The sequence below is a fragment of the Rutidosis leptorrhynchoides genome, chromosome 4 (genome assembly GCF_046630445.1).
Source record: "Rutidosis leptorrhynchoides isolate AG116_Rl617_1_P2 chromosome 4, CSIRO_AGI_Rlap_v1, whole genome shotgun sequence".
Classification (NCBI taxonomy): Eukaryota; Viridiplantae; Streptophyta; class Magnoliopsida; order Asterales; family Asteraceae; genus Rutidosis; species Rutidosis leptorrhynchoides.
The window spans coordinates 350,059,888-350,131,976 of record NC_092336.1 but is presented as its reverse complement, the minus strand read 5'-3'; the positions used below and the strand labels follow the sequence as shown (position 1 = coordinate 350,131,976).

The following is a 72,089-nucleotide window of genomic DNA, read 5'->3' as shown; positions in this document are numbered from 1 at the left end:
TCCCGTTCTTGTGTTCACTTAGTTCAAAAGAATCGTTTATGTTTTCTCATCCCAAATATAAGTTCAAAAAGAGTAAAAGTGGGACTATGATCTCACCTTGCGTGCAAGAGTTAATAAAGTACTTCAACAAGTAAACGCGTGCAAAGACAAAGCTAGTCTTGACCTAAACATATAGGTTATATCAATAACGGTAAACACAAACGGTCAAAGATGTTCAATTAGTCCTATGGCTCGTTACGACTCGATTATGTAGCATGTGAATCAATTAGTCAAGTTTCATGCACGATACAAGTAATTAAGCATGTTAGAACGATCGTATAATTGTTTGGTTAAGTTTGACTAAAAGTCAAACTTGGTCAAAGTCAAGGTCAACGGGGTCGGGTCGGGTATCCGACAATTTTCCCATGATGAGAAATCATTTATGAGCAGAATGGCCAAGTTTCATGTTAATCGGAGTTACGGTTAAGCGGGAAACATTTTGTGAAAGGAAAAATAAAAACAAAAATGAGCTGGGCATATGCGCGGCGCGCTATGGGTTGCGCGGCGCGCACCCTAGTGTAAATCTGGGTCAGAACTCAACTAAAGGGGGCAAATATCTGGGATTTCTGTTTTGCGCGGCGCGCTGAGGTTGCACGGCGCGCATACCTGGAATTTTTGCTGTTTGCAGAAAAATAGACCAAGTCACGAACCAAAACTCAAATTAACATATTTTATGAACCGAAAACATCCAAAATGCATACTATATATCGTTGGAAAGGTAATTTGACAAGGAAAACAACTAAACACGTTTCATCAAACAAAAATATCAATTTCAATAACCGATTTTCCGTCAAGTGATCATAAGAATCCATTTTCAAAGTTTCAAGTTCATCAAATGCATTTTAAGTTTCGGGAATCCAATTCACACATGTGATATGCCGTTTTGAAGGTAATGAAGCATACATTACTACTAAACACTAACAATTAACATTTCATGGCATTCAAGCATCCAAAAATTCATGTCAAGAACTATCAAACCCTAGTCAAACATCTCAAAATCAATAATCATGTTTTTGAAGTTTTCTTAATCAACCTACACATCAAATTGAAGCTAATGACGCTAGTAACACATTTAATACATGAACTTTAACAATTAAACAACTTTTAATCATCCAAAATCAAAGATTTAGCAAGCAATTTTCATAATGAACTAGTTACACCAAAAACAACAAATCGAGCATACAAATTACATACACGACATCACAATGAGCCATAGACACTAATTAACTACTTTATAAGTCAAGAACACGAATTTAAAGAAATCTAGTGATTTTAGAAAGTTACTCAAATGAGATGAAATTGGTATGGAATCGAAGAGGAAGTTGCAAGGATTCCAAATATGTAATTTGTTTGGATTGAAGCTTGACCGATTTGATTTAGATGATGAATCTTCAAAATGGAGAATTGAGAGAAATTATGGAAGTAGTGAAAGAAAAGGAAAAATGAAAATGAAAAAGATGGGAGGTGGGGTTGACTAGTCAAAAGCTAGTCACCTCTTTGTCTTTTTGGCAAAACTAGTCCCTCTAGTTTGTAGTCGGGTGCGGAAATTAACCGAACGAATATTTAACTTCACGGGAGTACGGGGGACGTTATAATCCAATAACGAAAATATTTTAAGAATGTAGCTAAAAGAGGATACGAATCGAGATGCTGAGGATATTAAATAAATAAAAAAAAAGACGGTGTTAAAATAATTTAACGAAAAAATGCGGGATGTTACATTATCCACACCTCAAAAGAAATTTCGTCCCGAAATTTAGTTGGAAGTAATAATCGATGCCTCTCACTCGAGACCGGAGATGTCAATGCTATGAATAAGTGAAGGTACGTCCTTGAGTGTTCTCATGAATTTGGATAGTTAGGGTTTCACGTTGTATTAAGGTTTGGTTTTTACGATCCCTGGTTTCAACTGGTTTTCCTATGAAGAGTAGTTTGTCATCGATAGTTGATGTATCTAGCAGGATTGCACGTTCCTGTTCCGCAGGACACGTTTCTAAGTTTGTTACACGAAATGTAGGGTAAACGGAAACTTAATTGAGTCGGAAGTTCTAAACGGTAGGAAGCGGTTCCAATACGCCCCAAGGTTTCAAAAGGTTCAATATTGCGGATATAGCCTTTCTCGATTTCCCAAAATGGATTACACCCTTTCAAGGTGCGGTTTCTCAATATTACGCGGTTACACACTGGGTTTGGTGAGGTTTTCATATAAGTTTGGTATAACTCTTCTGGCGACAATGGGTTGTCTCGAGCCCTTCTCGGACTTGAACGATCTCAATTGTTGTTTCTTGATGGAGTTCAGATTTCGGTGGTTGATGCTTTGGTTAAATGAACAGGGGTATGACATTAGCGGTCATATAGGGTTTCGGAAAGTGCGTGTGAACACACGAGTGGTATCTACTATTGTAAGAGTGATCTACTAAAGGTGACAATACGAGTTTGTGACATGTCTTTCCAAGACGTAAATCGTTCGTTTGCTCGGTTCGTCGGTTTGTGGGTGGTACGCGGTACTCATGTCTAAGCGGGTCTCCAAGGTTTCTTGCAAAACTAGAAGTGAAACGAGTATTTCGATACGTGATAATTGACAAAGATGCACCGTGTTGGAATAGAATCTCTTAATATACGTTTGAACAAGTTAGTTAGGGTTCGAAAATGTTCGTTAGAACTATTCACCCTCGTGGCGAATACTATTGTAATATGAAGAGTTTCTCTATCCATGGAGAAATGTTACAAGGAGTTTCCTTAAACGGAAATGCGAGCGATAAAGATAGGAGTGAAATGAGGACTTAGAATAGGATGAGCTTACATCTCGGGGTTGCCATAACGTGCCTCTAGTTGTCAAAAGTTGAAGTCTGAAAGAGAAACGAGGTAGTACACGTAGTTGTATAGTTCGGGGTTGAATAATAGTTGACCAATTATCATAAACACAAGGGCGTTAAGTCAAAGAAGAGTGAAGTATCGTTCGATTGTGTGTTATCTTAAATTCCAGTAATATTAGACGGTGACGGTGAAATAACAGAGGTAGGTAGTTTGGTACGGGATGACGAGAAAATTGATCGGATCCACAATTTAGTATTCGAATTCTTCGTGCAAAATAACGAATTTTAGTTATGTTGATTTTTGAGACAAGAGAGTATGCCTTTCGGCGTTCAAGTAGAAATATTTCCATGTTTGAGTTCCATCTGTTGCTATACGATTTTAACTAGAATTGTTGGTGTGAAGAATCACGCTCAAGGTTCGAACACGGAGAGGTTTAAAGTTTTCCTTAGTGAGTTAACGAGTTTAAAAGTCGTGTAACACGAGAAAAGTCGGAAATGAATCTTCGGTAAAAATAGACGAGATCTAAGATTTTACGAATACAAGTCTGAGTTGGGAGAGTTTCCTGATTACATGTGGCTTGATTTCGAGATTGATTGTAATGCCTTGACCATTAACATCATGGTCTAGAAAATTGGACTTCGTTCAACAGAAATTCTCACTCGGAGAATTTGGTATAAAGTTGCTCTTTTCTCAAAAGTTCGAGCGTAAGATGGTGATGTTGTTCGTTTTCCTTCTTTACTTAAATAAGTTAAGATGTCATCTATAAATACGATAACAGATTTGTCTAGATAAGTTGCATACGTGGTTTAGGAGGTTCATGAATACGGACGGAGTCCTAAATAAATCAAACGGTACTAAGAGAGATTTACAACTAACGTTGCGAGTTCGGAAATGGCTTAGGAGACATCGTCTCCCTTAACCCCCAATTGATGATAACCGGAACGGAGGTCGTTTTGGAATGCACACGGGATTCATGCAAGTAATCAGGTGGTCATGGATACGAGGAAGAGGGTATCGGTTTTCAACCGAAAATTATTTAGTTCACAATAATCTATACCTAGTTGTAGGGAAACAATTTCTCCTTAACGAATAGGTTCTGAGCTCCCTAGTTCTATAGGTGTCAAGTCAATATTCTTAACGTATATCCTCCGATAGAATTTATAGACACACAATATCTTTCCGTTGGTCGCTTAAATTGCCTAAGTAGTATCTAAGGGAAAAAGGTGGAATGTAATGAGTACAAGTCAAAGTCTTGGTTGTAAAACGTCTAGCGGTAATTGAATCGAATAAGTATGAAACATACGGTTTGTTGTGAAGAAACGTACCCGTGACTAGTCCATCGTCGTCTCGGGCATCCTAGGCGTTGATGTTGAAAGTTCAACGGCGTGCGTTGGGGTTGATTTTCTTATTTGGGCATTCATTCCTAAAATGACCCGTTTGGCCACATGCGTAGCAAGTGACCAACTTTCGTGGGTTGGGTCCCTTTTGAGTGATGGGGGTGGCACTTCCACAATGTTTGGCGATGTGACCACTTCCTTGGCGCCGGTGGCGGAACCTGCCACATCCTTCAAAGTGATGCTTGCGGCATTCGTTACAAAAAGGTAGTTTTCCGGTATAGCCTTTCTTGTCGTTGGAGGCGAAAGGCTTCTTGGAGAGGTTGTTGTGGTTGTGGTTGCTTGATTGAGAGGCTTCCCATGTTCTTTTATTGCCGCTCGATTGGTTCTCGACCATTGGTGCCGGCGTTTCCATTTCATTCGCCGTGTCTAAAGTATGGCGGGCCATTGTTAAAGCCTCTTGTAGGTTAGTGGGTCGAGGTGTCATTACCCTGTGTTGAATGCTCTTAGGGAGGCCATCCATGTAAAGTTCAACTCTTAGGGATTCGGGAGTCATGATATTTGGACACATTGTGACTAGTTCGGTAAACCGTTGATTATAAGTTTCGAGGTCGTTCCCGACCGTTTTTAAATTCCTTAGACCCTGCTCGAGCCTTCGAGTCTCGTCGCGCGGGAAGTATTCGGTGATCATTCTTTCTCTTAATTCGGTCCAAGAGAGTGTGTGGGCTTCATCGCTTCCCACCAATTGTACATACGTGTTCCACCACGAGAGAGTAATGCCGGTGAAAGTGAGGGTGGAAAACTTGACCTCATCTTGGTCTCGACAACCGCTTGTGTTAAAAACGGTCTCCATTTGTTCAAACCATCGGGTGAGAGTAACCGGTCCTCCGGTTCCATCGAAAGTGGAAGGATTGTACTTCATGAAGTTCTTGTAGGAGCAACCTTCGTTTGAATTACCGGTTCCATGATTGTTGTTGTTAGAAAAGTGATCGGCCACGACCGTACCCACGGCGGTGGTTATCATTCGTTGAAGAGCTTGTTCTAGGGTTTAGAGAGGAGTATTGTGTTGACCTTGGTGAGCCATTGTTCCTTCATGACACAAGAATATCGTTGGTTAGTATTTTCAACAATACTAACCGGAGTATGGAATAAGGATAGAGAGGAAATTTTTCCTTGACTCGCCTTAAATTCTTTACGTCATAATGTCGGAACGTCCATGTGAATCACCGTAATATAATCCCGGAAATTATATTACCCTGATTTACATGTGCATTTAACATTACTTTATAAAGTCAAGGTGGCGCGTCAACAAAATTTATCAACGTAAGATCAAGATCGAATACGAGTTAGATATGATAGAAGAGTTCGAGTATAAATGCACAAATAGTCAAGTAATTCCTACTTCAGTCTATATGCCGGTTGTAGTCTAGATTCACCTATGTACCCTATGACTCGGGGTGGACACAAATGAACTCTAAATCCCTACAACCAAGGCTCTGATACCACTTGTAACGACCCCGACAAATCGTCAACTGACGGCGTCATCTACATGGGTCCCATCACCTGGTCATAAGTCTTTATGACAACGTTTGACCAAAATATGTCGCCTTCATTTCAAAATAAAGATTGTTTCCAAAGTTTACAAGAATTGTTCAACCAAAAGTTAAGTTACAAGGTTATAAGTACAAATGAAATCTAGACGACACGGTTTAAAGTAAAGTCAAAAGACGCTCCATGAAATGCATGTATACTCGACATCCAATGCAAGTATCAAATAGTAAGCGGAAGCATGTTTCACATATCGTGCAAGCCCTGAGAAAAACATAGAAATCTGTCAACGAAAACGTTGGTGAAATCATAGGTTTAAGTAAGTAAGTGAGTAAAAGTAAGTAAGTCGAACCACAAGGTTTGAAAAGTTGAAATAATAGTAATACATTCTAAAAGTTAATATTCACGATCACCCAATTATCAAAGCTTAACATTCCATCCATTGTATACCCCATCCATAGTGCTAGAACAAACACTGATTCTCGAAAATATATTTCATCTGTAGACGGTAGCGAACCGTCAAAGATGAGGGTTGTCAACCCATATGGCCATATAACATAAGTTCTCGCTTACACCCGTCAAGTGTAACTAATGATAATCGAATTGAGGATTTTTGTTCTAAACTCGTATGTAGAATGTTTGTTTTCCCGTTCTTGTGTTCACTTAGTTCAAAAGAATCGTTTATATTTTCTCATCCCAAATATAAGTTCAAAAAGAGTAAAAGTGGGACTATGATCTCACCTTGCGTGCAAGAGTTAATAAAGTACTTCAACAAGTAAACGCGTGCAAAGACAAAGCTAGTCTTGACCTAAACATATAGGTTATATCAATAACGGTAAACACAAACGGTCAAAGATGTTCAATTAGTCCTATGGCTCGTTACGACTCGATTATGTAGCATGTGAATCAATTAGTCAAGTTTCATGCACGATACAAGTAATTAAGCATGTTAGAACGATCGTATAATTGTTTGGTTAAGTTTGACTAAAAGTCAAACTTGGTCAAAGTCAAGGTCAACGGGGTCGGGTCGGGTATCCGACAATTTTCCCATGATGAGAAATCATTTATGAGCAGAATGGCCAAGTTTCATGTTAATCGGAGTTACGGTTAAGCGGGAAACATTTTGTGAAAGGAAAAATAAAAACAAAAATGAGCTGGGCATATGCGCGGCGCGCTATGGGTTGCGCGGCGCGCACCCTAGTGTAAATCCGGGTCAGAACTCAACTAAAGGGGGCAAATATCTGGGATTTCTGTTTTGCGCGGCGCGCTGAGGTTGCACGGCGCGCATACCTGGAATTTTTGCTGTTTGCAGAAAAATAGACCAAGTCACGAACCAAAACTCAAATTAACATATTTTATGAACCGAAAACATCCAAAATGCATACTATATATCGTTGGAAAGGTAATTTGACAAGGAAAACAACTAAACACGTTTCATCAAACAAAAACATCAATTTCACTAACCGATTTTCCGTCAAGTGATCATTAAGAATCCATTTTCAAAGTTTCAAGTTCATCAAATGCATTTTAAGTTTCGGGAATCCAATTCACACATGTGATATGCCGTTTTGAAGGTAATGAAGCATACATTACTACTAAACACTAACAATTAACATTTCATGGCATTCAAGCATCCAAAAATTCATGTCAAGAACTATCAAACCCTAGTCAAACATCTCAAAATCAATAATCATGTTTTTGAAGTTTTCTTAATCAACCTACACATCAAATTGAAGCTAATGACGCTAGTAACACATTTAATACATGAACTTTAACAATTAAACAACTTTTAATCATCCAAAATCAAAGATTTAGCAAGCAATTTTCATAATGAACTAGTTACACCAAAAACAACAAATCGAGCATACAAATTACATACACGACATCACAATGAGCCATAGACACTAATTAACTACTTTATAAGTCAAGAACACGAATTTAAAGAAATCTAGTGATTTTAGAAAGTTACCCAAATGAGATGAAATTGGTATGGAATCGAAGAGGAAGTTGCAAGGATTCCAAATATGTAATTTGTTTGGATTGAAGCTTGACCGATTTGATTTAGATGATGAATCTTCAAAATGGAGAATTGAGAGAAATTATGGAAGTAGTGAAAGAAAAGGAAAAATGAAAATGAAAAAGATGGGAGGTGGGGTTGACTAGTCAAAAGCTAGTCACCTCTTAGTCTTTTTGGCAAAACTAGTCCCTCTAGTTTGTAGTCGGGTGCGGAAATTAACCGAACGAATATTTAACTTCACGAGAGTACGGGGGACGTTATAATCCAATAACGAAAATATTTTAAGAATGTAGCTAAAAGAGGATACGAATCGAGATGCTGAGGATATTAAATAAATAAATAAAAAAAGACGGCGTTAAAATAATTTAACGGAAAAATGCGGGATGTTACAATCATGTGCTATGTACGCGACTCTTATATTCTATTTAACCTCAAGAAAATATTTTCTTGATGATTCGACCTTTTTCGAGGTATTCTGGCAATTTGACAAAACAAGATCGTGCCATTACAATTTTCTTCTTAGAACATTAACAATGTTCATTCCGAAATTTATATCTACAAATTCTAGACCATAACCAGTGGTACTTAATCGCAAGAAGAAGAAACTAAAGGACAAAGCTCCAAAATAGAAATTGGGGTATAAATCGTAGCAAATAAAAGAGAGCACTAACTGGGGATGACAATGATTATAGAAGACAGAAGCAGGAACTTCGAAATATAAGGGAAGATATAAAACCTAACAACAACCCAGAAAATTAAAAACCATATATATCAATGCATATGGCAATATAAAGACACGGGAGAACTAGAAACACTATAAACCCAAGAGTATATTAGAAGTAAATAGATTCTTTCGGCGGTTGATAAAAAGAAGAATGACCGATATGAAGGTTAGGAATATGTCAAGAAGCAGAACTGAATGAAGCATATTTATGAATGCTTTAAAATATGAGTTAGAAATAATGGAAGGTGTGAGTTAAAAGGAAATGAAGGAGGTGGATTTATAGTAAAATATCTGACAGAGAAATCAAAACAGATGATCCCATTTAAAGCAGATCCTAATTCCCTTAATTATTGAAGAATCAAATCCTATTACGAAGATTTTCTCCAAATCTCTTGAACTTGAAAATCAATCCTATCTACGTCAAAAGATATGACGAATCTATACCTACTCATTTCACTCTTTTGGTGATAGCTTCACTCGTACTCTTCACAAAATCAAATGATTTTATTCATATTACTCAATGATGATAAAACCCTAATCTTCAGCTAATATGCGTCATGAAAACATACTTATTGTCAGCCATGACCATCCCAATCAAATTTCGGGACGAAATTTCTTTAACGAGTAGGTACTGTGACAACCCGGAACTTTCCGACCAAATTTAAACTTTAATCTTTATATATTCCCGACACGATAAGCAAAGTTTGTAAGTTGAATCTCAAAAATTTTAAACTGTGTTCATACATTCATTTAACCTCGACCAAATTCCAAAGATTCACAAACCATTATAGGAACGGATATGATTATATATGTATATAGGTATATATTATAACTTGAAAATGTTAACAAGTATTAGACGTATAATACTTTACATGAACGTTGTTGTTTTAAAATATATTTAAAATAATTATTGACGGAATTAAAAGATAACATTAAATGATTGAATTATTAGATACATTGAATTATGGCTACGAGTCCCTGTTAGGAGGTCCACTTTGATTTAGGAAACCTTTCCCTTTTAACCATATTCGGAAAATGGTAAAGTGATTTTACATATAAGAACAAAGTGTCAACTAACTAGAACTAGACAAAAGTTAGTAAAGATTCCTATTTTATTTTCAATTCATACCTTACAACATTTTCCTCGTGATGTTAATAAGATAACTAGTATGACTATCATTTTAAAGTTGGAATGTGAAATGTAAATAACTTAGAAGACGGATATCGACAAGTTAAGTAAATTAACGTTTTACATTAAAATAATTTTATACGTTTACCTAACCTTTAGACGTTATATCACGTTGCACCAACAAACGTTAAAAACTTGAAATCTATTAAAAGTATATTTAATCTTACTTTTCTAAAACATTTTTATGATATAAAAACTTCTTCTATTTTAACCTTTTAATAAAATGATTATTTTATATATTTAGTTTTAGAAAAACAAAGTTATCATATTTGATTTAAATGTATAAAAATGTTTCAGTTTAAAAAGAACTTTATTAATTAGGACGTTTTATAAGATAATTTATATATGACTTTTGAAGAATTTAAATAAAGTTTATATTATAAATTACAAGTAGATAAAGCATTTCAAAAATGTAAACGTGATTGATATAATATTTTTCTACTGTCTAAACGATTCCAAAATAAACTTTAAAAATATAATTAGTTTTGAAAAACTAAATATTGTATTATTACCTATTTCAATATGAACAAATATATATTTTCAATAAGGATATATATATATATATATATATATATATACATATATATATATATACATATATATATATATACATATATATACATATATATATATACATATATATATATATATACATATATATATATATATACATATATATATATATACATATATATATATATATATATATATTATACAAGTGACAAAATATAATATTTTAACAGATGATTTAAAATGATACATTTTGATAAACTACGAGACTCTGATTTATAGAAGCAAATGACCACAACGCTCAATTTTATAAGTTACATTTATCATAAGATAAATTTTTGATGAATAAAGTCAAATTATTAGTAAGTATACATGTCGCGTAACATAAAAGGCTAGTTTTCTAAACGTACGTAAGTGCGCTCGAAAAATCGAAAGTGGTACATGAGTCGAGTGACAACGTCCAAGTCATTTGAGTAAAAATTACATTTTTACCATGAGCGTAAATATAATATAATATATAAGTAATTACATAAATTAAATAAATATATATTAAATAAATAAATCAAGTGTCGGCAAGATTTAAATATGGGTACCAGCTGGAATGGAGCATGATGCGATCGCATGGGCTCTCCCCACAACAACCATGCGATCGCATGGCTTGGTGAGAGTGGCTAAGTCTTTAAATGTTCGACGAAATCATTCGGTACACACACACATATTCATATATCTATCATACTCCCTCTGTATAATTATTATTATTATTTATATATTATTATTATTATTAATCAAGATTAATATTTTTACTAATCTTATTATTATTAGTAGTATTATTATTATTAGCATTATACATAAAATACTACGACGAGGTGCTGCTCGCATGATTTCAAACAAGTTTTTCGAGTGGGTTAGGGCTAAGAAAATTATGGGTTATAGCTATGGAGGTGATAGGTAATGTTCGAGGGTATGCTCGTGTGGTCAATCTAGTGTTTATCGTCTCCTTTGTGTTTACGTACCTTTCCTGCAATATTGAATCTCAATATTGATATGTGAGCACTCATAACTTAACTTTTATATATTATTAGTGTATCCCTGACTAGTGCTCGAGTATTTAGGATTATGCATGCTTGTACTTTTGATATTGCCATTAGATAGGACGTGTTGAATTTTGAATTAGTTATATATGTGGTTGAGATAAGGTATAAGATATGCATGTCGTTGGATAGGTAGCAAAAAATTAAGAACTTTTCATTTAGATATCGAATGGTTTCGATGAAGGGATTAGAAGCTATATTCAATTAAATCTTTGTATTATTATTAAAAATGATTATTACTATCGTCGTTCTAGTTTTATCTTATTATTATTATTATTATTATTATTATTATTATTATTATTATTATTATTATTATTATTATTATTATTATTATTATTATTATTATTATCATCATCTTTATCAATAAAAGGGATTTATCATTAAAAATTGTTATTTTTATTATTACTATCGTTATTATCGTTAAAGTTATAATTGGTATAATTATTATTATTATCTAATTATTATTATTATTATTAGTATTATTATTATTATTATCATTATTAATATGTATATCATTATTTAAAAATGGTTATTGTTATTGTTATTATTATTATTATATTATCATTAAAATAATTATTAGTATTATCGTTAATAATGTCATAGTCATTATTAGTATTATTGTAATTAAAACTAATATTAGTAACACTTAATTTTTATGATTACTATTATGATCATTAAAATGAACGCGCTATAAAAGATAATTAAAAGTTATTAAACAAATCAATTAGGAAATAAGAAGTATGAGTATCATGATGAAATTAAAATATTGTAAGATATTGATTTAGACAAAATTATCGTTGTTATTATTTTATCATTACTATTATTAAAAGTATCGTTAGTATTAAAACTATCATTTTAACAAAAATTATCATTTTAAATGAAATGTTATAGTTATTACAAAATATCATTATTATTATCATTTTAAATAAAATTATTATTTTAAAGTTGATATTAAAAAGTATCGTAAATATTAAAGTTATCATAATTAGAATTATCATATTATCAAAATACAATTTTTCGTAAATATAAATATTGTTATTATTATTAGTAGAAAAATAATAATTATTATTACAAAATAAAATAACTTTTACTTACCATTATTATTATCGATATTATTTTATTCAAATAAATATGTAATGCAAAGATATTGTACTACGTGAAACATAATTACATTAATATTACCTATCATATTATTTTCATGATATTAAATGAACTTTATAAATTTTATTACTTAAAATATATAAAAAGTATATTTTTATTATATAAATTTTTTATGTTATTTACTCTATTGAAATCTTTTAAAAATACCTAAAAATATAAAACGACGATATTTAAACTATATAATAATCATGTATGAATTTTGGAAATCATTTTGAGTCAAATTGAATTTTGTTGACTTTTGCATATTAGTCTCGAGCATTAGGATTGTGATACACTGTGACCTAAACTAAATTGTTAGACAAATTTTGACCAACATATATATATATATGTATATGTATATATATATATATATATATATATATATATATATATATATATATATATATAATTAATTTAGGTTCGTGAATCTGAGGTCAACCTTGCACTTGTTCAATGACGTTATATGTATTTTTACTACGAAATACAGTATGGTGAGTTTCATTTGCCTTTTTACCCTTTATATTTTTGGGCTGAGAATACATGCGCAATTTTTTATAAATGTTTTACGAAATAGACACAAGTAATTGAAACTACATTATATGGGTGAATGATCGAAGCCGAATATGCCCCTTTTGCTTGGTAACCTAAGAATTAGTAAACTGATCTACTAATTGACGCGAATCCTAAAGATAGATCTATTGGGCCTAACGAACCCCATCCAAAGTATCAGATGCTTTAGTACTTCGAATTCGTTTTTATCATGTCCGAAGGATTTTTTGAAATGATAGGGGATATTCTTATATGCATCTTGTTAATGTCTGTTACCAGGTGTTCACCATATGAATGATTTTTGTCTCTATGCATGGGACGTATATCTATGAGAACTGGAAATGAAATTCTTGTGTTCTATTAAAATGATGAAAATGAATGATTATGATAAACTAATGAACTCACCAACCTTTTGGTTGACACTTTAAAGCATGTTTATTTTCAGGATTGAAAGAAATCTTCCGCTGTGCGTTTGCTCATTTTTGGAGACTTTCATGGCATATTTCGAAAAATGTTGCATTCGAGTCATTGAGTTCATCAAAGATTATTATTAAGTCAATTTATAGTTGGATAGTGGATATTATGAAATGGTATGCATACCTGTCAATTTTTAATGTAAAAAAAGTTTGTCTTTTAAAAACGAATGCAATGTTTGTAAAATGTATCATATAGAGGTCAAATATCTCGCGATGTAATCAACTATTGTGAATCGTTTATAATGTATATGAACAGGTCCTTTCAATTTCTAATTAGATTAAGTGTTTGGGTGTTGGTTTCAATTAGATAAAGTGTTTAGGTGTTGGAAAATGGCTGACTGCATAGGAGTATATTATAATTATAATTATTTTAGATGAAAACTTAAAATTTTCATTTTTAATAATTTAAGATTTTAATTTTAAATTGTATTTAGCAGACATAAAAACAAACAGTCTTCAGTGTTTAGCTTACAGATCTTCAGGCCACATCTTCTCTACAGACGTGGTTCGCAGATCTTCAGACAAAAACATCTTAAAAAACAAACAGCACCTAAGTTATTTGAATTATTTATGAGCTTATGAAAATAAAATTACATCATTACCCTTTAAATCATTATACATCATTTATTTTTTATTTTTATATGTCATTTTACATACATAAGCTCCACATAGATTACCTAACAGTTATAAGACATAAGCACTCAAGTAACTATCGTTAGGAACAGTCATCTAGACACATGATTAGAACACAATTACATCAAATGATCTAATATACAAAAGTAATAGGCATATACAGTGGCGGTACCAGGTTTTTTTTCACTGGGGGCAAAAAAAAAAAATTAAAACCGTAGCAATTTTTTGGGCAAAATATGGAGGTTTTGGGGCAAAATATGAAGGTTTTGGAGCAAAAAATGAAGATTTTAAGCAAATTTTGGAGGTTTTTTTGGCAAAATTTAAAGGTTTTGGGGTAAGATTTGGAGATTTTTAGGCAAAATCTGAAGATTTTGGGGCAAAATATGTAGGTTTTGGGGTTAAAAAAAAAATCTTCCTGGGTCAAAGTTGAAAAATTCAAAAAGTTTTACACTGAAAATTGCAAATTCACTGGGGCGGCTACCCCCGCTTGCCCCTAAATATAATCGCCCCTAGGCATATATATTTACATATTCCGCATGCAATATCACATAATATCCTAAAGCTGGGTTGTAGTCTGGTATTTCTAACACATCCTGTGACTCAGAAAAACACTCTAACGTAAGTCCTAGTTCAAAGGACCAACCTTAATGGAGCTTGACTTGGTGAACAAGTCGTTCTAGTAGGTTGAAGCATGGAGCAAGTAATTGATGTTTATGGAATGTATTTTGCTTGAAGGATAAGTTTGCTTATGGAATAAGTAAACTATATTAGGAAACCTAAAGGTTTTAGGTTTAATGCTTCTTTATAAATTGTAACATCTAGCCTCATTAAATGAATGCACGAAAGTGTAGTGAAAATTCTCTGATTTGCGCCCGTGGACTAAACTCTTCTCCATGTTTGAAGTTGAGATATAACCACGTTAAATCCTCGTGTCGTTTATCTTTATAATATTGTTTATGCTGGTTATTATTTATTTGTTATTTGTGATTGTTGTGAATGATGATACCACAATAACATATCCTTGTTACGGTCCACTACCAAATTCCCTAACACCAATTTCATCTAAACACCCTATTAGTGTAATTAGTGTAACTAAGATTAAGCTAAAAACGATATGATCTATGTAGTTAAAATTAATACACTATATCTACAATTTCGTGAAAACTACAAGGACCGTTTTTATAAATTACACTTTTTTTTTACACATTTTTATGTGAGGAAGAAATAGTAATAGTTTCCTCCTCCATTTCATCCGTCACTCTACTGCGCTATCTCCGTCACTAAACAAACAAACATGGCCTCTGTTGGTGCTAGGGTTTTCAAAGCCGGAAGAACTTTATTCGCTGCCGCAAAATCCGCCACTCCCAAATCCACCCTCACCACTGCTACTGCTGCTGCCGCAAACAAGACAAAAAGTAGCACCGGCAAGAAATCACCGGTGAAAAAGGAAGGTTCAACCGAAAAAAAACCTGCCGGAATTTTAAAACCGATTCCGATTTCACCGGCACTTTCTGACTTTCTCGGTGTACCTGAATCTGCTCGAACTGACGCCGTTAAAAAGATTTGGGAATACATCAAGCTCCATCAGCTTCAGGCCAGTTCTTTTTATTACTATATTTTTTCGATCTTTTTATTCGTTTTCCATTTTTAGTAATGATATATGATATATTGTTAAAAACCCTAGTTTTTGTAAATTAGGTTATGAAGAGGCGTTTACTTATTGTTGTTTAATGACCTAGCTTGTTTATTGTTAAGTAAAGATTATATACTTTTAGAATCTGTACTTATGAGTTATGTATTTGTAATGCATTTTCGGACTCGATTAGTCTTTTGAAAGCCATGGGAACCAAAATTTTTAGTTTAGGTTATGTTAATAATGCAGACTAAATTACTCATCTTAGAGCAGGCTTTGAGGTTATGTGAAGAACTAGAAATGTAGTTGTAAACAAAAAACAAAACGCCTCAACTACTGATTTAATCAATTTTAGATGTTTAAGTAAAACAATAGATTTGGTTTTGAGCACACAGTAATCGGCTGCTTTAAGGGCATTATATTAAGTCAATATGATACGTGATTCTTTGCATTACGCTATCATGATTTTCTGTATTACTTATATTCATGAATAAACTTAGTGAGGTACATTTGGAGTGAAATAGTTGAATTGATTCAAACTGCAAGATGCATCCATTCTTGTAGATTATATTATGTTGTTGATATCTTGTATGGTGTTTGTAAATTTTGGAATATTAAAATACTACGTTACTGTATCCTTATAAAATACATAATAATATACGACAAAAATCATTTTAACTGCTCAGTATAGTCGTTCCTGCTCTCTCTAAAGTGGACTCTTTATAGTTGTTAATCGTTAACATTTAACAACACGAATGGTCTGACTTTGGACAAGTTAATAACATGACTAAGAAACATAATCTTGCTATTAGTTAATTTATGCATAGTTGTGTTACATTCAAATGCTTTTGCCCAATATTTTTTTCATTCTGAAATTTGGAATTTATGCTTGCAGAATCCAACAAACAAGAAAGAGATAATCTGTGATGACAAGCTGAAGACTATATTTGATGGTAAAGACAAAGTCGGGTTTTTGGAGATTGCCAAGTTGATAAGTCCTCATTTCGTGAAAGCAGCCTGATTGGCGATTCAAAATTTCGATTTCTCTTGATGTGTACTGACATGTAGGCTACTTGTTGATATATTTTTATTTTAATCTAGGAGTGCACTTTTTGAGCTGGATGGTGCGTATTAAAAAAGTTGTAAGAAGCAGAAACATGCTTCCCGCCCTTATTTTGGTATGCGTTGTGATGCTATAGGGTGCGTAAAACACTTGTTTTGATCGATGTCTTTTACTGCTTACAGTATCTGTAGTAATTGATGCTATGATAATAGTACATTTTCAGATGGTGAATGTTGTGTTTCACATTTTTCACTTTAATGTTATTATCTGTGCTAAATGATAAGCCATATCCATGTGCCATTTCCATCTTTAATTGTAGAGCTAAAATTTGTATGTCTATTGAACAAACAACCTATGCCTGGCTCAGCTCAAACTTGTCAACCTTCTGGTTAACGGTGATCAGTTTGGTTTCTTTAACACCGTTAAAACCCAAACTACTATGAATTAACAGACTCACTGTAATTTACTGGATGCAATGCAAATTCTTATGTGAATTTGCCATCAGTATTTGAGATAGATGAAGAAAATTTTAGGCCTTTTGAGCTGTTAATACACATTGGAATTTGACAGTTTATAAAGAATGTCAGCTACTATTCAAAACCTGAGCAAAATTTACTGGATGTAAAATTTATAGTACCAGTGAAACATTCCAGATTTACAATTGTCAGGTTTCAATTTAAAAATCTGTACACTATATAGATGATATATACAGAACTAGTTGAGGAGGTGGTGTACCCATTGGTCAACGACAGCTGGTGAACCGTACCATGGTCTTGATTCATCGTCTGAACCAACAGGCGAGTGGTACACCCCATCGAAACTAAGGTTTAAAGCACCCTCGAGATGAGCAGATACCTCTGGAACAACTCCATCTCCCCATACGTCTGCCTGTCCACACACCTGTGTATTCGAGACTCATTTGTAAGTCTAAACAACAGAAATGTGACTTCTCACTTATATTAAACTCTTAACGCTTTGAACCATTTCTGAATTGGTGGGCCCATACACAGAATATACTCATATCTAACATTATATACTTCTGGTTCAACGTCACCTGACCTGTTTTAGCCCATAATAAAAAGTTACCTGTTTTGGCCCGTTAACCAAATCATCCAACCCGCCCATCTTGCAACCTTTAGTCTACTGTAATGCAGGTGTTTGCTCTTTGAAATCCAATGACAAAAGGAAATGAAGGATTACCTGTTTGTACCCTTGACCAACAAAACGAGTGCGAAATGTAGCACCATTTGACGTTATAGTGCTTGTATCACTGGCAATAATGGCATCAGAAACAGATTGCTCGGTGGCAACTGGAATAGTTACGGAAGGATCCGAATTACCAAAGAATTTACTTCCCTGAATATACCTGCATGTTACGCAAATATATCATTCTATCGTTTGCAGTTTCAGTTTCAGTTTCTGAGTGATAAAGAAATTTCGTTAACATTATAGTGTACCTGCCTGCGATACATACATATCTCAGTTCTGGAGTATAAACAGCTTTTCTGCAATTTTCCTCTACATAATACAAAAGACCTCTTGTTTGATCAACAACGCCCGGTACCCCTTTTGGTGGTGGCCTAAAGTTGACATTTATTTAAGCATCATGTATATTATTTATTAGTCTCATATGAATTTTTTTTATTTATTTATTTATTTATTTTTTTTTATTTTAGGATACATACTGAAGAGGAGATCCGAGTGTGAGAAGCAACGAAATATTTGCTTGATTGAACTCTTCCATGTACACCCGAGCCAGCCACCCTCCTGCAGAATGTCCAATAATCGATAACGAACCACCTACAATAAGCACCATGTACATCTGGTTTATCTCCTTGTATACTTAAAAATGTTTTTTTTTTTTTTTAAATAAACGGGTAAATGTATCAGTAGTGACGACTCTAGGATCAAAACACAAAGGGGTGCCGATTTTTTTTTTTTTCAAAACTGATTTTATTTAAAGGGTTTTTTACTGGTTGTTTATCTTAAAAAAATCCCTATAAATCTTGAATATGTATGGGGTCCTAGAGTTAAATTCAGTGGTGCCCTATACAAATTGAAGAGTAGTGTGTACTGAAAAAGATTAATTAATGACGTCAAAGGACCCCACTCCCTCTCACTTAGATTCGCCTTAGAAATGGATGAGCTTTTCATCTCAGGCTACCCGGAGAGGAAGAGTATTTTTTACGTACACGGCCTAATTGGGTTATTGTGTAACCATTTCCGACCCTGGCCCTAGCCACCGCAGGTTTTAGACTTGAAGATATCAAGACCCAACCACTAGGATATATTGAGATGGTTTCAAGTTTTCTTAAATCAGTTATTTTTATTAATCATTGTGATTTGGGGATTTTTGCAAATAATGATTATTGGTTCAGAAAGTCTATTTCATCCTTCAAAACCTTTTCCGAAAACTGATGAACATCTGGAAAAACGAGATTATGAACCTTGAGATTGTTTCAAAGCTTCTTTGATAGCCTCATCGACCCGATTTAAATACCTGCCCACAGTACAACAAGCTTTAATGAAATAAACTCATGAAGGAACTCAACCAAAAATGCACAGAAACCAAGTATATAAACAAAGTACCAATCAAGAACAGGACGAGGTTGAAGTGTGCCTCGCCAGTAGTTAGGGTCAACCAAACCAGCTGCATTCCTCAGCCAATCGATTCTCGAAACGTTGGCCACCACAGTTGAAATTCCGTATCCTTGTAAAGTCAAAGCCAATTTCTCATAGTCACCTGTATTGTTCCCTAAGCCCTGTCAACACTCAAGATAAGCTATTTCAAAATGAATATTTGAAAATAAAATTCTCTGATATCATTTAAGCACTTGTAAGTAGCTGAAGTTTTTGGATTAGCAAATGTAAATCAACAGCTTGATACATGCTAATAGAAACTACTTATTATTTACATAATCGGTTTCTCAAACGCCTTCAACTGCTTATTTTTACTCCGTACTATATTGATAATGCAATGCCAACACAACACCACCAGGTTAACTAGTTGACCATTAATATCGCCGCGTATTAAGAAGATACATTACTATGATTTCACATATACCCTAGTTATCTATTGTTAAATGATCTATATAAGTATATAACCTGTACTTCAATAAACTACATGTACGGTCATTAATTACTAGTATTCATATTCATGGAACTAAAAAGAACATTACCAGGTGGGAATTTTTTCAAATGGTGCAAAACATTAAGAATTTGAAAAAAAGAAGTAAACGGGGCAAAATGTCAGCTTTTAACATATAAATATACAAAAAGAACTTTAACACATAAATACACCAAAAAAATTTGGTCGTCGGGGAGGCCGACCCCGGATGACCCTTTATAGGTCCGTCCTGCCAAGGTGGCAAATTTCAGCAACAAAATGTACATTCTTAATTCTAACCACATACATATCTTTCATTCTTCAAAAACACAACAGATAAACTGCAACATATTCAAGATTGGGAGAGAGAGTGAGAGAGAGAGAGAGAGGGGGGAGGGAGGGAGGGAGAGAGAGAGAGAGAGAGAGAGAGAGAGAGAGAGAGAGAGAGAGAGAGAGAGAGAGATTACAGGGAGAATGACAGCTGGACGACGAGTGACAGAAGAATCGGGTTGATCAATGACGGAGGAGGTGCAGGAGAGGCGCCATGTATGTTTTGATGGCAGTGGGAGGGGTTTGAAACATGGAGCCAATGCCATTATTATCTATCTATTCCCTGTGGTTGCATTATGTGCAACAAAGCACTTGGTTATACCCAACTTTTCCATTACTTACACTACACCCCCTTAACTTTTATTTAATTTTCTATTATAATTTTATTTTTTATTTCTTCTCAAGTCATTTCAGTTATGTGAATCAAATTTAGATCCATCACCATGATGCCATGCACTTTATGTGGCAAACAGGGACCAAACAATATTTAAATATACATAACACCCTAAAAAAATCATGTCAACATAGCCTAATGATTGGGTCATGATATCCTCACTAGCAAGAATAACTCAGTTAGTCAGCGTACATCTGAGTAACAACCTCTCTAGAGAGCCTAAATAGAGAAAACCATGGAACCGAGAAAAACCTTAAAACCTTATGCAGTTATGCGTATACCTATTTGCATAACACCTGAGAAGCTTGATTATAGTGAATTAGAGAATAAAAACTCTAGCATGAATTGAAATAGATCTTAGAGAGATGATGTTTACATCTTCAATTTTGTACTATTAAACTACTAACCTTTTATCTCGTCAACACCCACTGTTCTGTGTTCGATTATTTTCATTATCACAAAGTATGGGTATATATACCCCAAATACAGACGTAAGGGAAATCCCATTCTAACTAACCACTAATCATATTAAATATAGAAGATATGATAAGATTTCCTATTCTAACTAACCACTAATCATATTAAATATAGAAGATATGATAAGATTTACAATATGTCTAAAGTGATATCTAATATAGCCCCTCAGTTTGAGCGGGAGGGCGGACGGACGTTCAAACTGTCTCGGAAATCTTCAAATAGTATGCGTGGTAGACCTTTTGTAAAAATATCAGCTATCTGAAATCGCGTAGGTATGTGAAGTACACGGACTTGACCTCGAGCCACTTTTTCCCGCACAAAATGAATATCCATTTCGATGTGTTTCGTGCGTTGGTGCTGTACAGGATTCCCGGACAAATAAATTGCACTTACATTATCGCAAAAAACTATTGTGGCTTTTGATACAGGACAGTGAAGTTCAAGTAATATATTTCGAAGCCAGCTTGACTCGGAAACCGCATTTGCCACACCTCCTTACTCGGCCTCCGCACTTGATCTTGAAACAGTGGGTTGACGTTTGGCGGACCAGGAAACCAAATTGTTTCCAAAGAAAACACAATATCCGGAAGTTGAGCGGCGTGTATCCGGGCATTCACCCCAGTCTGCATCGGTATAGGCAACAAAAGAGTTAAGAGAACTACGAGTAAGCTGCAAACCATGCAACAAAGTGCCTCGTATATATCTTAAAATGCGACGTAGGGCTTGCATGTGACTGTCCTTCGGGTCATGCATATGTAAACAAATCTGTTGCACCGCGTATGAAATATCAGGTCGTGTGAAAGTGAGTTATTGTAAGGCACCTGCAAGACTTCGGAACTCAGTCGGGTTTGAGTAGGAGGGACCCGTGTTTGTACTTAATTTGCTATTCGTGTCGACCGACGTTTTTACCATATTGCAATGTTTCATACCAACCCGTGTGAGGATGTCCTGTGCATAAGTTTGTTGACTTAAAAACAACCCTTTATCATTGCGAGTAACTGATATTCCCAGGAAGTAACTAAGGGTACCGAGATCTTTCATAGCAAACTCATGTGAGAAAAGTCGCATCAATGAGGAGCGTAGTGTAGTAGATGATGTAACCAAAATGATATCGTCGACGTAGAGCAAGAGATAAGCAGTCTGACCTTCATGGTGATATACAAAAAGTGAATTATCTGACTGGCTATGAATAAAACCAATGGATGATGCAAAAGTGGCAAAGCGTTGGTACCATGCACGTGGAGCTTGTTTTAACCCATAGAGAGATTTTTTAAGAAGACATACATGATCCGGTTTAGATGAGTCTCGAAAACCATATGGTTGATGCATATAAACTGTTTCATTTAGATTGCCATGAAGAAATGCATTCTTGACATCTAGTTGATTTATGTGCCAAGAATTCGAGAGAGCGATTGTTAACACAAGTCGGATGGTTGCGGGTTTTACAACGGGGCTAAAAGTATCGGTACAATCAATGCCAATAGTTTGAGAACGACCATCACCCACAAGACGCGCCTTATACCTTTCAAGTGTACCGTCCGATTTTAACTTATGTCTAAAAATCCACATGCTTCTAATAACATTCATTTCAGGTGACCGCGGTACAAGTAACCAAGTATTATTATCCATTAAAGCTTTATATTCGTCAACCATGGCTATGTTCCAATGTGGATCTGTAACGACCCTACTTTTTCCGTTATCTTTTGCCGTTAATTATTTAACGACCGTTAATTATTTTTCGTGCCACGTCATTTCTATGACCTATATTATTATTTTTGTAATAATATATTAATTATTATGTGTTATATGAATATTTGTATTCATATCTTTAATTGTACGTTTCTATGTGTCGCGGATTTCTATCCGGCGAATCTTTTCGGTTTTCAAACCAACGGTCGAACTTTTGGAATTTTTAAGTCCTAATTATTTTAAATATGATATTTTGATGTCATATGATTATATATAGTGTTTATATATTTTATTCGTCGCGTATTTATTATCTCTTCGAAAAATCAATCGCGTAGCGGCGTTTTCGCGTTTCGTTCGGGCGTTCGGGCCACTAGGATTTTGTCATTTATCAAATTGGGCCACTATGGGGCCCACCCCATTCAGTTCTTGGCCGAAATTGTCAAGGAGGGGGGTATACCCCATTCATTTTTGCAATACTCCTCATTTTTACATTTTATTCCTAATTTTATCAAACCTAATTTTAGATATTTGCTCTCTTCCTTCCCTTTTGCTCCCTTGAGCCGTCGCCACTTCCACCACCAACATCATCATCATCAATTAATTTTAAAGCTTGGATCAAGGATTGATTAACACCAACGCGTTCCTCTCAATCTCCTCTACGCGATAACATCCATTGATTATTGATTAGGGTATAAACCCTAACCCTAGAACTTTTGATTTTTCATTTATTTTCTGTATTTTTATGATTATTTAGTAGTATGATGTTTGTGGATTATTGTAATGGTGTTTGTATGCATAGATGTACTCATAATCACATGTTTTCGGTTTGTAAAATTCTGGACAGCAGCTTTTTCGTGTGTTTCTGATATGATGACTGATATAAATGTTAAAATAAAGTATCTAGATGAGTTCCTCTCATCAAGACGTTAATTTTAGACTCCGGATTCATGTCGTTTCGATTCCTGGAACCCTAATTATGATCAAAGTGGTATTTTGTTAAGATTGAAATGTGATTTTGGTATGAACCAGGTTTGGTCCGACTTTGTGACCATATTTGGTGACTTTAGGGTGTGTTAGTGTGTTAGAACTGATGGTGGGGCGAACTTTCATGTTCGGGTCATCTCAATCCAAGCCACGAATCACCCGTTACGTCTAAAACACGTTTTTGATTGAATTAAAGTTCCAAGTAGTGTATTGGCTGTATATCACGACTTGTGGGCTGTTCTTGGTGTGTTCTTGAGTGTACCAAAGTGTCGCGTGGTTTGCTTAGGCGGAGATATATGTAAGGCTCGCCGAAAACCGACACCCGGGGCTCAAGATACGACCCGATGAACTTTTGATTAAAACTTATGGTTAAATATTAAAACTTATGAGAAAAATAATGATTTTCATTATTGATTAATTACTTATGATATAAGAAGTAATTATTATTATGATATATATTTATTATATCATTTAATTATGACTTATGATTTAATTAACATTTTAATTAAACTTATGATTAATAATACTTTTATTATTAATGAAAAATACTTATGATAAGTATTAAACTTATATTATGAGATTATTATTATTATAGGACTTATAATAAGGATTAAATAATTATTTAATTATTATAAGACTTAGTTATTATTTAATTATTAAATACTTATGATTTAATAAGTATAATTAGAAATTTATGATATGATTAATAATTCATTATTAATTAATAATACTTATGATATGATTTAAAATTTATTATTAATTAATAATACTTATATTATGACTAATATTTAATTAATTAATTAAATACTTATGTTATATTAATTATATCATTTAAACTTATCTAAACTTTAATAATTCATTTTTATTTAATTAAACTTATGTTAAGACATAATTATACACTTTTGACTTTAATAAACATTATAACCTATGTTATTATTATAACTTACACTTTTCAAATTAATGTTGACTATGTTTGACCAAGGTTGACTTTTGAGTTGACTTTCGGTTGACTTTGACTTTTAGTTGACTTCTGTTGACTTTCTAAATAAGGAAACTTTCCCAACTTCAAAACTTTCTAAAAATAGAACTTTCTAAATTTGGAAACTTTCCAAAAATAGAAACTTTCCAAAAATAGAAACTTTCCAAAAATAGAAACTTTTCTAAAATAGAAAACTTTCCAAAAATGGAAACCTGCTAAAAATAGAAACTTTCTAAAAATAGAAAGTGTGTGTCCGTATGCTGTTCCAGTCAAACCGATGCTTGCCGAGTGTTATTCTATGTCTACTTGCAACATGTACAATAGCTATCATACTAAGGCCTGACCTAAGTTAGTTATTTATATCGGCCTGCTTTATTTATAGGTCGGCGTTGTGATCTTTCTTGATCACTTTACTTTATTTGCTGTTCGCTTGTTTGTGAGATTTCTTCAGTTGCTATTAAGGTGAGTTATAGTCCCATTTTCTATTTTAAATCTTTTGGGATGAGAATACATGCAATTTATTTTATATTTTGGACACAAGTGGAAGTTGGTTTAAATTATTCATTGTGAGTTGAACAAAAATATTCCCTAGTCTGGTAACTGTAATCACTGGTTTCTACTAGTGAACGCGAATCCTACGGATAGATCTATCGGGTTTGACAACCCCATTTCGAGCTAGTCGCGCTAGCAATTTGTTATCGGAATGTTTAGTACTTCGTATTTTGTTGTAGATACACTTGTTCGGTGTATATTATTTATTGTGTTTGGCAAGGGTAAATAAATGGTTAAGTGGTTACCAGGTGGCTCACGGAAAATGGAATAATGTTTTATTATATGTTTTCTAGCATATAATTTGGTGGTTCAAAAAGGAGTTTTTATGTTTTCAAACATAAATTTTTATTGTTTAAATTAAATATTGTTTGCAATATTAAACCTATAATTCACTCAACATTTTTGTTGACAGTTACTCGCATGTTTTATTCTCAGGTTCATGATTGATTGCTTCCGCTGTGCTTAGAGAGTCTGCATATTTATGATGGCAGCTTTTGTTAAACATTAACTTGCATTCTATTTTGTTACATTAAAAAGTGATTGTTTGTTGACTTTATTTTGGTCAACTTTTAGTTAAAGTATGATTGTATAGTTTTTCTAAACTTATACATTTTAGTAGATTTCCTTTATAGGAAATCATTTTTAAATAAAGAATGCAAGGTTGTTTTATTAAATTCATATAGAGTTTCGATCAAGCTGTGGGACCAAGTGACGGAGCCGTTAAGTGTTTTGACGGAGTCGTCACAGTTGGTATCAGAGCTCTGGTTGTAGGGAATTAGGCTGCATTGATGTCGTTACCCGGGTCAATGGGGTGCATTAGTGAGTCTAGTCTACAGCCCGGCCTATTATATATTATTATATGTGATTATTTGTGTCGTGTTGGTATGTATATTGTTATCATACATACATTTCTATTATGTTCTGAATCCGGGAGGAACTCCCATTCCGATTTAAACGTATTCTCCGACTCATGCGAGTTCATCTTTTAAAGGAACACCTCGGTTAGTGAAACCGAGGGGGTGTCATTCTTGACTTCTGGAATTCTCGACATTTCTATGTCATAATTAGTGTTTATTGATATAACGTTTAAGTTACATTACGTGTTCTAGAATTCTCGGCATTTCTATGTCATCTATTATGGTTATGTATATAACGTTTGAGTTATATTACGCGAGATGTCATTCTTGACTTCTAAATGCTCGGCATTTCAATGTCAGCTATTATGTTTAGGTATATAACATTTTTGTTATATTACGTGCATTTGTGCCGTTGTGCCTATGTGCTTTGGTTGTTGAAACGGAAAACGTCATTCTTACTTTTAGAGATTCTTGGTACTTCGAAGACATTTTTATGTCATCGTTACTCCTATTCATTACTTTCGATGTCTTTGTCTCTTGTGCTATCCTTAGCACATTGTTAAGAAATTGTTTTAGGGAAATTGTGTTGAAATTCGAGGTTGACCACGTGTCCTGACCTTATGTAGTGATATTGGAATGGAACTATGAGTTAGTGAAATATAATGGCGTCAGGCCAACGTGATTATATTACTTTAATTCATAAAAAGTCCCAATATTGTGACATGAGGAATAGAAAGCGAGTCAAAGAAAATTTGTACACCACTCATTCGGAAATTCTAACGTTATTACATGAGTAAGGAAGATACTCATTATCTTATTTGTTGATATGCGAGAGACTCATCTTAACCGAACTACCTACCCCATGTTTTATCATTTATAACTCGCTTGTTAGTGACAGCTTCGCACGTGAATAGTTTTGACCCAAGGACTTGTGTTCTGATAAAAGTCAAGACATTATTTAACTCATTGGTTTTCATGACCTCGTAGCATTTATTGAAGAGATGTCGCAAGACGATTCAAGTCCATCACCCGAGCTTTAACGATCTTACTTCAACTCGTAACCTCTGTGATGCGGATACCCTGCTTTTCATTAACAATTTTACACATTTGTGTAATTGGGCGGTTCTCACGAGATTTATGGGCGAATAGAAGTAATGAAATACTTTGTCATGTATACTATTTATAAAATCATATATGTACGTATGAATTCAAATGGACAAATTTACCCTTACCTATTTTGGCTAGTATACACTAATTTATACCTTCAAAATTATTTTAAAACCACTCTTATTGAGTTGTCTAGTTAACTCAAATTGATTTACGTAAAATGGTACACGTTGTACATACTTCTAAATTTACTAAGAGCTTCGTTCCATTTATGGGGTTACATTAGACGTTTAAAGCTTTTTCAAAACTTCTTTGATTGATTACATTAGAATTTTCGCATTACTCTACAGAGTGTTTGGATCACATTTCTTCTCATCCTCCGTTTAAGGATGAAAATTTACCATTAAGTCCATTGATAGAAATTCTTACACCAGTTTGGATGCCGGTTTTATAAAATTTGTTGGAAAGTCTTTGCGCTCATAGAATTTTCCCTCTTATGGTTGGACATGGCCGAAACGCAGACCGATAAATCAAGTTTCTGGGGTACACTCGATGGTCACCTTATTGTAGAAAAGGCGCTAGGTGGGTTTCTACCCCAACTGTTGTTATAATGGGTATCATGGATATATATTACTCTAGACCGTTTGAGGAGTTTCTACTCTCAATTTTCGCTGTCAACCGCAACACCCTCGTAAACATCAATCCTAGGATTCGATACTTTAGGGTGCACGAAATTATTTTTGGAGATTCATCTCACCTGGAGTCGGCCATTCTTTATAACCCATGATTCGCGTTCTTTTCATCCGCACATAAATTTAAGAATATGGATGAATCCTAGACTTCCTCGCTCATTGTACAAGGAAGTTCACTCTCGTTGAATTATCACACCTTTCATACGTCTTCCTTTCGGAAATATAATGAAAATTTACTTTGGAGTCCATGATCCTCGTTAACTCCTTTGAGAGAATTGCCTTAAATATCTATGCCACCGATGTGACTACTCCATATTTATTTCTTCCTTCATTATTGCAACTTTATTTCATCCGTCCCAGTTCGTCCCCTTGGGGAGCTCCCGTTTTGTTCGTTGAGAAGAAAGATGGTTCATTTCGTTTGTGTATTGATTATCGTGAATTGAACGAGCTTACTGTTAAAAACCGTTACCCTCTTCCGAGAATTGATGATCTGTTCGATCAACTTCAAGGTTCGTCCGTTTATTATAAGATTGATCTTCGTTCCGGTTATCACCAATTACGCGCTAAAGAAACTGATATTCTGAAAACCGCTTTCTGTACCCGTTATAGTCACTTTGAATTTCTTGTTATGCCGTTCAGATTGACAAATGCACCTGTTGTGTTCATGGACCTCATGAACCGTGTGTGTAGACCCTATCTGGACAAATTCGTTACTGTTTTCATCGACCACATCCTTATTTATTCTAAGAGTGATGAAGGGCGAAGAACATTTGAAGTTAGTACTTGATCTGTTGAGGAAAGAAGAGTTGTACGCTAAGTTCTCTAAGTGTGCTTTCTGGTTAAGAGAAGTTCAATTTCCTCGGACATATTGTTAGTAAATAGGGAATACAAGTTGATTCTGCTAAGATTGAGGCGATTGAAAAGTGGGAAGTTCCGAAAACTCCTACTCAGATTCGCCAGTTTCTAGGATTAGCAGGCTATTATAGAAGGTTCATTCAAGATTTTTCACGAGTAGCGAAACCTCTGACTGCTTTAACGCATAAGGGGAAGAAGTACGAGTGGAAGAGTGAACAAGAGTCTGCTTTCCAAACTCTGAAGAAGAAGTTAACTTCTGCACCGATATTATCACTACCTGAGCGTAATGATGATTTTGTTATCTATTGTGATGCTTCGTGCCAAGACTTTGGTTGTGTTTTGATGCAACGAAAGAAAGTTATTGCGTACGCGTCACGTCAGTTGAAGATTCACGAGCAGAATTACGTAACCCATGATTTAGAGTTGAGAGCTGTTGTGTTTGCGCTTAAGATTTGCAGACATTATCTATATGGAGTCAAAGGTACATTGTACACTGATCACAAAAGTCTTCAACATATTCTTGATCAGAAACAGTTAAATATGAGGCAACGAAGATGGGTTGAGACGTTAAATGATTATGATTGCGAACTTTTATATCATCCGGGAAAGGCCAATGATGTGGCTGATGCATTAAGTCATAAAGAAAGGGCTGAACCTCGCAGGTTTAGGGCCTTGAATATGACAACTCAAACAAACCTCGCTAGGCAGATCCTTGAGGCACAATAAGAAGCCTTGAAGGAGGAATATTTTGTAACGGGAAGGTCCGAGGCTTGAGTAAACAGTTAGAGGTACAAACTGATGGTACTCGGTATTTTGCGGGATGCCTTTGGGTTCCGAAGTTTGGTGATCTACGAAAACTTGTTTTAGATGAGGCTCATAAGTGTAGGTACTCTATTCATCCTGGTTCAGGAAAGATGTATCATGATCTTAAGGAGCTGTATTGGTGGCCTAATTTGAAAGCTGATGTGGCTACTGTAGCGACCCCGACAAATCGTCAAATGACGGCGTCATCTACGTATGGTCCCATTACATGGTCGTAAGTCTTTATATCAAAGTTTGACCGAAAAAATATGTCGCATTCATTTCATAAATAAGGATGTTTCAAAGTTTACAAAAGTAGTTTCCATAACAAGTACATAACAATGTTTAAAGTTTGTATGAAACACGTGCGACACAATTAAAAGTAGTCAAAAAGACGCTCCACGTATGCAAGTATACTCGACATCCAATGCAAGTATCAAAAAGTATGAGCGGAAGCATGTATCACCTAAGTTCAAGGACCTGAGAAAAACATAGAGAATCTGTCAACGAAAACGTTGGTGAAATCATAGGTTTAAATAAGTAAGTGAGTAAAAGTAAGTTGAACCACAAGATTTGCAACATCGATAAAGTCATAGTACATTCTAAAAGTTAATATTCACGAGCACTCAATTATCAAAGCTTAACATTCCGTCCGTTGAACCCCGTAATAATAGTGTTAGAACATACACTGTTTCCCGAAAATATATTTCACCCGTAGACGGTAGCGAACCGTCCGAAGTGAGGGTTTGTCAAACCCATATGGCCATATAACATAAGTTCTCGCTTACACCATCTGATGTAACTAATGATAATCGAATTGAGGATTTGTGTTCAAACTCGTATGTAGAATGTTTGTTTTCCCTGTACTTGTGTTCACGTAGTTTAAAAGAACGTTTATGTTTTCTCATCCCAAAAGTAAGTTCAAAAAGAGTAAAAGTGGGACTATGATCTCACCTTGTATGCACGAACCAAAAAGTACTTCGACAAGTAACGTGTGCAAAGAACAATGCTAGTCTTGACCTAAACAAATAGGTTGTATCAATAACGATAGTCACGAAGGGTCAAAGATGTTCAATTAGTCCTATGGCTCGTTACGACTCGATTATGTAGCATGTGAATCAAATTGTCACGTTTCATGCAAGATACAAGTATAAAAGCATGTTAGAACGATTGCACAACCATTTGGTTAAGTTTGATTAAAAGTCAACTTGGTCGGGTCAAAGTCAACGAAAAAGTCAACATGTTCGGGTCGGGTCCCGAACTATTTTTCTGAGGTTTTTAATCATATATGAGCATGTTAGAACAAGTTTCATGTGAATCGGAGGTCTAGAACGTGCCAAACATTTTTCACATTTGGGACAAGGAGGTCAGAACCTGGCCCCCTTATATGTCGCGCCGCGACAGTAAGGGGCCGCGCCGCGGCAAAAGCCGGGTGCTGGTGCCTGGCCAGTCCCAAATGTTCAAGTCTCAATCCAAAACCTTTTTGTGCATAAAACACAAACCGCTAACTCTTAGAACTCGCACCTTATATCGTTGGAAAGGTATTTTGACGAGTAAAACAACTAAACACATATCATCAATCAAACTTCCACTTGCAACAAACAAAAAACTGCAATTAATGTTCCTCATTCAATGCATACAAGTCATAAATGCAATTTAATGATTTGGCAACCAAATTACATGAACGATATGCCGTTTCGAAGGTAATTAAGCATACAACACAACCTAACACTTACAATTAACATTATCAAGCATTTAATGCATCAAGATTCAATTTACTTCTATCAAACCCTAACCCAAAATCACAAATTCAACAATCATGATTATGAAACTAATCCATGTCAACCTACATACCAATTTGAAGCTAGTGATGTTAGGAACACAATTAAAACATGAACTTTCATCATCAAACAACATATGAACACCTAAAACTCAAGATTATGCAAGTGTTCTTTCATAATGAACTAGTTACATCAAAATTGCAAGAACAAGCATACAAATCACATAATCATACTAGACTTGAGCCATAGACACTAATTAACAACTTTATAACCCAAAAATCTCAAGAACACATAAAATTAGTGATTTTAGAAAGTTACCCAAAATTGATGAAATCGGTATGGAATCGAAGAGGAGATCACGAGGAGTTCAAATATGTAATTTGTTTTGATTGAATCCTTCTTGAACGAATTTGGATGATGATTTCCTTTTGATGAAATTAGAGAAAAATATGGAAGTATTTTAGAAAAAGAGAAATGAATGGATAATGGTGGGGAGGTGGTTGACTTAGTCAAAAGCTAGTCACCACTTTGGTGTTTTGGCGGAACTAGTCCCTCGAGTTCGGTTGCGGGTGCGTTAAATTACCTAAACATGATAATTTAAAACGCGTATTAACGAGATGTGTTATAAACATATAACGGAACTTAAATAGTTAAACGGAAAATTGACGGAAAAAGGCGGGATGTTACAGCTACGTATGTGGCTAAGTGTTTGACCTGCGCTAAGGTTAAAGCTGAACATCAGAAACCGTCTGGACTTTTGGTGCAACCTGAAATTCCCGAGTGGAAGTGGGAAGGTATTAAGATGGACTTTATTACGAAGTTACCGGGAGTTGTGGGTGGTTATGATACCATTTGGGTGATTGTTACCGACTCGCTAAGTCAACTCTTTTCTTGCCAATTAAGGAAACATATTCAATGAAGAAGTTTACTCGTTTGTATTTGAAGGAGATTATTTCGAGACATGGTGTTCCCGTATCGATTATGTTGGACTGAGGCAGTCCTAACAAGGTGCTCTAGGAACTAAATTGGATATGAGCACCGCTTATCATCCACAGACGGATGGTCAGAGTGAAAGGACCATTCAAACGTAGAAAACATGTTAAGAGCGTGTGTTATTGATTTTGGAAATGGGTGGGATAAATATTTGCCGCTGGATGAGTTTTCTTATAACAGCAGTTATCATGCAAGTATTAAAGCCGCACCATTTGAAGCTCTGTATGGTAGAAAGTGTAGGTCTCCTGTCTGTTGGAATGAGGTTGGGGATGCTCAACTCACATGACCAGAGATCATTCACGAGACTACCGAGAAGATTGCACAGATTAAGGAAAGATTGAGAACTGCCAGGAGTAAGCAAAAGAGTTATGCTGATAAGAGAAGGAACGATATCGACTTTCAGGTCGGTGATCGTGTTATGTTGAAAGTTTCACCTTGGAAGGGTGTGGTACATTTTGGTAAAAGGGGAAAGTTGAATCCTCGATTTGTTGGACCTTTTGGGATTATTGAGAGAGTTGGACCAGTGGCTTATCGTTTGAAATTGCCACAAGAACTCAGTGCTATTCGTGACGTTTTTCATGTATCGAATTTAAAGAAGTGTTTGGCCGAGGCCAATGAAACTATTCTTTTTGATGAACTTCATGTTGATAAGCAACTTTATTTTATTGAAGAACCTGTTGAAATTATGGACCGAGAGGTAAAGACTCTTAAGCAGAGTAAAATTCCTATTGTTCGAGTTAGATGGAACACCGGACGCGGTCCCGAGTTCACTTGGGAGCGTGAAGGTCAGATGAAGCAGAAGTAACCGCATTTGTTCCCAGATGCCGAGGAAACCCCTGCACCTGCTTAAATTTCGGGACGAAATTTCCGTAACGGGAAGGTACTGTAACGACCCTACTTTTTCCGTTATCTTTTGCCGTTAATTATTTAGCGACCGTTAATTATTTTTCGTGCCACGTCATTTCTATGACCTATATTATTATTTTTGTAATAATATATTAATTATTATGTGTTATATGAATATTTGTATTCATATCTTTAATTGTACGTTTCTACGTGTCGCGGATTTCTATCCGGCGAATCTTTTCGATTTTCAAACCAACGGTCGAACTTTTGGAATTTTTAAGTCCTAATTATTTTAAATATGATATTTTGATGTCATATGATTATATATAGTGTTTATATATTTTATTCGTCGCGTATTTATTATCTCTTCGAAAAATCAATTGCGTAGCGGCGTTTTCGCGTTTCGGGTTTCGTTCAGGCGTTCGGGCCACTAGGATTTTGTCATTTATCAAATTGGGCCACTATGGGGCCCACCCCATTCAGTTCTTGGCCGAAATTGTCAAGGAGGGGGGTATACCCCATTCATTTTTGCAATACTCCTCATTTTTACATTTTATTCCTAATTTTATCAAACCTAATTTTAGATATTTGCTCTCTTCCTTCCCTTTTGCTCCCTTGAGCCGTCGCCACTTCCACCACCAACATCATCATCATCAATTAATTTTAAAGCTTGGGTCAAGGATTGATTAACACCAACGCGTTCCTCTCAATCTCCTCTACGCGATAACATCCATTGATTATTGATTAGGGTATAAACCCTAACCCTAGAACTTTTGATTTTTCATTTATTTTCTGTATTTTTATGATTATTTAGTAGTATGATGTTTGTGGATTATTGTAATGGTGTTTGTATGCATAGATGTACTCATAATCACATGTTTTCGGTTTGTAAAATTCTGGACAGCAGCTTTTTCGTGTGTTTCTGATATGATGACTGATATAAATGTTAAAATAAAGTATCTAGATGAGTTCCTCTCATCAAGACGTTAATTTTAGACTCCGGATTCATGTCGTTTCGATTCCTGGAACCCTAATTATGATCAAAGTGGTATTTTGTTAAGATTGAAATGTGATTTTGGTATGAACCAGGTTTGGTCCGACTTTGTGACCATATTTGGTGACTTTAGGGTGTGTTAGTGTGTTAGAACTGATGGTGGGGCGAACTTTCATGTTCGGGTCATCTCAATCCAAGCCACGAATCACCCGTTACGTCTAAAACACGTTTTTGATTGAATTAAAGTTCCAAGTAGTGTATTGGCTGTATATCACGACTTGTGGGCTGTTCTTGGTGTGTTCTTGAGTGTACCAAAGTGTCGCGTGGTTTGCTTAGGCGGAGATATATGTAAGGCTCGCCGAAAACCGACACCCGGGGCTCAAGATACGACCCGATGAACTTTTGATTAAAACTTATGGTTAAATATTAAAACTTATGAGAAAAATAATGATTTTCATTATTGATTAATTACTTATGATATAAGAAGTAATTATTATTATGATATATATTTATTATATCATTTAATTATGACTTATGATTTAATTAACATTTTAATTAAACTTATGATTAATAATACTTTTATTATTAATGAAAAATACTTATGATAAGTATTAAACTTATATTATGAGATTATTATTATTATAGGACTTATAATAAGGATTAAATAATTATTTAATTATTATAAGACTTAGTTATTATTTAATTATTAAATACTTATGATTTAATAAGTATAATTAGAAATTTATGATATGATTAATAATTCATTATTAATTAATAATACTTATGATATGATTTAAAATTTATTATTAATTAATAATACTTATATTATGACTAATATTTAATTAATTAATTAAATACTTATGTTATATTAATTATATCATTTAAACTTATCTAAACTTTAATAATTCATTTTTATTTAATTAAACTTATGTTAAGACATAATTATACACTTTTGACTTTAATAAACATTATAACCTATGTTATTATTATAACTTACACTTTTCAAATTAATGTTGACTATGTTTGACCAAGGTTGACTTTTGAGTTGACTTTCGGTTGACTTTGACTTTCAGTTGACTTCTGTTGACTTTCTAAATAAGGAAACTTTCCCAACTTCAAAACTTTCTAAAAATAGAACTTTCTAAATTTAGAAACTTTCCAAAAATAGAAACTTTCCAAAAATAGAAACTTTCCAAAAATAGAAACTTTCCTAAAATAGAAAACTTTCCAAAAATGGAAACCTGCTAAAAATAGAAACTTTCTAAAAATAGAAAGTGTGTGTCCGTATGCTGTTCCAGTCAAACCGATGCTTGCCGAGTGTTATTCTATGTCTACTTGCAACATGTACAATAGCTATCATACTAAGACTTGACCTAAGTTAGTTATTTATATCGGCCTGCTTTATTTATAGGTCGGCGTTGTGATCTTTCTTGATCACTTTACTTTATTTGCTGTTCGCTTGTTTGTGAGATTTCTTCTGTTGCTATTAAGGTGAGTTATAGTCCCATTTTCTATTTTAAATCTTTTGGGATGAGAATACATGCAATTTATTTTATATTTTGGACACAAGTGGAAGTTGGTTTAAATTATTCATTGTGAGTTGAACAAAAATATTCCCTAGTCTGGTAACTGTAATCACTGGTTTCTACTAGTGAACGCGAATCCTACGGATAGATCTATCGGGTTTGACAACCCCATTTCGAGCTAGTCGCGCTAGCAATTTGTTATCGGAATGTTTAGTACTTCGTATTTTGTTGTAGATACACTTGTTCGGTGTATATTATTTATTGTGTTTGGCAAAGGTAAATAAATGGTTAAGTGGTTACCAGGTGGCTCACGGAAAATGGAATAATGTTTTATTATATGTTTTCTAGCATATAATTTGGTGGTTCAAAAAGGAGTTTTTATGTTTTCAAACATAAATTTTTATTGTTTAAATTAAATATTGTTTGCAATATTAAACCTATAATTCACTCAACATTTTTGTTGACAGTTACTCGCATGTTTTATTCTCAGGTTTATGATTGATTGTTTCCGCTGTGCTTAGAGAGTCTGCATATTTATGATGGCAGCTTTTGTTAAACATTAACTTGCATTCTATTTTGTTACATTAAAAAGTGGTTGTTTGTTGACTTTATTTTGGTCAACTTTTGGTTAAAGTATGATTGTATAGTTTTTCTAAACTTATGCATTTTAGTAGATTTCCTTTATAGGAAATCATTTTTAAATAAAGAATGCAAGGTTGTTTTATTAAATTCATATAGAGTTTCGATCAAGCTGTGGGACCAAGTGACGGAGCCGTTAAGTGTTTTGACTGAGTCGTCACAGGATCCGAGATGGAATCTTTAGGTGTTTTAGGTAGAGGAGAGATGGTAGTAGTAGTAGATAGATTGAATGGGATTTTTGGTTATGAATACCGGTCATACTACGGGTAATGATGTTGCAATTAGGGGGAGGTGATGGTGAATCAGTAGGTGAGGGAGAGGGAGAAGTATGAGTAGTTGGATTAGAAGAGTTAGAGTGGGGTTGAGATAATTGTGGTGATGTAGTATGTGAGTTGAATGAGTGACCAGAATCACGAGATTGAGAGGTGGACAGTGGGCTTGAAGAGCTAGGCGAGGATGGAGTGGGAGATGGTGTTGAAGATGGGCCGAAAGTAGGGATAGGGGATTGACTCTGTGGACTAGTAAAAATTGTGGGATGATGGGTTATTGAATTTGGGAGGTGGGTCGAAGTAATTGATGAGAATACAGTGGGTGTATTGAGTCGGTTATGGTGTGGTATGGAGTATTTGATTGAGAGTTTTTATTTGCGAATGGAAAGTTGGTTTCATCAAAAATTACATGTCTAGAAATTATGAACATTTTAGATTCGAGGTCATAACATTTATATCCTCGGTGGTGAGTGGGATATCCAAGAAACACGCAAGGAGTTGAACGAGGTTGAAGTTTATTTATTGTTGGTGAGGGAAGAAGTGGATAGCACAAACATCCAAATGTGCGTAAGTGAGTATATGAAGGTATTCGGTTGTAAAGAATTTGTGTAGGAGATTGGTAGTGTAGAAGTCGGCTAGGCATAATATTTATAAGATATGTTGCCATTTGAAGAGCGTGATGCCAAAAAGATAAGGGAAGAGATGCATGCGAAAGAATTGTTCGAATAATGTTGTTTATTGCACGTATTTTTCGTTCAGATTTTCCATTTTGAGAAGAAGAATAAGGACAAGAGAAGCGAAAAGACATTCCATTATCGTGACAAAACTTGTGAAATTGTTTGTTATTGTACTCCGTGCCGTTATCAAATTGAAAAGTCTTTATGGGTTTATTAAATTGTGTGCGGATATAATTACTAAAGGTGAGAAAAGTTGAGAATACGTCAGATTTATTGGAGATAGGGTAAGTCCACAAGAAATTAGAATGATTGTCAAGAAATAAAATGTAATAACGGTGGCCAGAGGTACTAGCTACGGGTGAGGTCCATAGATCACTATGTATGATATCAAACGGTGCTAAAGTATTAGAAGTAGAAGATGCATAAGGCAATTTAATTTGTTTTCCAAACACACAAGACTGACAAACAGAATCCAAAGTAGTTTTATTACAATCAATAAACTTTTTATTGCTAAGGGAACGCAAAATATCAATGCCCGGGTGACCAAGCCGGTGATGCCATAAGGCTGAAGATAAAGCGGTAAAAGTTGATGGTGAAGACAGATGATGTAGCAAGGAGTTGTTGAGCGGATATAAATCACCGGAGCTGTTACATCTCAGAACCGGAGTGCCCTGCGGAAAATCCTTTACAGTAAAACCAAAAGGATCAAATTCTAATGACAAGTTAATATCAGTAGTGAACGAACAGAAATAAGATTTTTAATAAGATCAGGAGCATAAAGAATATTTCGGAGGTATAAAGGACGAGAGGGATGTGGTAGTGTGGATTGACCGAATCCTTTTATTGGAATGCCATGACCATTGCCTACGATTATTTGTTTTGGATGCTTTAATGGAGAATAATACTGTAAATTACCTGAATTTGCGGCCATATGAGATGTAGCCCCTGTGTCCATATACCAAGTATCTTCTGGTGGAGTGAGAGTCATTGTGTGCATAGCATTATCAAGTTCAGTTGGACAGTAACCTGCAAAAGACGAGCCTGCATAATTAGCTTGGGGCCTTGGCCCAAGTAAACCAGCTTGTGTAGATGGGCTGTTAGGTCTGGCCCAGGTAGCAGTTGGGTAAGGACAAGGGGGAGTATTCCAAATCTGATTCGGCCAAGTTGCTGAGGGAGCCCAATGGGCTGATTGAACATTCCAATGTGGATAATGATTCCACTGTTGGGTATATCCTGGAGATGTGTAACTACGCCCACGCCCTCGATAGCTCCGACCTCGGTGACCATTGTAGCCACGTCCACGGCCACGATTGTTTGTGTTCCGGTGTTGATTATTGGGCCGATCGTTATGCTGAGAGGATTCAAAGGAGGACGGTGGTCGAGTAATTGGAACAGTGGTGAGTAGGGCTGCGTCGGTGGTGGTGGAATTGTTCGCCGCCTGTTTCTGTTTTCTGGTTTCTTCCAAAATTAATTTGGATCTTGCTTCGTAGAACGATGGTAGCTTGTCTAATTGAGTGAAATAGGTACCAACCGTGTCAAAATTATCATTTAGTCCAGCGATTAATTAAAGGACCATTCGTTCGTCTTTCACTTTGTCACCGACATTATTCAATTGATCGGCAATGACTTTGAGAGCCTGGCAGTATGCCGAAACATTTGGGAAGTCATCGAGACGAAGTGTGTTGAATTGACGTTGAAGGTATAAGGCTCTGGTGTTCTTGTTGTCTTGAAACGTAGTCTGTAACGTGGACCAGGCGGTGGCAGCAGTGTGTTCTTCTTACATAATGGTATTAAGCAGGTCATTTGATATGGTGCCATAGATCCATTGAAGAACAATGGCATCCAATCGTGACCAAAGAGGGCTTGTAGTTGTGTCAGTGGTTGTAGTTGAGGAAGAATCAGTGGATATTGGGATTATATGATCGAGAACATCATAAGCCCTACAGTGAATTCGAAAGAGTTGAGACCAGGTATTGTATTGATTATTATCGAGTTCAAGTGTAACAGGGATCAAGTTTTTGATATTTGATATTGTGAGTGCAGGATGGTAAGGTTGTTTGTCAGCCATGGGAGAGGTGAAGATGAAGACAGAAGAGAAAAAAAATGTGAAGAAGACTGGTATTAGAGGTGAGTTTGGCCTGATACCATGTTAATTGTATTGTTCGATTATTTTCATTATCACAAAGTATGGGTATATATACCCCAAATACATACGTAAGGGAAATCCCATTCTAACTAACCACTAATCATATTAAATATAGAAGATATGATAAGATTTCCTATTCTAACTAACCACTAATCATATTAAATATAGAAGATATGATAAGATTTACAATATGTCTAAAGTGATATCTAATATGTTCTAAGATTAAAGAATGAATAAAGATTAGGGGTGTAACAATAATCAATGAATGTGGGTATAATCAATTACTATACTTTAGGGTACCCGATTACCAAAACTCATTACAAGAACAAAAGCCGTTCCTAAAATGATGAAATCTATTTGTATCCCTTACTACTATCTCCCTTCCTGTTATCTTGGATGCCAGCTTCATAAAAACATGGCAATCCCCACAGATCCTGAGGTTCTTCATGATTCGTATTGAAGCAGACGACGGTAAACACATTAATCCAAACACAAGAGCAAGTTTCTCACTATGGTGTCTTAAAAGTTGTTCTTTTTGATTCTCTTCAACATTGTGCAAATCATGTTGAGTCTCACATCTATACCCGAACTTTTCCATTTCTTCGAACATATCGTCCAATCTCGAATAAATCTCATCATGTCTATCATGGTTTCTTTCGCCAACCATAAAGGTATGAACTTTATCTTTAATCTCAATCCAACTCTTACCCCTTTCTTTCTTAACTTGTGTTTCTTTAAGATGCTTTCTTGCTTGTATTACTTCATTCCACTGTCTGTTTGCTGCGTAAATGTTTGAAAGCAACACATGGTTTCCTGCATTTTCAGGTTCAATCTCAAACAGATGTTTAGCAGCTATTTCAGCCAATTCGACGTTTTTATAAACTCTACAGGAGCTTAACAATGACCCCCAAATGGAAGCAGTTGCCACAAATGGCATTTTGTCTATCAAGCTTCTCGCTTCATCAATAAAACCTGTTCGACCAAGAATATCAACCATGCAAGAATAATGAAAAACGTTAGGCGACAAATTATGTTCTTTGACCATCATATCAAAGTATTTCTTCCCTTCTTTGACCAAACCCATATGTCCACATGCAGACAATACAGATACATACGTAACCTCGTTTGGTTGTAATCCAATTTGCTGCATTTTTTCAAATAAGATCCTTGCCTCCATTGGTCGACCATGTCTAGAGAATCCAGAAATCATTGCATTGAGTAACACTATGTTTTTATCTTGTGCACATGAGAAGACTAAATAAGCTTCGTTTATGCTTCCACATTTCGAATACATATCTACAAGAGACGAACACACAAAGAAATTAACATCAAATCCTGTTTTAAATAACACCGCGTGTGCCTGAATCCCTTCAATTTTAGCAGCTATAGCAGCACACGCAGCAAGAACTGAAGAAACGATAAACTGATTAAACTCAACTCCAGTAACCTGCACTTTTTTAAACATCATTAATGCTTCTTCATAAAGCTCGTTTTTCACATACCCCGCCACCATCGAACTCCAAGTGACAGCACTTTTTTCAGGCATATACTCGAAAACACGAATAGCATCTTCCACTAAATTACACTTGGCATACACATCAAGCAAAGCAGTACCCACAAACATGTTAGCAAGCATGGACGTCTTAAACGCAAAAGCATGTAACTGTCTACATTCAAGCACTGCAAACTCAGCAGCACAAGCACACAAGACGCCCGAAAGTGTGAATTCACTAAACTCTATTCCTTCTTTTTGCATCTGGACAAAAAGATCAAGAGCCTCCTTTTCATTTCCATTCTGAGTATACGATCCAATCATAGTATTCCACGAGACCAAGCTTCTCTCAGGTATTTCATCGAACACCTTACGTGCATAGTTAATAAACCCACATTTTGAGTACATATTAATAAGCATGTTTGAGGTTAAAGTGTTTGTAAATAACCCATACTGGATTATACAGCTATGGCAAGCCATGCCTTCAGTGGGAAGCTTTTCTTTCGCGCATTTTTGCAAGATTTGGTGTAAAGTTGGAATATGGGTCGGGTTTGTCCGAACCCGGGTGTCCTGGGGTGTCAACATAAGGCAATGTGACAGATTTCTTGCATTTTTGTGCAAGCTTTGAATGGATTTAGTGAATTTGCATATAGTTTTCATGTCATTACGTTTTGGAAGTCACAATGTTGCTGTTATACCATACATGTTTGTAGTGGCTGAGCCACGTTGGTTTTAGTTGGCCATGGCCCACCTAGAAATGGACATAGTTGTGGTCCATTTACGTTTAATGATATTTTGGCTCACCCATAAGTTTTTATTTAAGAAACAGTTGGCCCACCCATAATTACTAGTCACCAAAATTTAACACCGTTAATATGGATCAATTATATTATTATATATAGATATATAGATTCATTTGGAAAAAAAAAAAGACAAGAAAATAAAACTATTTATTTGAAAGTTTTTTGCAATTTTGTCACCTTATCCTCTAGTCTTTACATTATGTTAAATTTCACTCTCTTTTGATTACCTTTTTAATTTTGCACAACCCTCTAATTTTAAGGGATATATATTAAACACTGTAAAATAATAACACAAAGACATAAGTGGCTGGGTGGCTTGGTGACCTTTATTGTTTCCAGATGGGTGCAAGTTTAATTCTGGCAGGGGGCCTATTTATTTATTTTTTCTTCCATGCTAGCGATTTTGGGCCCAGCGAAGTGGGCCGACCCAAATACTTGTTTTCTTCATTAGGATTTAGGAGTCAAAAATAATTTGAATTGCAAGGGCATGATTCAAATTAGAATTTATCTAAATTGTTCTTATTTTAGTGAATTGATTAAATTAATGGTATCTTAATTTTTATTTTCCTTCTATTCCTTTAATACTCATTCAATGTAAATGTAAATGTTTTGAGACTCTATAACTAATTGTAAAACAAATTAAATTATGAAATCTTCAATTCAATTGAGGTTTGAACTCGAAAAATTCCGGACACTCAAGAAATAGCAATAGCCACGCAACTAAATGTTGATGATTTCTCAATGTAAAATTGTAAATGTGTATGTACTATTTTAGTTGTCCCTAATAAACGTCCACTTTTATGTTACAACCAATCAAAAGAGACTTAAATGAGTAGATATGTTATTTGATCGATGATGAATCAATCTCTGTTATCGGAAACGCAAGCAGATCATTCTCACTTACCCAACGGGCCAACATCACCATTGGGCCAGGCAAGGGTTACATCTCACAAAGCATGCAGAGCCCATATGACAAAACCTCCATTGGGCCAAAGTAAAGTATCAAACCAGCCCACCAACAATGTTAATGATGACGGGCCAGGAAAACAAAAGCCCCAGGGAAAATCGTGCAGTACCAGAAACCCAAAACAACACAACTGTGAAACCTGTACCAGTAATCCTAAAACCCCAATGAAAAAGAAAAAATCCAAACACCCTACTGGCTCGAGACAAGGTACAAGCTCAAAGAACGATCGTAATAAATGTTGCTGGTCTAACATAAGACGCTGGAAATCATCATCGAGAATGCTCAACCTAAAACATAATGCTAGAAGTGTAAAACAAGGAGACATCCCATTACGATCTGAATGTTCAATGTGTGCTAGAGTTAGAGATAACGGAAACAGTACCAGTAGCAGCTGTCCATCCATCAACCAATCTGTTAATGATACAAGACCAACTGATCTGAAAGAAGCTGAAGTTAAAGTATACGGGTGTAAGCTAGGGTTGAAGTGGCGGGAGAGAAAATCTCAATAATGTAAGATCCTTGTTTTCCTTCGTTTTTTTCTATCAATGATTATATTGTCTCTCAATATAAGAGGTTTTGGGTTAGGTGGGGATGTAGATAAATTCGGGTGGATTCGGAAATTATTAGTTAAAGAAAAACCAAATTTCTTAGCTCTTCAAGAAACGCTGTTAAAACAAACTAATATTAATTGGATCCAATCATTGTGGGGTGGGAGTAATTGTGATTTTGTTCAAAAAGAGCGGGCTGGGATGAAAGGGGGGCAACTTGTTATTTGGGACAAAGATGCTATAGATGCTACTGATGTGATTTCTTGTGATTGTTTACTGGGCATTCGAGGTACTTGGAAAGATACAAGCACACCCTTCAACTTCGTGAATATTCATGGTCCACATGATGATAGTGGTAAGACAAGACTATGGGATGCATTATCAAATCTGTTAAGTGGTAATAACAATCCATGGGTTATATGTGGTGATTTTAACGAAGTTAGAGAGCAGGCGGATAGACTTAATTGCGAATTCATTGAATATAGAGCAAGACGTTTCAATGAGTTCATCTCTAATAACCGTCTGATTGAAGTTCCGTTGGGTGGTAGGAATTTTACAAGAATAAGCGATGACGGGTTGAAGTTTAGTAAAATTGACCGTTTCTTGGTCTCCGATAATTTTTTCAACTCATGGAAGAATGTTTCGGCGATTGCCTTGGAACGAAAATTTTCGGATCATTGCCCGATTCTAATGAAAGATGAAGAAAAGAATTTTGGTCCAAAATCCTTCAAGGTCTTTGATGTGTGGTTTGAAGAAGAGGGAATTGATGAAATTATCACGAATGCGTGGTCATCCCCGGTTCCTTTAATTAACCGAAAGGATTGCATGTTTCGAAATAAGCTAAAGAATGTTAAGAATGCCCTAAAGGAATGGAGTAAGAACAAATTTGGAGGTATTGATTGTGAAATTGAAGCCTTGAAATCTTTATGTTTAAATTATGAATTAAAGGCGGAAAGAAACAACATTAGTGAAAGTGAAAGAAAAGAATGGCTTGAATATAGGAAGAAGTGGATGGAAAAAGAAAAAATAAAAACTAGTATGATGAAACAAAAGGCTAGGGTTAAGTGGGCGCTTGAAGGGGACGAGAATACAAAGTTCTTTCACTCCATTATTAATCGAAAAAATAATAAAAGTAATATGAGAGGACTTCTGATTAATGGAGTATGGAATGAGTCACCTTTTGATATTAAAAGTGAAGTCTTTAGGCATTTTAAGCGGATGTTTGAAGAATCAAATGTAGAGAGGCCAAGTATGGAAGACCTTAATTATCCATGCCTTTCTTTGGAAAATGTCGAGGCATTAGAAGCTCCATTCGAAGAAAAGGAAATTAAAGAGGCGGTTTTTGATTGTGGAAGTAACAAGGCACCCGGCCCCGATGGTTTCAACATGAGGTTTTACAAAAAATATTGGGATTTAATAAAAGAAGACCTTGTTAACGCCATCGGGTGGTTTTGGAATAACGGTGAATTTTCCAGTGGTTGCAATTCATCTTTTGTCACACTTATTCCGAAGAAATCCGATCCTATCGGGCTTGGGGATTACCGCCCTATTAGCTTGATAGGTAGTTTTTATAAAGTGGTGGCAAAAATTCTTTCTAACCGCCTAAAGAAAGTGATCCCACATCTTATAGGTCCGGAACAAAGTGCTTTTATGAAAGGAGGATTTATCCTTGATGGTGCTCTAGTTGTTAATGAAAGCATCGATTACTTGAAAGATGCAAAGAAAAAAGCACTCATTTTCAAAGTGGATTTCGAAAAGGCTTTTGATTGTCTTAATTGGAACTTTTTGGTGGAGGTTATGAGTAGTATGAGATTTGGATCGAGGTGGAGAAAATGGATCCTTGCATGTTTAATGACACCTTCAATTTCCGTTCTTGTCAATGGCTCCCCAACCAACGAGTTTTCTCTTGAAAGAGGCATTAGACAAGGCGAGCCATTGTCACCTTTCCTCTTTATCCTTGCGGTCGAAGGATTAAACATCCTTGCCAAAGCGGCCACCGAAAAAGGGCTCTTTAAGGGAGTAGAAATCGGGAAAGATAAGGTCAATATATCTCACTTACAATACGCCGATGATACCATTTTTTTAGGGGATTGGAGTTGTGAGAACTTTAACAATTTGCAAAACCTTCTAAAATGTTTCGAGTTAGCTTCGGGGTTGAAGGTAAATTTCCATAAAAGTTTCTTATATGGAATTGGGGTTGATGTTGATGAATCAAACCGTGTTGCCTCCATTTTGGGGTGCCAAGTTGGAACCTTCCCTTTTACATACCTAGGGCTCCCAATTGGTGCCAAAATGAACAAAGAAAGTAGTTGGAAGCCGGTCATTGATAAGATAAAATCCAAACTTTCGGGATGGAAACTACGTTCGATGTCATTTGGAGGAAGAATGGTCCTCATCAAATCGGTTCTCAATAGCCTTCCGTTGTACTATTTCTCTCTATTTCGTGCCCCGCCTTGCGTGTTGAAAATACTTGAGAGTGTGAGAAGAGAGTTTTTTTGGGGCGGGTCGGAATCATCAAAAATTCCGTGGGTCAAATGGGATAAAGTTGTTTCTTCTTACGAATTTGGGGGGTTAAATTTCGGGCTTTTAAAGAGTAAAAATCTTGCTTTATTGGGAAAGTGGTGGTGGAGGTTTTATACCGAAACCGATTCACTTTGGGTAACTATTATTCGTAGCATCTATGGTCCTCGTGGTGGTTTGGATTTAGAGAGCGAAGCAATTCGTTCTTTAAAACCATCTACTTGGAAAAACATTATTTTGACAGGTACATTGCTTGAGGATATCGGCATCAATTTTAAAGCATCATTCGCGACAACAACAAGCAGCATCTCAACCAAAAGCTTCTGGAACTCACTGTGGATTGGCGAACAGCAGCTCAAAGTCCAATTTAGCAGGCTATATCGGCTGGATTCTGACCCCGACGCGAGAATCTGTGACAGAATCGAGTTAAAAATCGATGGATCTGCTGCCTTACGTGCGGACTGGTGTAGATCTCCATCAGGAAGAACAGCAAACGAGCTTATGGCCCTCGAATCTCTTGTGTCATCCTTCGTTTTCAACAATTCAGGGGTGGATACGTGCTCTTGGTCATTATCCAATAACGGTATCTTCTCTGTTCGTTCTCTATCCCTTATTATCGACAACAATATTCTTGGTGAAGTAATAAACGCAAATGCTTTTGAAACAATGAAGAATAATTTGGTTCCAAAGAAGATCGAATTATTTGTATGGAGGGCGGTTCAAAAAAGATTGCCCGTCCGAATCGAGTTAGACAAGCGGGGTATAGATTTGAATAGTGTTAGATGCCCGTTATGTGATGATGACCTAGAAAGCGTTGATCACTCCTTAATCTTTTGCAAAAATGCAATGGATGTGTGGGATCGAGTACTTGCGTGGTGGGATCTTGGTAGCATGACTAACCTAAGTATCAATGAACTTCTACGGGGCCACGGGCCAAGTTCTCCAACTTCATTTGGTTCCAAATTATGGCAAGCGGTCGAGTGGGTCTCGGCTTACTTAATTTGGAGGAATAGAAATGAGAAAGTTTTTCGGGACAAATGTTGGAACCCTCATATGGCGTTAAACGAAATACAAGTGAAGACTTTTGAGTGGATTTCAAAAAGATCGAGGAAGAGGAAATTAGATTGGTTAACGTGGTTAAACGACCCTCGTTCTTATCTTAGATTAGCATAGACTTTCTTATGTAACTGAGTATTTCGTGTTTCGCATTTTCGTGTGTTCCTCGGGTCTTTCATATGTGGTTTGCTCCCTTTGCAAACTAATACGGTATCTGTAATTTGGTTGTTTTCTGATTAATATTACTTGCTTTTCGAAAAAAAACTGTTGGGCATTGATTGATATTTCTTTTTTTTCTTTATTAGTGATAGATCGGTCATGGGAAAACTTTGGAATATAAACCAGGGCAATAAAATTGATTCGTACTATTAGTAAAAAATCGTAAAATTGTCTAGTGTTTACCCAATCAATGCGGAAACTTTGACTCAAATGAAGAAACTACCTTTCATTCTTTTTTTACTTTTTTAACGTACTTTGATTAACTTATGTGCAGGGAACTTAGGTTTTTCTTGAGGCAAAAATGACATAATGATACTCCGTACATCTATGTAAATGTAATAATTTTGAGAAATTTTCTAATGACAACCCTAAGGGTTGTCATTAAGATATTTAGACATGCTAATTTTGTTTGTACAATCAATATAACCACCCATTTTCTGGAAATAACTACCACCAAGTCAACAAATATACAAGAACTTTATGCATCAATTTTCTCTTAAACACAACCCTTAGGGTTGTCATTAGAAAATTTCTAATTTTGAAGCGACTTAAAAACGTTAAACTTAACGTTTTTTTTTTTTTTTTTAAACGAGGAAACCTCTGTAAATAAGCACATTGACTCCTTCATAGAAAGTAAAATCTCGAGGCACTTCTAGATCATGGTGGCAAACAAAGAACTCAGGGCCGGCTAAGGCTATGGGCGAAGCGGGCGACGGCCCGGGACATCACGCGGTTAGGGGCATCAATTTGAAATTTTTTATTAATACTCATAGTTTAAACCTCATAAAGATATATGTTTGCGTAACTGTTAAGGGCATTTTATAATCATTTCGCCCGAGCATGCAAAAATTTTGACCAAAGTTTAAGCGGCCTAGAAAGAACACTACAATCAAGATGACGGGTGGTGTTTCAAATGGTACAAGACTAGAACTCCGTTACGTGTCTCTTTCACTCAACTTTTGAAAGCCACGTTTTTACTTTTCTTAGTGACAGCAACTGCTCTACATAATGCATAGGACTTTTTATTGCATGCCACGTTACCTTTAACTTGTTCTTTATAATGTCTAAAAGGAGCAATGTTTTGATCAACCCAAAAAACACAGTACTCAACTTTATATCAATAATACTACCAATCATATACACATAAAATTAAGTAACTTAATAGATCTGCTAATCCAATTTCGCATCCAGGTATCTATTTTTCTTTCCTTCTTGTTTCCAATTTTTTGGTCCGTTATCTTTTTCTGGCGTAATCGACCGGTGTTTTTTTTTTTTTTTTCTTTTTTTGGTGAGGGTTTTGAAAATTGGCGGATAATGTATGTTGTTTATGGATATATGTTGCATTATCTTGATGTTGATGGTCGTTGATTACCCAAACTTGCGAAATTTTTTGCATCTGATTTTCACATCAATTCTTTTGGGGGTTTGTTATTTGGTAGCCATTTTTCTGATATAAATTCTGTTTACATCTTTACCTTTATAATGCTGTTGTTGATTTGTTAATGTTTGTTTTTCATTGATGATGCTTTTCATGCATTGCTGAATCTTTCTGTTTCACTAATGGATTTTTGTGTACTGTATTATTTTGTGAACTGGTGTTGTTGACAGTCAAGTGGTTTAAAGTGTTTCCTGTTATTTGATGTTTGAAAAAGAAGAAAAATTCTTTGGAAGGTTTTTCATTCCATTAATTGTTGATAGTGTTATAAATAGATTTTTGTATTACATTTATATGGAGTAGTATTTTTTATTAGTATTGTTATCTGATTTTCATTACATTTATATGGAGTAGTATTTTTTATTAGTATTGTTATCTGATTTTTAAAGAAGATTTTTTTCCTCAGTTGACTGCTTGCTACATCTCACTTTTTTTTTAATGATATGTTTATTGTTTTGTCGTTGTTGAATGATATATGGTTATGGTTATTGCTTCTTTTTTTAGAGTTATAGAATTATATATAGAATACAGTTGATATATTTTTGCATAATGTTTTCTTTTTTGAATATTTAGTTGATTCTGTTACCCTGGATAACGACAGTTGCTCTTATTTGTAGTTGAAATTTAAGTTCATTTAATGGTTTATTTTATTTGTAGTTAAATATGTAACGATCAGCTTACTGTAACTGTTGTTATTTAGTGTTTTTAAAGTATGTTTGAAGTTATGAGTACAGGTTGTTATTACTCCGTTTGTATTTTCTTTTTCTCAGGTTTGATTTAAAGCTTCATTTGTACCCGAAATCTGCTTTTCGAGCTCTAATTTTTAACTAGTGTTAAGTAGTAGGATGTCGACTAGGAATAGGCAAAGAAAACGTAAAAGGAATGGGGATGCATCTGCTCAGCCAACTGCCAATCCCGGTTTCGATTTTACGACTCCTAAATTGACGCCAAGGCAAATCGCTTGCAGATATAAGTTACAACGGAGGAATAGATTAGGTAGTTCCTCTGTTTCTCAAGTTAGTTTGTGTTCGTCTAATTCATGCGTTCCGAGTGGGGGTTTGAATATTAAACCAGAGAGTGTATATGTTGTGGGTGCTTCATCTACAAGCAATCTTTTGTGCCAGAGTTCCTATAGTCAACAATTAATGGACACTGTTGCTAATACTGTTAATACTGGTACTGTTTATGTACTTTTTTTTTGTTTAGCTTTTGTTGGGTTATCTTTGTTCGAGTTAAGATACATACACATTGAATCTAATTTTCATTACAACTTTTGTCAGGTAAGCGTTTGGTTTCAAATATTGTAGATGTTGTTGCCTCAACCAGTTTGGCTACGAAATTAGCTATTTCTGAAGGTAAAATATTTTGTCTCTGTTTGTTTGACTGATATTAATAGGAAGTTGGTAGATTTTTTTTTTACTTTGGATAAAGAGGAAGTTGGTAGACTTATGGTTAGTATTAAGAGGGACTTATGGTTAGTATTAAGAGGAAGTTAATTGACTTATGGTTGGTAGTATTTTTTTTTATTTTTTATTTTTTTTTATTTTTATTTTTTTTTGGTAACCGAGGAACCACTACTACGAATAGGCACATTGGCCTCCACGCAGCGCGTAAACTTTGGGGCAGCAGGCAACCCAGGTATCACCTGTGCCAGGAAAAGCACCCGCTTGTCAGGGGCCACTATTAAGTTCGTCTGCCTATGGCAGGATTCGAACTCGTGACCTCCGGCTTCACAGGGAGCCCTGGTTAGTAGTATAGTTTGAATTCCTTAAAAGACATTCTTTACATGTTATAGGTAAGTTAGCTTACTACTTGAACTCATGTTGAGTGCAGTTTGTAAGTTTTTAGTTTGACAAAAATATTGTACTAAATTGCTAGGATAGTCAAAAAAGAAATTTTTTGATGTGCATAGTCCTTGTGATTTACACACACTGCACGGATAGTCCAATCATTAATGTCGTTAAATTTTTCTGTCAAAACAAAGCCACGTGCAAAGCATGTGAGGATATTTTCGGTATTTTATATCTTCTATCGTCTTCCCAAGTTTGCAACTTGTTCTAACCAAATCCATAAAATCAAACAATGAACCCTAAAAATCCAAACTTTATTAACGCCAAATTCACAAAATCAAAATCAAAATTATAACCAAAATCCAAAAATAAACAACAAACGGTATTATCACCAAAATTCAAAAATGAACAACAATCAATATTACCATCACAATCGACTATCATAGATTCAAAATCAATGTAACTACACTACCAAATTGTATGAAAATAAACAATCATTTTTTATACTTCCTAATGAAAGCCCTATATACTCCAAAAACCCCACCAACAAGTATGAAATATATAAAGGTAGTTTCCCATGATAACCAAAATCAAATCGTTGATATCGTAGTTGAATTGTCAGATATCGATAGTCATCAGATACTGAGTAGAAACAATAGAAATCGAATAGAATAATTGGAAATCGCTATCGAGTATTATTCATAGTTCGTTGCAAAATCGTACTAAATCATCGATGTCGTTGCAAAATCAACGATGTTTTGGGAGTCTCGATCAACAGAGTTGCAGATATGTTGTTTCATCATCTAGTGGTGGTCGATTGCTTATACCATCAAGATATTGTCCTGCAAATTATTACTCAAAAACAATCAAAGTAGGGTAAACGTAAATTGTTTTTATTTAAATGGTTATATTTGTGTGATTTAGTTTGAGATTTTGATTTGATTTTAGGAGGAATATTCAAATGAATCCAACTTTTAAATTGAGATTCAAGAGACCAATCAGGTGCGACATGTGGCGCGACAATCACGTGTGATTGGAAAAAAAAATTCGAAACTTATTTTTTTTTGAAATTTTTTTTTTCGATCACATGTGGTTGGATTTGACATGCTGTAAATCACATGTGATTCTGTATGCCAACCACATGTGATTGTAAAACTCAATGACATGTGATTTTGCATGCCAAATCCAATCACATATGATTGAAAAAAAAAATTTGAAAAAAAAAAGAAGAAAATTTTGATTTTTTTTTTCAATTACATGTGATTGTCGCGCCACATGTCGCAGTCTGATTGGTCCATTGGATTTCAGGGAAATTGTTGGATTCACATGATTACAACTCATGATTACAACTCATGATTGTAGGTTTTGGAAATCAGAGATAAAAATTAGGGTTTATGAATTTTTTGAGAATAAATGAAGATGAATTTGTGAAGAAGACAACGTAAAATGACTTTTCTACCCATCCCGTGCAACGCACATGACCCGACTTAACGAAAAAGTTTTAGCGGTTTTGGACTATCCGTGAAATGCGTGCAAACCACATGGACTATCTAGAGCAAAAAATTTCCTTTTTGACTATATCAGATATTTGGTACGAACCACAGGGATTGTCCGTGTAATTTCATCTTTCATTTTGTTTTAAGAAATACACCTTCACATAGTTTATAATAGGGATATGAGGTAAGATATATACGGATATGAGGTAAGATATATGCCCAAACAAAATGGGTATACACTCATGGAAATTTAAATCAAAGAATAAGATAAGAAATGTTCACATAACAAACTTTGAGTTGGGTTAATCTGTTGTCGAACAACCAAATGCAATTCGTGGTCATCTTACACATTTGCAAAACCGTACTAATTAAGGAGCTCCAATATCAAAATTCTAGAGCAACTATGAACTATGGAAATTTAAATCAAAGAATAAGATAAGAAATGTTCACTTAGCAAACTTTGAGTTGGGTTAATCTGCTGTCGAACAACCAAATGCAATTCGTGGTCATCTTACACATTTGCAAAACCGTACTAATTAAGGAGCTCCAATATCAAAATTCTAGAGCAACTATGAACCTTTAGTTCAACTAAAAAAATAATATTTTCAGATGAAATTAAAGTAACAAGAGAAATTAACCTTTAGTTCAACTAAAAAAATAATATTTTCAGATGAAATTAAAGTAACAAGAGAAATTATCAAGTGGTTGACCTAGTGGTATCGAATGAAAATGAACCCTTCCAATTAAGAAGTTGTGAGTTCAAGTTCATGGGTGGACATATTTGTATGTACTTATGTAAATTCGTGTTGGGTGTGTGAATTTGTCTTTCAAAAAAAAGTAACAAGAGAAATTACAAAGGAGAAGGATACGATAACATAAGAGTAGTTGATCATCTTTTAGTACTTATCCACGACGTCGCTTTCAAGTTACAAAGCAGGAGTGAAGTAGCTTGGATGTCGCGATCGCGAGAATGGTGTATACAGGAACTCGCGAGTGGGAAAAAGGAGTTCGTGACTGGAGAATATGCTCGACACATATCTCGTGATCACGAATTATATCAGTAAAATCTCTCTTGGTCCGTGGATTAAAGTAATCAAATCTTGATTATATATAACCATGTTAAATTGTCGTGTTTTTATTTTCTTTGTTATTGTCTTCGTTTGTCTTTGTTGGAAGAGTGATTTTCTAGAAATCATATTGTTGGGCCCTAAATCCTAACATTTGTTCCTTTACTATAGAAATGGGAACCTATAAGAAAGTTAGGTTAATATTTTATGTAAGTTACTATAGATGGTAGCAAGGTTGTAAAATTCGCTACTGGGGGATTAATCAGTCAGGATTTTGAAAGGAGTAATTGGCAATTTGGGGATTAATTGGATTGTCATTTAAATAATAAATTTTGAAAGTATATATAGAACAACAACAACAACAATACTCCATTCCACACATGGAGGTATGAGGGAGGTAAGATGTAGACAATCCTTCCTCTACCCTAGAATAGATAATGAGTCGTTTCTTCATCCCGTGTAGAGAAAGATTTCTCCACACTGGTTGAGAAAGTCATCTCTCTCCCTACTCTAGGGCAAAGATTTATTTCGGGTGGACCTCCGGCCTAAAAAAAAATCGATACATACCTAAGTGTGCTATATTGAGCTCAAGGGAATGAAATAAATGCTACACTAAAGGAATGGACACATATAGAGATACATAAACGTACAAACATAAACATCGATACGTACCCGAGTGTGCTATACTTAGCTCAATGGAAGGCGATAAATGCTACACTAAAGGAATAGACACATAACATGCATAAACGTACAAACATAAACAAAAACATAAACGTACAAACATAAACAAAAATATATACATACAATCGCATATCTACATACATAAGCATACATATACATACTATCGCATACCAACATGCATACATAAATATATATACATATATAGACATATAGATACATACATACCAACATGGACATACATATATACATACATACATAAGCATACATATACATACTATCACATACCAACATGCATACATAAACATATATACATATATAGACATACATACCAACATGGACATACATATATACATACATACAAACATAAACATACATACATACCTAGATATACGTACTTGCAAAACATACATACACACATACAAACATCAACCTACATACATACAAAAACATACAACCATAAACAGACATGCATACATACATACACGTACATACAAGCATACATACACATACATACCTACATATATAAACATACACCTAGCGATACATACATATATACGCATGCCTACATATACATACACACGTACGTACACACACTTAAAAATCGTATAGAAACATATAAAAAAGGTCAAAACGTAACAAAATGCACAATCTAACCCGTAGGGCCCCTTACTCATTTACTCTAATACTACTTCTCTACAAATCCCTATCAGAAGTCATGTCATCCTTCAAATAAAGATCCCTCATGTCGATCTTAATTCTATCCTCCCACCTATGCCTAGATTTGCCTCTTCTCTTAACACCATCAACCGTAAGAGCCTCAACTCTCCTCACAGTTGCCATAGGAAGTCGCCTCATCACGTGGCCAAACCATCTAAGTCGACCTTCTCTCATCGTGTTGACGATGCTTCCGACTTCTAAGTACTGTCTAAAAACTCCATTCGGAATCATATCCAACATGGTTTTACCACATGACCACCTTAGCATCCTCATTTCAGCCACCTCCATTCTTCTCTCTTGTGCCTTCGTCATTGGCCAACACTCTGATCCGTATAACATAGATGGTCTAATTGCCACCCTGGGGAATTTTCCCTTCCCTTTAAGAGATACCTTCTTGTCACATATGACCCCTGTTGCTGCTCTCCACTTTAACCATCCCACTTTTATACGGTGGATCACATCATTATCAATCCTCCCCGACTTGTGGAGCACCGATCCGAGGTTTCTAAAAGAGTGTTGCGGGCGTAGAACCTGGCTTCCGATGTGGATAATATCTTCATCACTGTGATCGTCTTCATTCTTGTTGATATCACACCTAAGATATTTGGTTTTCTGTCTGTTTATCCGCAATCCATTTCATTCTAATGCTTCCCCCCAAAGCTCTAGTCTTCTATTTAGCTATTCCTTTGATTTTGAAACGAGTACAATATTGTCAGCAAAAATCAAGCACCATGGTATGCTATCCTGAACCCCTCGAGATAGCTCATCAAGGATCAGCGCAAAAAGGTATGGGCTAAAGGTTGATCCTTGGTGCAAACCTATTTCTATGGGGAAATCTGTGTTTCTGATAAATTCCCATTAAAAGTATATTCTAGAAGAACGAAGAAGATTATAGCTGCTCATTTAGAGTTCAATTATATTTTTGGAAGTTGGCTTAATCCACTGGGTCAAATCAATCAATGATATTATTCAATAAATTAATTAATGATTTTCCAGGAAATCAGGAGTGATTACTGCCCTTTATTCCAGAAAATTATTAGAATAAATAGTAGGCTAGTCTTTGCATTTTCAGCATTGAAGTTGTTATTGATTTTCTGTTCACTATAACTGGAGAGCTTGCCCCTCTCGAATCGGGCCACTATCCCTTTGTTCTATAAAATACTAACCTACTTTTATCTTTGTCAATTTTGTTTCTATCATTTGGTTCCATTGTCGGGAAACGAAGATGGTGCAGACTCGGTATAGCAGAAGCAAAATTAGAATCCATTGAGACAATGAAGGAAGATATAGCAGAGCTGAAAGCAGGAGAACAATCTCTTGGAAGAAGTAATGACGAAGAAGGAAGTTCATAGAGGGGTCGACAACACGGTAGACCTTATAACAAAATTGATTTTCTAACTTTTAGTGGTGGAGATCCTTTCGGGTGGCTGCTTAAACTGAAAAATATTGCAGGTATTATCACATACCTGATGAGGAGAAGGTCGAAATTGCATCCATGCACCTTGAGGGTGATGCCTTAGACCTTTATTCTTGGCTCTCCAGTGACCAACACATTAGTTTTTGGGAGGAGTTGGATCAATCACTCACCAAAAATTTTTGAACCCAAGAATTTCAAAATCCGGATGAATTCCTTTGTAGCATCAAGCAAACAGGAACGGATCAAGAATACCGATATGAGTTTGCTAAGAGGTCATCTCAGATCTCAAATTGGCCTGATCATTGTCTCTTGGGGGTATTCTTGAATGGTCTTAAAGATGAACCGAAGTTCGATGTCGGAATTCATAAACCTAGAACGATGTATAATGCCATGAGCTTGGCTTTGGAGTTTGAATCTAAATTATCCTTGCACACACCAGGAAAAAGTACCCTTTGGAGCTCGAAAACACCTTTATCAAACTCCAAACAAACAGTCTTCACTCAGACCCCGACATCAGCCCAGCCAAAAGTCACCCCTCGGATATACGATGCAGAAAAAGCGAACCGGTTTTTGAAAGGAGAATGTTTCAGATGCGGTGACAAATACGGCCCAGGTCACCGATGTAAAACCGGCACCCTTGGAGTGATTGAAGAAGAGGAGGACATGCAAGATTCGTCACCCCTCGGATATACGATGCAGAAAAAGCGAACCGGTTTTTGAAAGGAGAATGTTTCAGATGCGGTGACAAATACGGCCCAGGTCACCGATGTAAAACCGGCACCCTTGGAGTGATTGAAGAAGAGGAGGACATGCAAGATTCGACCAAGACAGATTCGTCAAATTCTGATGGCGCATAAGAGGAAACTGCTGAAATTAGTTTGCATGCTATTTTAGGGAAACCACACCCTACTACAATGAAGGTCCACGCTATGTTTCATTTTAACGAAGTTTTAATTCTAATTGATGGGGTTTCTACACATAATTTTATCTCTGATGTCTCGGTAAATGAACTTAAGATAGCATCACAACCGGTATCACCATTTGGTGTTAAAATCGGTAACATGGATGTGATTCGATGCAACCATATTTGCAAAAAGCTGTCTATATTAGTGAATGATCTCAATATTACTCAAGATTTCCACCTTTTCACTCTTGGTGGAGCTAATTTAGTCTTCGGAATTCAACGGTTCGTCACCTTGAATACGGTTCAAGCTAACTAATTGGAAGGAGATGTTTATGATCTTTTCAATAGACGAGAAGCAGTATAAATTACAAGGTGTGTCATCCGGACCTCAAAAATCATCTAGTTTTCAACACCTTGTCATTGACCACGAAATCACACCCCACATACCAACCCTACTACAACCTATTGTTAACATAACAGTGTTTTTGAAGAACCTCAACACTTAACCCCGATTAGATCACAAACCCATTCAATCCCTCTATCTCCCAACTCCACCCCACCTAACATACGACCTTATCGTTACCCCCATTCCCAAAAAACTGAAATCGAAAAGCAAGTAGAACAATTATTGACTGTAGCCGGTTTTATACCACTAAGCATTAGTCCCTTCTCAATTCCCGTGTTACTCGTGAGAAAAAAGGACAAGTCATGGACAGTGTGTCGATTACCAGGCCCTTCACAAGATAACTTTAGCCGATAAATATCCTATTCCTAATGTTGATGAGTTACTTGATGAATTGTATGGTGCCACGATTTTTTCAAAATTCGATTTGCGATTAAGTTATTGCTAGATCAGAATGGCAGACCACGATGTGGAAAAAACAGCTTTTCGTACTCATTTGGGTCAAGGTCATGCCTTTCTGCTTGACGAATGCTCCCTCCACACTCCAGGCTATAATGAATGATCTATTTCGTCTTTACGTACGTCATTTTATACTCGTATTTTTTGACGATATTTTAATTTACAGCTCCAGCATGGAACAAGAACAGGCCCTAAAATTACTTCATGACAATCACTTTTTTGCGAAGTTATCAAAGTGTTGTTTTATCCAAGAACAAGTTGTGTCCTTGGTCAATTGATCAATGTGAAGGGAGTTAGTGTAGAGGAAGAGAAAATAACAGCAGTTAAGTCATGAGCAATACCGTCAACGATAAAGGAAGTGAGAGGATTCCCAGTTAACCATGGTAATTACAAGCGTTTTGTGCGTAATTACAGTCTCATAGCCCGACTCCTCACCGCATTGACGAAGAAAGATGGGTTTAGTTGGTCAGAAACAACCCTTAAAGCCTTTAATGATCTGAAAAAACGTTATGCTCTCTACACGTGTTTTAAGGTTACCCGACTTCTCGAAACCCTTTGTTATTAAGTGTGATGCTTCGTCGGATGGTGCGGGTGCAATTTTATCACAGGAAGACCATCATGTGGCTTTTTTCAGCAAAGGGTTTTCCCCGTCCAACTGGTTCAAATCGGCTTATGATAGATTTGTTGGCGTTAATCATGGATGTGCAAAAATGGAGTCATTATTTGCTGGGTCTTTTCATTCGCACAGACCATTATACCCTGAAGTTTTTACTTGAGTAACGCATTACAACTGCAAATCAACAACGGTTTCTACTTAAGCGCATGCCTTATGACTTTTCGGTTGTTCATAAGGCTGGAAAAGAACAACGAGGTGCTTATGCTTTGTCTCGTCGACCTCATTCAGGGATATTATTGACACTCATGGTCCCTTACTGTATCGAGATGTCTGATATTAAAACAAAGTTAAAATCCGACCCATTTACAAGCACTTTAATCAAAAAATTGCAAGAGGAACCATTAGCAGCTACTAATTTTTCTCTTATAGATTAGATGTGTTGTTCTATTATGGACGTCTAGTAATACCTAAGGAGTCTTCTATAAGACTTGAGCTGTTACAAGAAGCCCACGATACCCCAATCGGTGGGCATAGGGGTTTCTTAAAAACATACAAAAGACTTTCTTCTCGATATTATTGGCCAAAGATGAAGCAAGATGTCAAACTCTTTGTCCAGCAATGCGTAATATGTCGACAACTGAAATATCAAACTTTGTCACCAGCGGGTCAACTTCAGCCCTTACTGATCCCTAATCAAATCTGGGAGGATATTTCTATGGATTTTATCGTGGGTTTACCCCCATCAAGTCGTTTTGACACTATCTTAGTCGTGGTGGATCGTTTAAGCAAATATGCCCATTTTCTCGGTTTGTCTCATCCCTTCACAGCTAAGGGAGTAGCATCAGTATTCTGCAAAGATATAATAAGACTTCATGGATTTCCTTGCTCGATTGTTTCTGATCGAGATGTTGTTTTCCTCAGCAACTTTTGCCAAGAATTGTTCAGGTTGAGCCAAACTAAACTGAAACTAAACACGAGGTACTACCCTCAAAGTGATGAGCAAACTGAAGTTCTAAATCGTTGCTTGGAGGCTTACTTGCGTTGTTTTACGAGTGAACAACCAACAAATGTAGTACTTCCTTACCATGGGCAGAATATCCTTATAATACCGGGTACCACACATCCACGGGTACCACTCCATTTTCTATTGTTTATGGCAAGGAATCGCCTTCATTGGTGCTATATGTGGCAGGGGAGACTAAAAATGCAGAGCTAGAACAACAATTAATTGATCGGGATGATATGATGAAACTCCTTCGTCTAAACCTCAAGAAAGCTAAGATCGAATGAGAAATCAGGCAAACTTGAAGTGAAGCCAAGAGAACTTGTAGCGACCCGACAAAATCGTCATTTGACGGTGCCGTCTACTTAGGCCCCATTGCGTGGTCATAAGTCTTTAAGACAACGTTTGACCAAAAATATGTCGCATTCATTTCAATTATAAAGATGTTTCAAAGTTTACAAAGTAGTTCAACGTCTAAACATGTTACAACGTTTTAAGTACAATTGAAACCTATGCGACACAAATTAAGTTAAGTCAAAAGACGCTCCACGTATGCATGTATACTCGACATCCAAGCAAGTATCAAAAATAATGTGCGGAAGCATGTATCACCTAGCGTTCAAGGACCTGAGAAAACATATAGAAAACTATCAACGAAAAACGTTGGTGAAATCATAGGTGTAATAGTAACGTTGTTTTTGAACCACAAGATTTAATATAGTTGATTATCCAAATCGTTTGTATTCCAAAAGTATGTTCGCGAGCACCCAATTATCAAGACTTAACTGTTTTGTACCCTGTTACGTAGTGTTAGAACATACACTATACTCGAAAATATATTTCATCCGCTAACGGTAGCGAACCGTCCGAATGAGGGCTCGTCAAGCCCAATGTGATCACATAACATAAGTTCACGTTTACACCCTGCAAGTGTAACTAATGATAATTGAATTGAGGCTTTTTGTTCTAACTCGCTGTGGAATGTTTGTTTTCGTACTTGTGTTCAAAGCATAAAAGTATGATACGTATATGTTTCTCATCCCATAGTTTAAAAGTAAAAGTTGTTGAAAAGGTGGGACTATGATCTCACCTTGGTTACACGGATAGTAAAATGTACTTCACAAAGTAACGTGTGCAAGCACGAATGCTAGTCTGTCTTGACCTAAACAATTAGGTTGTATCAATATCGGTAACCACGGTCGGTCAAAGTGTTCAATTAGTCCTATGGCTCGTTATGACTCGATTATTTTAGCATGTGAGTCAAATTGTCAAGTTTCATGCAAGATACAAAGATAAAAGCACGTTGGAACGATTGCATAAGTATTTGGTTAAGTTTGGATAAAGGTCAACTTTGGTCAAGTCAAAGTCAACAAAAAAGTCAACACGTTCGGGTCGGGTCCCGAACTATTTTTCCGATGTTTTTAATCATGTATAAGCATGTTAGAACAAGTTACATGTGAATCGGAGGTGCGTAGCATAGTTAGAATTAAATGGTAAACGGCCAACCAAATCAAATCAGAACCTGGTAGTTCATCTGGACGGCGTCCAGATTGGCTGGACGGCGTCCAGATGTGAAGGCCTGGACGGCGTCCAAGATTTTGGACGGCGTCTAAATCAGTGCACAGGTCCTGCTTGCTGAAATTACACAAGTGCACGAACCAAACTTCAAACAATCACAATTTATGATCCGCAAACAATCAAAACATGTATCTTATATCATCGGAAAGGTATTTTGACAAGGAAAACAACTAAACACATTTCATCAATCAATTTAACATTTACTACAACCAAAAACGCATTAAATGCTCACCATTTATTACATTCAAGTCCATTAAATGCGTTTCATGATTCGGGCAACCAATTTACATGTGTGATATGCCGTTTCGAAGGTAATTAAACACACATTGCAACTAAACACTTATCAACAACATTTCATAGCATTTAAGGCATCAAAGTTCATAATCAAGCCTATCAAACCCTAACCCAAATCACCAAAACAATAATCATGTTAATGAAGTTTCCTTAATCAACCTACACATCAAAATGAAGCTAGTGATGCTAGTAACACATTTAATACATGAACTTTTAACATTTAACAACATTTAAGCAACTAAATCACAAAATCAAACACACCAACTTTCAAGTTCTTGCTAGTTACTTAAAATAACAAAATCGAGCATACAAATCATATATTCATGTTAGACTTGAGCCATAGACACTAATTAACACTTTTATAAGTAAAATTATCAAGAACACAAAATCTAGTATTTTTAGAAAGTTACCCAAACTTGATGAAATCGGTATGGAATTGAAGAGGAAGATGCAAGGATTCCAAATATGTAATTTGTTTTGATGTTTGATTGCTAACTTGAAAATTGATGATGAATCTTTGAATTGGTGTTTGAGAGAAAAGTTGAAGTATTGAAAGAGAGAAGGAGGTGAATGAATGGATGAGAGTTCATGGTTGACTAGTTGACCTAGTCAAGAGTTTAGTATCTTGGCAAGTTTAGTCCCTCGACTTTAAAAGCGGGTGCGTGAATTACCTAAACGAGATATTTTAAAACGCGTTTTAACGGAAGATGTTATAATCAAATAACGGACTTTAAATAAATAAACAGAAAGTAAACGGAAAAAGGCGGGATGTTACAGAACTCACATTTCAGATTGGTGATTATGTTTTTCTGAAAATTCAGCCTTATCGTCAAAAAAGTCTCGCCAAACGTCGATACAGAAGCTTTCCCCAAGATTTTTTGGTCCAAATCGTGTTAAAAAAAAGTAGTTGGGTGAGTTTCTTATGAATTGGAATTACCACCTGAAGCTAAGATCCATCATGTCTTCCATGTATCAATGCTTAAACCTGCTTATGGCTCCTTTCCAGTGACCTGCTGTTCCATTATCCATTACCAAAGACTGGGAAGTCGACTTGCAACCAAGCTCTATTATCATTCATCGTTAGATTCATGAAGCCGGACAGTTTGTCCTTGAACTTCCTTGAACTGATGGTTTCATGGCGTGATCAATCGACTTATGATCTAATGGTTGAACAATTCCCAGACTTCCGCCTTGAGGACAAGGCGTTTTACAGGGAGGGAAGTAATGATAAAGTCCCATTAAAAGTATATTCCAGAAGAAGCGGACAAGGCGTTTTACAGGGAGGGAAGTAATGATAAAGTCCCATTAAAAGTATATTCCAGAAGAAAGAAGAAGATTACAGCTGCTAATTTGGAGTTCAATTTTATTTCTGGAAGTTGGCTTATTCCACTCGGTCAAATCAATCAATGATATTATTCAATAAATTAATTAATGATTCTCCAGGAAATCAGGAGTGGTTATTGCCCTTGATTCCAGAAAATTATTCGAATAAATAGTAGGCTAGTCTTGCATTTTCAGCATTGTAGTTGTTACTGATTTAACGTTCACTATAATTGGAGACCTTGCCGCTCTCGAATCGGGCCACTATCCGTTTGTTCTAATAAAATACTAGCCTACTACCGTCTTTGTCAATTTTGTTTCTATAAGTATCCCACCGTGTCTGTACACAAGTCTTGGATTCACCGTACATATCTATAATAACACTTATATATCTACTCTCGGGGTACCTTTATCATTTATTGTCTTCCAAATTAGCTCTCGAGGGACGCTATCATAATCTTTTTCTAAGAAATTCAAGTGTAGGTTCTTTTGTTTTTCCCTATACTTCTTCATAAGGCTCCTAATAATATGGATTGCTTCCATCGAAGATCCCCCGGCATGACACCGAATTGATTCTCTGACACCTTCAACATAATTGTCTAAAATCGCTTAAAATCGTTCATTTTGATCAAGAACTCTAAAATTTTAGTTTAAATTCAATATAAATATCGACCAATTTTGACTTTGATGGACATTGATCAACAAATCCTATTTTGACCCATTAACTGGCATTGATCGATTAATTAAATGGTTTTAGAAAATCAGAACGAACCGTTCTCGATAACGAGTAATCGAAGATTAATTGGGGAGTAATTGAGTTTTTTACAACAGTGATTGGTAGTAACAAACTATTTAGTAATGATTTAAAATGGTAATTAATTATTAATTAATTAATTATTATTAACCTTTCTTCTAAAACTCAAATGTACGAATAGTATGCTTTCTAATATTTTAACGTTGGCACAAAATTTCCATTTATTAAACATCAAACACAAAACTTTTATTCACTAACATAACTTAAATTTACCACAAACTTCTCAACGAATAGTATGCTTTCTAATATTTTCACGTTGGCACAAAATTTCCATTTATTAAACATCAAACACAAAACTTTTATTCACTAACATAACTTAAATTTATCACAAACTTCTCACTTACTACAAATCAACCACATAACCTAAATTTAACATAAACTTTTCACTTATTTACAGATCACCCACAAAACTTTTCACACTTTTTAACAATTTTTCCATTTTTTACAAATCAATCACAAAACTTTCACTTACTACAAGTCAATCACATAGCTTAAATTAACACACAAAATTTCACTTTTTACAAATCAAACTTTTCACTTATTACAAAACCACATAACTTTTCAATTTATTATTGTTTAACTTTTTCTTAACCATTCTTTTAAAACTCAAAATTACAAGTAGTGTTAGTTTTCAACCATTCAAATTTACATCAACAATTTCATTTTCTATTAATTAACCACAACTTTTCACAAAAATTTTATATTTACAATAAATCAACTATAAAATTTTTCACTTACTAAAAATGAACCACATAACTTAAATTAACACAAAACTTTTCACTTTTTTTTACAAATCTACCACAATACTTTTCACATTTTTTACAAATCAACCACAAAACTTTTCACTTATCACAAGTCAACCACATAATTTTTCACTTCATTATTTTTAACTTCTTCACATATGACAAAGCAACCACATAACTTTTTACTTTTTAATAACTATTTATTATAGTGTTTTGATGTACGTCTCACTTTATGAATGGGGCATTTGGGTTCTTCACTTAACAAAACATAAACTAAAAAATAATTGGTCAATAGTTACTTTCTCACTTATTATAAATCAACCACATAACTTTTTACTTATTTCAAATCAACCACATAACTTTTTACTATTACAAATTAACTATAATTATTATGGTTATTATTAATATTAATTAATAATGTAATTGTTATTATATTGTCGTTTAACTTTTTTTTTTTTTTTTTGTAAACTTTGCGTTTTTGTACCCATTTAAATTTATGCCTTTTACTACTATTTTCCCCCCTCTTTATTCTCAATCAAATTTAGCTAACAATCCTCGACGCAAGTGTTAGGGGGCAGGGGGTGCGGCCGCCCTCAGTGGATTTTTTTTTCAGTGTAAAAATTTTGGGGTTTTCGACTTTGCCCCCGTGATTTTTTTTTTTTTTTTTTGCCCCCAAACCTTCAAATTTTGCCCCAAATTCTCCAACTTTTGCCCCAAAATGTTCAAATTTTGCCCCAAAATCTCCAAATTTTGTCCAAAAAAATTGCTACGGTTTAAATTTTTTTTTTTTTTGCCCCCGGTGAAAAAAATCCTAGTTTCGCCACTGGACGCAACGCAAGGGCAGTCCAACTCGTTTTATCTAATAGTGAAACTCATTTGATAATTTTATGTTTATGTTTATGTTTCCGCGCAGGTGTTACGAGTTTCTACAGAGATTTGGGAGATTGTAACTGCGTTTGCAGTTATTGCCTTGCCACGTTTTGGTACGATGAGCGGCTGAAAACAGATAGGAAGCTCCGTTACAGCAAGTGTTGTAAAGATGGACGTGTTAGTTTACCACGTGATAAAGAACCCCCCACGTTATTTAAGGAATTATTGTCGTCTAAGCATTTCATGGAAAACATTCGAGCGTACAACCAGATGTTCAGTATGACATCTTATGGTGCACGTGTTGACGAATCAATTAACAAGAATAGGGGGCCGTATGTCTTTAAGATATCGGGACAAGTATATCACTGGGTGGGGTCTTTATATCCGCCGGAAGGTTGTCCACCCAGGTTTCTTCAATTATATATATATGATACTCATAACGAATTAGACAACAGAATGGCTCATTTTGGTGGACGAGACAGTAGTGCCTTGTGTAGTGAGGTTGTCTCCCGAATGATACGCACACTAGATGAACATAATAAATTAATCCAGCTGTTCAGAACAGTGAGAGATAAATGTGTGGCTTCCGATATACCACCTTTTGAAATTAGATTATACAATGTAATTGGAAACAAACAGTACGAGCTGCCAGTATCCGACTCTCTAGGAGCCATAGTTCATGATGATAGTCAGAAAAATGGAGGAGATTACGATTTGATTATCAGATCAAGAGATGGAACACCACAAAGGGTTAACAGATTGCATCCCCTGTATATGTCACTACAATTTCCACTATTGTTTTTACATGGTCAACACGGTTTTCATCTTGGTATAAAACTACGTGCAACTAGAGGCTGTCAATGTGGGAAACCAAGGAGAATGACAATGAATATGTACTACAACTATCAATTGAGAGATAGATTTGGTTTGTACAATTCGTTGACTAGATCTGGTAGACTTTTCCAACAATATATAGTAACCGCATATTGTAGTATTGAACAAGATAGAATGGAATATATAAGGATAAATCAACATGATATAAGAAATGAATATTTATCTGGACTTTACGATGCTATAAATAGGGGAGACTATACTGGCTCAGATGTTGGTACGCGCACGATTTTGCCAGCTTCATTTACAGGGAGCCCCAGATATATGTATAGTCATTATCTGGATGCTTTAGCAATTTGCCGTACTCATGGTAACCCCCAATTTTTCATAACTTTCACGTGCAACGTAAAATGGCCAGAAATTAGAAGATACCTCCTGGATTATCCTCATGTAAATCCATCAGATCGTGCTGACATAATAGCACGTGTTTTCCAATTAAAAGTCAAACAATTTATCACTTTCTTAAAGGAGGAAAAACCTTTCGGTCATGTTGCGGCAGGTACGTAAACAACCATTATGTACTCCCAAACTTACTATTTCTTAATCTCTCTCTATGCTACTAATTGTACTTCGTATCTTCTTGATAATAAATATGTAATTCCGTTTCCTAAATTCTTTTGTTTGCAATCTACAGAATTGTACACAATAGAATTCCAAAAATGCGGATTGCCTCATTGTCATACCCTTTTATGGGTTCGTTCTCCAAGCGGTGGTTTTACGGTTGACGACGTTGATACATACATTTCGGCAGAATTACCGGATCCCATATTTGACCCAATTGGTTACAAAGTTGTGTCCGAATTAATGATGCACGGTCCTTGCGGTCCCCTTAAACAGGACGCACCATGTATGCAATCACACACATGTTTAAAAAGATTTCCAAAACCATACAACGACAACACTTTTTTTGATAAAGACGGTTACATTCATTATCGAAGAAGAAATAGTGGTGTCCATATACTCAAAGGAGATGATGAGCTCGATAACACTTATGTTGTGCCTTATAACCGCCTTCTCTGTCTAACATTTCATGCGCATATCAACGTCGAATATTGCGGTTGGAAGATGTTAATTAAATATTTATTCAAATACATATCGAAGGGCACCGACCGTATCACAATGCATATTTCGAGACCACTGGGTGAATCTTCTGAAGTTGCTAGCCAATCAGCTACAAAGGTTGATGAAATTCAAAATTTCATAAACGGAAGATTCATATGTGCTCACGAGGCAAGCTGGAGGATTTTCGGGTTTCCTATACACCATAGAGAGCCTGCAGTGCAAATTCTAGCAGTACACTTAGATGGCCAACAACTATTAAATTTCCATGCACAACAACCGTTACATTCTATTGTTAACGATATAGAAAAGAAAAAGACGACGTTAACAGAATGGCTTACCTTCAACCGTAACTGTTCTGACGGACATCACCTTACTTATCTTGAATTCCCGTCTGAATTTGTCTGGAATGTAACTGCAAAAGGTTGGGCGAGGCGTCGTAAGCTGAATAAGCCTGCAATCGGAAGGCTTTCGTATATGCATCCAGCTGTCGGCGAAGTTTTCTACCTGAGAATGCTGCTTTGTCATCAAAAAGGATGCCAAACATTTGACGACATAAGAACGGTAGACGGCATAATTCATCTAACATACAGATCAGCGTGCGAAACACTTGGATTATTAGGTGACGACAAAGAATGGACTACTACTTTGGAAGAAGCAAGTGTGTCAGCGAGTAGTAGCCAACTACGATCTCTTTTCGCACACATTCTCTTATTCTGCGAAGTGGTTAACCCAATGAAACTATGGAGTGAAAATTGGAAAATTATGGCAGATGATATTCCGTACATGAATACGCCTGGGCTTGAGCAACACGTTTTATACGAAGTTGAATTCATTCTTAATCAATCTTCCAGATCGATAACTGATTTCGGGTTCCCACCGTTGTCTGAAAATTTGTCGTGTGATTTACGAAATAGATTGATAATGGAGGAAAAGAATTACGATAGAGATGTGATGGCGACAGATTATGAAATGCTAATATCACAACTGAACACGAAACAAAAGATAATACATGACTTGGTTGTAAATGCATTAGCAAATAACAACCAGGAGCTACTTTTCGTCTACGGACACGGTGGTACCGGTAAAACGTTCGTTTGGAAAACAATCATCTCATACATGAGGGCTAAAGGCAACATAGTTCTAGCGGTAGCATCGTCCGGAATTGCGTCGTTACTCCTACCATCGGGAAGTACAGCTCATTCGCGTTTCAAGCTGCCTATTAATCTGACCGATGAATCAATGTGTAATATTAGAAAAAATACACAATTGGCGTCTTTGCTTAAAGAAACACATCTTATCATTTGGGACGAAGCACCGATGAATAATCGGCAATGTTTTGAAACACTTGACAGAACGCTTAAAGATATCTTGGACAACAATTCTTCTTTATTTGGCGGTAAATCTGTAATATTAGGTGGTGACTTCAGGCAGACTCTACCGGTCAAGAAAAAGGGTTCCAAATTAGATATCATCGACGCTTCAATTATCAGCTCTTATTTATGGGAGCACTTTAAAGTGATAACCCTGACCGAGAACCTGAGGTTAATGCAAAAGAATTTACCCGAGGAAGAGAAAAAAGAGGTCGAAAGTTTCTCTTCATGGCTGCTTAAAATCGGAAATGGAACGATAGGTGTACCCGACAACGAAGATCCTATAAACTCCGCATGGATAACCATTCCTGAAAAATATTGCATACCAGATGACGAAAATGGTCTCGAAAATCTCATCCGTTTCATCTATGATGATCAACTTCTTGAATACCCGACAGCAGTTGAACTTCAAAGAAAGGTTATTGTTTGTCCAAAGAATGACGCAACTGATATGATAAACGAGCTCATTTTAAATAAGATTCACCGCAAAAATAAAGTTTATATTAGCTCTGACAGTGCGAAACCTTACGTTAACGACGGCGGTGAGTCGGAATTGTTATACCCTATAGAATACCTAAACACGTTAAACTTTCCGGGTTTACCTCCTCATAAACTAGAGTTGAAAGTTGGTGTGCCGGCAATTTTACTAAGAAATATCAATTTAGCTGGCGGATTATGCAACGGAACTAGAATGATCATCACTCAATTATTCACTAAATCTGTTGAAGCGGAAATTATAACGGGGACCCGGGTGGGACAAAAAGTTTACATACCTAGAATGTGTTTGATTCACAAAGATACAAATCTCCCATTTATATTCAAAAGGAAACAGCTACCGCTCAAGGTTTCGTACGCAATGACCATAAACAAAAGTCAAGGTCAATCGTTGAATAAAATAGGTATTTATCTACCTAAGCCCGTATTTGGCCACGGTCAGCTGTATGCAGCTTTATCAAGAGCAACAACGCCCAATGGCTTGAAGATCTTAATGAAAAAACACGAAGAACATGAAGCAAATGTAACGAAAAACATTGTGTACAAGGATTTTTTGGAAAAAACTACTTTCACACAGGTATTGCTACTTCTATCGTACGTATAAGGATTTTTTGGAAAAAACTACTTTCACACAGGTATTGCTACTTCTATCGTACGTATACTTTCAGTTAAAAGTGGCACATGATACTAAATTCTAATTGTGCAATCATGCTATTCAAAGTAGACATATTAATCATACTTATAGACTGTGCCATCGTAATATTCAAAATAGGCTAATTTATCATACTTATATACTGATTATTCATTTTTATAATTACTGCAGGATGGAGCAACCAATATTAATTGCTGATTTGAAACCAACTGATGTGAATTCGCAACAGGTATCTACTATCTATTATAAAATTTTAAAAAATAAAAAATAATATGTTCTGAATGTTACTAATACTTTTTTAAACAGATTATATTGGGTGCATACAAAGCGTGAGACGAATAAGACCTGCAGGCCAATCGAACATACAGGTAATTAGTATTGTAAATTTAAAGTAAGTGCTATAACTAATCACTTTAATCTCAACAGTATTTACATATAATCAATACTAACAACCAATATTTTTAAATCAACAATAAACAGCAACAACACCATGCCCTTGACTTTGTGGAACGAACACGCAACAGATTTTAATGTTACAGAGTACGAGTCCCTCCCGAAACCTGTTCATGCTGGGCGAAAAAATACGAAGGTAAAAACAATTTACTTATATATATATATATATATATATATATATATATATACCTATTGTTTTTCCTATTGTTAAACTGTAATGCTGCCCTTGTGCTGAATTGAATCAAGAAATGATAAATAGGCATATATAGGACTATTTATGTTACAGCTTATTGCTATAACGTAAATTATAACAACTATCCTCAGATCAATTGCTATATGGAAACTACATCAGATGCTTGATAATAACTTTCTCTAGATGTGCAGCTATTGTTTCAGAACGGCAGGCAATCGTTCACAAATCAATGAAAGCGTACTTGAAAGCAGTGTTACGCTAACCCTGGAAAAGGCTACAGAACTAGGTAAGAAAAACGCACCACTTATTTTTATTTACGAATGTAATACTAAATTACTGTACTAAGTCAATTTGCAGACCTGACAGGAACCAAAAATACACCCCCACACCAACACTCACTCCTGATGTACAAAGCCAGCATGTAGAAAAACCAGAAACAACTACAAAACGTACCCTTTTTGTTCAACCAGGTTGCAGTTTATTCATTCAGCTTTCAACAGCCTTTTTGTTAACTATACTTATACATGTTGTAACGTCCACAGTTTTACCAGGTTGCTTTACTGCACGCCACGCGAGCTCTTGGCGCGCGGCCCAACCTGTCTGAAGTTTTAGGCAGTTTCTGACAACTTCTGAATTCGAGGGACCGATTGCATGTGTAAATAAATTTGAAGTCGGGTTTAAGCTTTAGAAAACACCTGGAACCCTCATTTTTCTTCCAGAACTATTCTAAACTTATACCCAATTGAAAAGAGGCAAACCCTAGTGTGAAAGAAAGATCAATTGAAGGAAGAAGGTGGTGATTCCAACTTGATTTGGTGTTCTTCCTTGTTGTTTCAGCTATTAGAGTTCACTTAAGTGCTTGAGGTAAACCCTAATCCGGGTTCTATGTTTAATTCTTGAATTTAAGTTAGGTTTGGGTTTATTGAGATTAATAAACCCCTTTACGTACTGAATTGGGGTTTAGTTAGTCGTGTGCAACCCTTTGTATGTGGGTTTAGGGTTGGGTATTGAGTTGTGGTCATGTAATCAACCAATTGGTGTTCTTTTGTTATTGATTATGTGTCTTGTTGATTGAGTGTGTCAAGCGATCAAGTGTTGATCAAACCTGATTGTTGACTTTAATTGGTTAAATTAGGGTTTTGAGTTAAATAGGTAAAAAGTACATGAATCACATGTGCTTAATGTGCAAGTGATATGTTTCAACATACTCACTACTAATTATGGATCAACTTTAGGAAGTCAATTGGGGTGTCAAGTGCAATTGGGTCAAGTTGCACTTGTGTGGTGTGGTGATTATGGATCAACTTTAGGAAGTCAGGGGTGTCAAGTGCAATTGGGTCAAGTTGCACTTGTGTGTGAGTAGTGTGATTAGTGTGATGTGTTTACTTGTTGTGAATGTTAGCTTATTGGAAACCATTTCTTATAGGCTAATTGTTGGTGTTGGAACCGGCGAATAAGTTCATTTGGCGATTACTTGTGCTATATCGAGGTGAGTACGATAATTGTATGTATGTGTGCCAAGGTTGTAAAACTCGCGAATTGGGGAGAACTCGGCAAGAGATTTTTGAGGAGTTATCGGCGACTCGAGGAGAACTCAGATATATTTTGTTGACTTTTTAGTTTTTTAATATGGGTATATATATATATATATATATATATATATATATATATATATATATATATATATATATATATATATATATATATATATATATATATATATATATATATAATGTTGTAATATATTTCCCGAAAGTGTATATATGTTGGTTCTATGCTTGATTCAATACTTTGTATGAGACTTACATAAATAGTACTAGCAATTTTAAACATCAAATAGTAAGTAAATGATACAAATAACAGCAAGTCAGTAAAGTAAACGTCTAAAAACAGCAGGTCATGAACAATATAGCAGCAGTTTATGAACAAAAACAACATGTTAATAGAGCATGTCATTCTTGATCAATCTTCTTCAATGTCGAAGTCCTTATACGGTTCATAATGTTGTTCACAGATTTCAACTCCATCAGACTCATACTCAAACTCTTCATTTACTTCCTCCTCACTCGCCGACTCGAAATCATCTTCGAAAAGTTCCCGCGTCCTTTTACAACTTCTTCGAGGTTCATTAGCTTCATTCACACTCATAGCCTCACCAATCACCTCGTAAGTCAATCCTTCATCAACAATCTAATAACAATCTAATATTGCGCCTCATTTGCAACATCATCAAGCGATAAAAGTATATCATGACCTACTCGTTCATTTCTTCTTTCGCTTTTATTCATTAAATTAGCATTGAAT

General features: G+C 35.4%; 4 protein-coding genes across 5 annotated transcripts; 2 read left to right on the top strand and 2 right to left on the bottom strand.

The window, feature by feature from the left end:
- The first annotated feature begins 15,292 nt into the window (after positions 1 to 15,292).
- On the top strand, positions 15,293 to 17,019 carry LOC139843752 (upstream activation factor subunit UAF30-like). Its single transcript, XM_071833899.1, has 2 exons — positions 15,293 to 15,661; positions 16,596 to 17,019. Exons 1-2 carry the CDS (start codon positions 15,362 to 15,364, stop codon positions 16,719 to 16,721), a joined length of 426 nt encoding a protein of 141 aa, XP_071690000.1. The 5' UTR covers positions 15,293 to 15,361; the 3' UTR covers positions 16,722 to 17,019.
- A 260-nt stretch (positions 17,020 to 17,279) lies between these two features.
- Positions 17,280 to 20,472, bottom strand: LOC139844231 (uncharacterized). Of its 2 annotated transcripts, none has more exons than XM_071834454.1 (7): positions 20,337 to 20,472; positions 19,353 to 19,525; positions 19,211 to 19,263; positions 18,449 to 18,530; positions 18,221 to 18,343; positions 17,964 to 18,129; positions 17,280 to 17,663 (listed from the first exon to the last, which is right to left on the bottom strand). In XM_071834454.1, the coding sequence occupies exons 1-7, from the start codon at positions 20,463 to 20,465 to the stop codon at positions 17,478 to 17,480; spliced, it is 912 nt and encodes a 303-aa protein (XP_071690555.1). In that variant the 5' UTR covers positions 20,466 to 20,472; the 3' UTR covers positions 17,280 to 17,477. The 2 variants fall into 2 exon arrangements, with proteins under 2 accessions (XP_071690555.1, XP_071690554.1); XM_071834453.1 differs by having other exon boundaries at positions 17,283 to 17,663; positions 18,449 to 18,563.
- A 19,239-nt stretch (positions 20,473 to 39,711) lies between these two features.
- On the bottom strand, positions 39,712 to 41,713 carry LOC139844850 (pentatricopeptide repeat-containing protein At5g04780, mitochondrial). The gene has a single exon (XM_071835073.1). The coding sequence runs from the start codon at positions 41,607 to 41,609 to the stop codon at positions 39,762 to 39,764; it is 1,848 nt and encodes a 615-aa protein (XP_071691174.1). The 5' UTR covers positions 41,610 to 41,713; the 3' UTR covers positions 39,712 to 39,761.
- A 6,439-nt stretch (positions 41,714 to 48,152) lies between these two features.
- On the top strand, positions 48,153 to 71,414 carry LOC139843751 (uncharacterized). The gene is made up of 12 exons (XM_071833898.1): positions 48,153 to 48,253; positions 49,268 to 49,673; positions 49,778 to 49,852; positions 64,713 to 66,059; positions 66,195 to 69,064; positions 69,311 to 69,368; positions 69,446 to 69,507; positions 69,620 to 69,728; positions 69,977 to 70,071; positions 70,143 to 70,255; positions 70,337 to 70,649; positions 71,212 to 71,414. Exons 2-6 carry the CDS (start codon positions 49,343 to 49,345, stop codon positions 69,335 to 69,337), a joined length of 4,650 nt encoding a protein of 1,549 aa, XP_071689999.1. The 5' UTR covers positions 48,153 to 48,253; positions 49,268 to 49,342; the 3' UTR covers positions 69,338 to 69,368; positions 69,446 to 69,507; positions 69,620 to 69,728; positions 69,977 to 70,071; positions 70,143 to 70,255; positions 70,337 to 70,649; positions 71,212 to 71,414.
- Positions 71,415 to 72,089: the final 675 nt, after the last annotated feature.

Excerpts from the sequence above, each read along its gene's own strand:
- LOC139843752 (XM_071833899.1), top strand. The coding sequence starts at position 15,362 with ATGGCCTCTGTTGGTGCTAGGGTTTTCAAAGCCGGAAGAACTTTATTC. Across the intron at positions 15,662-16,595 it reads TCAAGCTCCATCAGCTTCAG|AATCCAACAAACAAGAAAGA; the intron begins GCCAGTTCTTTT and ends TTATGCTTGCAG.
- LOC139844231 (XM_071834453.1), bottom strand. The coding sequence starts at position 20,465 with ATGGCATTGGCTCCATGTTTCAAACCCCTCCCACTGCCATCAAAACAT. Across the intron at positions 19,526-20,336 it reads GTCCAGCTGTCATTCTCCCT|GGCTTAGGGAACAATACAGG; the intron begins GTAATCTCTCTC and ends GAGTGTTGACAG. Across the intron at positions 18,130-18,220 it reads TATGTATGTATCGCAGGCAG|GTATATTCAGGGAAGTAAAT; the intron begins GTACACTATAAT and ends CGTAACATGCAG.
- LOC139844850 (XM_071835073.1), bottom strand. The coding sequence starts at position 41,609 with ATGAAAACTATATGCAAATTCACTAAATCCATTCAAAGCTTGCACAAA.
- LOC139843751 (XM_071833898.1), top strand. The coding sequence starts at position 49,343 with ATGTCGACTAGGAATAGGCAAAGAAAACGTAAAAGGAATGGGGATGCA. Across the intron at positions 49,674-49,777 it reads TGCTAATACTGTTAATACTG|GTAAGCGTTTGGTTTCAAAT; the intron begins GTACTGTTTATG and ends AACTTTTGTCAG. Across the intron at positions 69,065-69,310 it reads AAAAAACTACTTTCACACAG|GATGGAGCAACCAATATTAA; the intron begins GTATTGCTACTT and ends TAATTACTGCAG.